Source organism: Canis lupus, chromosome 8 (assembly GCF_048164855.1).
Source record: "Canis lupus baileyi chromosome 8, mCanLup2.hap1, whole genome shotgun sequence".
NCBI lineage: Eukaryota > Metazoa > Chordata > Mammalia > Carnivora > Canidae > Canis > Canis lupus.
This window is the reverse complement of record NC_132845.1, coordinates 73,364,033-73,436,121: the sequence shown is the minus strand read 5'-3', so window position 1 is coordinate 73,436,121 and position 72,089 is coordinate 73,364,033. Positions and strand designations below refer to the sequence as shown.

Here is a 72,089-nt window from a genome sequence, read left to right as displayed (position 1 = left end):
GTGTGGCTGGGAACAGACTGACTTTCTTGACAGCTGCAACAGCTGCTCATTTTGCTCCCCCAGTGCACAGGTCGGGTGCATATGTGATGTTAGAGAGATCCAGAACATTCAGACAAGAGAAGCAAGCTTTTCTTACCACTGCATTTGTCCGGATTCTTTGTTTTTACAGATAAAAACTTGGAAAACCAGACGAGTGGCGGGAGAGAGGGGGTTGCCCCAAATCACACAGTTAGTAGCAGAAATCAGAATGGCTTCTAGTTTGCTGCATTCTCACTTCTGTGTACTTTCCATTCTAGGTGCTCACCAGGAGGGTGGATGGGTGGATGGATGGATGATAAGGAGGCTTGTTGGCAGGAAACAGTGTGTGTTGGGGTCAGGATCTCATTTAAATGCTATCATTTTGTAGGTATGACAGTGGGACAATTATTGCATCCCACCCGCAAAGTCCAAAAAATGGGAACAACAATCCATGTGCTGCCAACCTCCAATGAGATGCAAGAAGATTTGCAAATGGTAACGTGCAATCTGTCCATGAAGCAGCAGCAGCAGCAGCAGCAGCAGCAGAGGCCACTACCATCTTTCCTCCCAGTGTCCAGCTGTTCCGGCCACCTAGCTCGGGCAGTCAGGAGGGAGAGAGCACGCCTCCGTGTTGTCAAGGGGGGCACGGGATGCTCACCGTGGGGGAAAAATGATTCTTTCCTTTCATTGACTAATTCAGATGACAGCCTTCCCCATTCTGGTTCCAGCCCTATCTAAACCAGTGAAACAACCACTTATGTGATAATCATTTTATCACTTGGCTGCTATTGTAAATAAGGGATGGAGGCCCCTGCGCTGGGCCATCTTTACAACAGGTCCATCTAAATGCAAATGCAGATCCCCTGCCAAACAGAGAGGTGAAAGCTTTCCTATTAGCAGGCAGGAGATAGGAGAGTTAATTTAATGCTAAAACATTCCCATGCAGGGAGAGCAATTTCCCCTGTAGAGCAGTCGCCTCATTTTCTCTCCATGACCACTGTGCCCATAATATGATAATTTTTACCTTTTTAAACTTTGCTGAAGGAAAAAGGACAGTCATCTATCTTTGGAAATAGCTCCTTCTGCATTCATTTTATCTACAAAAATGCAGATATTTGTCTATTTGGTGAATGAATGGCCTGGAAAGCGCTGGAAGATGAAGATGACTTTGGTCCTGGGATGTGTCAGGATTCAATGCCTGCACTTGACTCTGTGAACTCCCCGCAGGCAGGCCTGCCACGTGACGGTGTTCGCCAGGCCTACGCCAACCAGCTCTGGTTTTCTTCTGCCATTGAATCAATCTCCCTGAGCCAAGAGGGGAGGAATTGAGAAGGAAGATGGAAGGAAAGCATACGGACAGCCAAGGCCAGTCACATACCATTATTTCAGCCATGGTTGAGAGGAGTTAAAGCGGGTCCTTCTTCCTAACATTCTGGGGTCAGATGCTTTTAAGCTGTGTGACCTTGAACTCTCACTTAGCCTTGTCTTTTTTACCACTGTAGGGATTGCACACGATCCAAGTCAGTCCCTGGGTAGAGAGAGAGAAGGGAATGAATGCTCTCTGAGCCCATATCACAAAGCTTCCGTGGCCTGCTTCCCTGCATGATCATCAGCATTTCAGCCCTCTGCAATCCTGGGATAAGGCTGATGTTAGACCCATTTTACAGATGGGTAAATGGGCTCTGGTGCTTGTCTTGCTCAAGGCGACACAGCTAGTGGAGAAGCTACAGTCAAAATGATCTTCATTACTCACAAATCCCACACTTGTGAGTTTCCTTACTTGCTAGAAGTTATTTGTAATCACCAAGTCAATATTCATGGCTCTTTTGAAACTGTTTGTGACATGCACAGAAGAGCAGAAAATTTGAGTGGCCCAACATACACCTTCCCAGATGAGGTTGGATGAGGTGATGCTCTCTTTGTTCCAGTGCTCACACTGTCAACAAGTGTCCTTTTCATGGTCAATTTGGTGCCACATTTTCACAGTTTCGTGTTCCCACATGCCAGAAGGTTGTGATGTGCTTTATGGAGAAAACACTTGTGTTAGCTAAGCTTTGTTCAGGCAGAGTTATGGTGCTATTGGCTGTGACTTCAATATTAATGAATCAACATTATATATTTATTAAGATGTCTTGAAACAGACATATGCATAAAACAAGGTCATGTATTAATGTGGTTGGTGAAAATGTTGTGACCAGAGGCTCACAGGAACCTAACTGTATTTCTCCAGGAGCCAGGGTTCAGTATTTGCCAATTCAGTGTTCATGGGGACTTTATAGAACATGATTACCATGAGTTGAGAATCTATTGTACTTTAAATCAATTCTGTTTGCCTCTTCTGTTGTCCTTGAAGAAGGAAGTGGGGAGGCTGTCAGAGGAGTCTGGCCCCTGCCCCATGGTGCCCTCACCCCAGCCAGAGTTCTATTCTTCCCTGGTAGGATGAGACCTGCCCAAGCCCCCGGTCAGCTTTTCCTGTGCAGAGGATGAAAGTGAAAATTTGCTGCTTCAAGAGGCAAGGGCCTGTTTGCTTACTAGCTCAGTGATCTTGGGTAAATTACCTGCTCTGTTTCTTCCTCTATAAGGTGGGGTTCTTAATACGACTTGGCAGGGTTGCCTGAGGAATTCGGTGAAATTAACATATATAAAGGGCTTAGCACAGTGCATAGATCATCATAAAACTTAATGATTATTAAGATAATCACGAAGATCTTGGTTTGGAGTTATTTTTGGAATGCTAGAGCTCTAAGCACTGCTGAATCCTAGGGGCTGGTTATTCTGGCCCTTATCTGAGCCTCCCTGTTCCTCTCTGCCTTTCTTTCCTGCTGCTGGCCCCTTTCTGATGGCTTCTCTGAGCTTCTATGCACCTGGACCTTACACGGTCTGGGTCGTCTCTCCAGTGCCCAGGCCCTGCTGGCTTTTTGTGGGTTGAAGCAGGTTTGTAAGCCCATGCTCAGCAGACTCTACCCTCATTCTGCAGTTGTGGGCATGTGGCTGAAGCCACCTGAAGGGTGAAATCACTGCCCCTCTTTGACCATGTGCTTTGCTTGTCTGGTCTCCAATTCCAACCACTGAATAGTCGTTGCTGAAGGATTTGCCCCCTCTGAGAAGGGAGTACAGAAGCCCACCTCAGGGAACAGGAGGGAGGTTAGATGATACTAGTGTGTACACTCCACCTAATTGAAAGTGCAATAAATGCCATATTTCTTCAATGAAAAATCTAAATAAAACTCCATGACCCCAACTGGCTGAGGTCAGTCTGATATTTGGGATGTGTCCTTTATTTGACTGTACAAGAACTCGAAGGTTTACACAGTCTCATCAAAATCAGAATGGGATGCTCCCTGGGGGTAGCCATGACACTCTTTGGAGCGCTGTCTAGCACTGCCTAGCAATGCCCCTGAGACCTCGTATTGGTAGCAGACTTGGTGACAGGGATTAGTTTCCAGAACACCCATGTTGCTGGTGTCCCAAGGCTTGGCCTCGTGGGCTTCCTTGAAGCCACACCCTAGGTAGGTCCTGACCTCTCCAAGCACTTGTAGGTACAGGCATAGAGCTCATCCTCTAGTGGGACTCCAGATCCTGTTTCTATTCCCAGCCCTGAGGAGCAGAGGCTGGAGGTGAGTGTGGTAGAAGGCAAGACTCCAACTAATTTCTTACTCCATTATATCAAGTAACCATTTGAATGATTCCTGTAGCAGAAGCAGAGCATGAGAGTGGCTATTCTGAAATCAGGGAAGACAGCGAGGAGATCCACAATGGAGGTCATCTGGAGGGGTGTTGGGATTGGTTCATCATAGAGAACACCTCACTGTTAAGGGACCTTTCTAAAAATTCTGGACAACTGCCCTTGGACTGTCTCTTTTAGATTTAAAGAAATAATTTATTTATTATCCAACAGGTTCATGTTGAAAACTGTCTTGCTGCTGTCAGTTAATGAGGTTTATACCTTTCCACCTGGGCTGGGGCTATGGTTTTCCCAGTAGTGATTGGAAGATGGGGGAATCTCCGAGTCTGGTGGTGTCAGGTAGAAGGCAGCACTCGCATTTCATCCTTGCAACGACCCGGAGTTAGGTGGTAGCGCTACTCTTATTTTACAAATGAATAAACAGTAGCTTGAGAGTTAAGAGACATGTCCAAGGTCAGATGAGTAACTTTGGTAAAGTGGCAAATCAAACTGAGGCAGGCTGAGTCTAAAACTACTGTTCCCAGCCACTAAGCCCTTGTAAGAGGTGTCAGAGATATGAATCAGGCACAGAGCCTGGCTTGCCCTCAACAGGCTACCAGTCTGCTGGGACTTTACAGTCTATTTTAGTTTGCTTCTTTTTTTTTTTTTTTAGATCATGGTAAATGCCAATGAGGTGTCCTAGGATGCTGTTCGGGAAAATAGGCTACCCCCCTCACAGGGCTGGGCCTCCAGAACACCCATGATGCCACTGTGTGACACTTGCCTCCAAGCTGTGGCATATTGAAACGGGCGGGGGGGGGGGGGCGTCATTAAGTCTTTCTCTGGAGAGAGTGGGTGTTAGGAGCAGAATCAAATAAAATCAGGGTCCCAGAACCAAGACCAATCAACTCTTCTTTCTGAAAACCCAAGAGCTGCCCTGGCTCCCTATCTTTCTATTGGTTTGGTTGTCCAGCTTTTCATTGGATTCCCTGAAATGTCCCATCATCATCATCACCATCATTATCTACTTAAGCTCACTCAAGTTGTTTTCTACTATTGCAATCAGAGCAAGCTGGAGAAATACACAAATCCATTCTTTAATCCATTTCATCACTATTTTCTGCGTGCCTTGGCTCTGCTGAGTGTCAGCCAGACTCAAAATAGCTCCAGGATCCTTACCAATTAAATCACCCACTGCCCAGGCCCCAGGTTTTCTTGTGTCAGCCCTTTGGCTCTTTCTAAGTTTAGAATCCTTCAGAGCATGTCCAAACAATCAAGGAGGTTGCGTGTCTGAATCCAACATGTTTCAGTGTGGCTGCTATTCTGTTGAATCCACCATGTAGACATATGCAGAATGAGTGAGAATCAAAACAGAGGGCCGATGGTACAAGTTATGATCAAATTAAAGGATTTGAGAAAGACAGCAACAAAAATCATGCAAGTAAGCATAGCACTGAACACAGCATTGCCCTGAAAGGGCAGTGGACTCTCCATGAAATAAAGTTGGGTGTCTGGGACACCTGGCTGGCTCAGTTGGTAGAGCATGTGACTCTTGATCTTGGGGTTGTGAGTTCAAGCCCTATGTTGTGCGTAGATCCTACCTGAAAAAAATAAAATAGAGTTGGTTGGTTGTAATCTAGAAAATGTCTGTGAGACTCATGTTTTGGAACCACTGATCTTCATAAATATCTTTTTTTGCCCACTTAAGCCAAGAAATATGAGATGCATACCCTTTCCTCATAGTAGTTAATTTCCCTTGTTTATTAAGCTGGCAGTAGGCTCAGCAAACCTTGTTCTTTCTGACCCTAAAGCCTATGAGTTCATTCACAATACCAATATTCTTAAAACTTTAGCATGTGTAAGAATCACCCAAAGAGCTTCGAACATTTCTGGTTTGGGGTCCTCCCCCGCAGAGCTTCACATTCAATAGATCTGAGAGCAGCATCCAGGAATATGCATTTTTTGATCAATACAAGGACCACGATTTGAGAAATATCTCAGTACCTTAGCTTGCCCTCAGAAAGGCAGCACTTATGAAGAAAAAAGGAGTTATGTGATAGCCTAACACACTCAGAAACCTTTTACAAATTGGGAGAGGAAATTATACACAGACCAATTTTCCTAAAATAGTACTTGATCTTGCTTTTTGTTTCCTTTCTGAAGATTGAAAGTCTCTTTTCCCCCACCATTTTCTATGGGACTGTGACATTTTTGTCAAAGATTATTATTTCAAATAAAAAAATAAGAAGTATTTCCACTCCCACAGCAGAAATGTGAGAGTGGGATAAAGGTAGTGGCCAAGGCCTCACCAGTGAGGAACAACAGGATCCAATTTGTGCATCCAGCTTTCATCTATCAGAGGGGTTTGCAGCCATTCCAATTTATTTTACAGCGTTTCACACTTTCCGTGGAGAAACGGTATATTATTTCCAGTAAGAATTGGATGCTGGGGATGCAGGCCACATGTAAGCCTCCTCTAGAGATGCTTGGAGGTTTTCTATTTGCCTGGAGCCAGCCTGCTCTGTTTTCCACCCCACTTTTCTTGGAGGGATCAGCCACTGATCAGGCAGGAAATGGGATTTGAAGTGCCATTGATTTACTTGGCTTAGCTTTTTTTTTTTCTCTCTCTCTCTTTTCTTCTCTGTGCCCAGGAAAAAAAATATATACACCAGGGAGTCAGGAGTTGTATAGGTTTATCTGAAAGAGTTGCTGAGGTTGAGGCAATGTAACAAATTAAAGAGATAAAAAGATAGTCTTCAACAATATGGATGACTTATAGTAACTGTTCCCTTTTGGATGTCTTTGCTCCAATTAATACTTTCTACAGCCTTAAGGTAAGATTATAAAGTAGGTAATAAGATCCTTTAAATCCTACTGTTTTGAAAGAATCCTTATTGTCTAATTCCCTTGGATTTTCTGTAATGCTTTCAAGAGGTTTCAAAGCCAAAGTTCCAGAATTAGAGGGCTTCCTCCCCTTCGGTCTGGGAGATAAGTAAAAATAATTGATTCTTCAGGGTCCTTAATTTGTCAGGATTGCAAGCAGAATCCTAAAAGATTGGGGTCCATTTGTTACATAAATGTTTCTGGGATGAAAAAAGCTGAAGGCAGAGTAGGATTTGAGTCAGGTAGAGGAAAATTCTTAGGATTATTCACATGTGTCTATGCTCAAAATTTTAAATGGGTCTTACGCACATTAATAAAAGTATTTTTACAAAGCTCCAGCACTGCCAGTCTGGATGCTAGGCAGGCCACTTCATACTCTGGCCTCCTTATCATTTCTGTTGGATCCAACATTGAATCTGGAACCAGTGGCTTGGAAGTTAAGTTCTGGCTCTGCTCTGGACCACATGATGCTGGAGGAGTTGTTCACCCTTTGTTAAGGGGAGTTTCTCCAAGTTTAGAATGGGAAAAAGAATGCCCATATTAGAGGGCTACTGTTTACCTATGCACCCAATGGCTGTCATCCTTGAGGCCGTTCCTCTATTCCTTCATTCATCCTTAAGCCCCAAGCATGTACAGGGCTCTCAGGTATAACAGCGACTGAGCCACCAGGTCCAGCTTTAAGAAGCTCAAAGATGAATGAGTTGACGTGTAAGTGAACAGCCAATTATGACATAAAGAGTTCAGATTTCTGAGAGAGGTAACAATTGGGGGCACAGGCAGCACAAGGTCACCTAATGCAGCCTGCGAGGGGCGGAGTGGGGGTGTTTGCGGAACATAGTGTTGGTTGCCAGCCCAATACCGTCCTCTTTTTCTAGCAGACTTGATTCTGTTCCTGTAATCTGTGCTTCACTAATCCAATCATGGTAATCCCTCTCTTGCTGCTGATTGATTTAGGCATGGGTTTGTTACACAATGCTGGTCACTGAGAATTGAGAAGGTCTAATAGAGGATTCGGAGAAATGTTTTCCCACTCTTAAAGGGAGGCGTACATGCACTTACACACACACACACGGAGGGAGGGAGCCTTTTTCTTCCTCCGGGTGTTTGCTGTGACCTTGTGTTTTGCCTGAACCTGTAGCAGCAAACTGACCACCAAGAGGCTGAGAAAAGAGGTGAAGGATAGTAGAGCAGAAAGATGGAAAAACAGGTGTCTTTGATGCCCTTATAGAGCAGCTGAATTCACCAAACGGAGAGAACTCCTTTATCTCCAGACTTCCTGTTTTGTGAGATAACACTTCTTTGTTCTATTTTAAGTCAGTTGAGTCAAGGTTTCTGTGATTTCAGCTAAAAGAGTCCTGGCTGGTGATGCTGTGGTTGGTTTCTGAAGAAGTGGGGATACTCAGGGATGAGAGAGGGGAACGCTATCCTGGGCGAAGGGAGGCATACAGGTAAAGGCTCTGTGGCTTTGGAAAAGAACCCAACTCACTGAAGAAACAGAAAATAAATTCTTTAATTAAAAATTTTATGTGAGGGAGAGCAAAAGATGAGCCTCGAAAGATGGACAGGGTCTAGGTTAAGAAAGTGATTGTCTGTCTTCGTAACAAAGAAGTAACTTCTCTTTGTGGAACTATGAAGAATTGTACACAAGCATGGAGTCCCTTCTGGCACTGATGATCATCTCCAAGTCAGGCCACGGGGTTGCGCAGCTCTGTGGAAATGTTCACCTATATATTCCATGTGTGTGCCAGTCCCATGAGCATAGCACATCCTGGGTTTTGCCGGGCTAGAGTGTGAAGAGTTGCCCCCACCATTCTTTTTTTTTTTTTTTAAGATTTTATTTATTTATTCATGAAAGACATACAGAGAGAGGCAGAGACATAGGCAGAGGGAGAAGCTCTCTGCAGGGAGCCCAATGCGGGACTCTATCCCAGGACCCCGGAGTCACGACCTGAGCCAAAGGCAGACACTCAACCACTTAGCCACCCAGGTGCCCCTGCCCCCATACAGCAGCCTTAGACCCCATGAGAGATTCTGAGATGAGAGGTGGTCCTCGATGTAGTGGCTATCATGACAGCTCCAGGGGCCACTTCTTGCTAGCCTCGTCCTTCACTCTGGTCAGTGCTCAGCCAACCCCAGAAAGTTAATTGAGGCCATGTTCCCATAGCACATCCTTTTAACTCCCAAGGCCTCAATTCCTGTGATTTGCTAGAAACTAATAATGAGTGTGCACACATCATTACATCCAAATCCACAAAAAGGTAAATACTGCTTTCATTTATGACAAGGCAATCACACTCTGGTCCAGGATGCTAGATGCAGATGAGCTAGGTCCACTGCTCTTACAGAAAGATCTTAGCTTCCACTCTATTATTTGAATTTGGGGAAAAAATCAAAATGCTTTTCATGTTCTGTCTTTATGCTTCTGCCTGTTTTCAGAAATGGGAAATCTATATTTTTGTCCTTTGATGAATGAGACTCTGATGGTAGTGACCATTTTCTTATTTGGGAGATGTGTGTGAAGGCAAGGCACACAGATAGGCTGATTTCCATGAGGTACTTTTAGTCCACTATGGGACAAAAGTGGGTGTTAAGGGGATCATAAATAACCCTCTTAATTCTGAGAAGGTTGAATCCTGATGATGATGGAAAGCAGTGCCAGAAAGTACAAAGATCTGCCGTTAACTGGATTGAAGACAAATCACTTCACATTTCTGAGTTTGTGAGTGCATTCTGGGAAACAGCAGCTTCTGGAGTCCTGAAGTGAATAGGGCCAACCCGGGAGCAAAATGGCGGTCCCAAGACCATCCCCCTCTAACCCCCAAGGTGGTCCATTTGAGACCTTTCAGCTGTTACCAAACAGCAAAGCCACTTCATCTTCATGGCTTGGACCACTTGGCCAGCTGCCTGTCTAGCCTGTGACCAAAAGGGTTGTTGACAGCTGTGGTCAGGCACAAAGTACCCTGCTCTGTAAAAAGAGGTTGTGGAAATGGAGGTAGGGTTTTCAGACTGTTCAGAGACCTTTATCTGGTCACTTTGCCGTTATTGCTCCCCTCTCTCCACAAGTTCAGCTGATCCTCATGATTTGTAGATTCCGTATTTGGAAATTCGCCTACGCATTAGTATTTACTTGTGACCCCAAAATAAATACTTATGAACCCCTGACAGTCATAGACATGTGCAAAGTGGTGAAAACTTGAGTTGCCTGCTACACACATTTCCAACTAAGTTCAAATAAGATGACCCTTGGCCTTCGTGTTTTAGCTCTCATGTTGTAAGCAAGTGTCCTTTTCCCCATCTATCTGGTGCCACTTTGCGCGTGTGTGTGTTTGTGTTTTTTGTTGGTGGTTTCCTTGACGTCCAAGCAGAATGCTAAAGATGTCTAGGGTTTTGTTGGTGATTTCCTTGACCTCCAAGCAGAATGCTAAAAATGTCTAGGGTTCTTCTAAGTGCAAGAAGGCCGTGATGTGCCTTAAGAAGAAAATATGTATGTTAGATAAGCCTTGTTTAGGCATGAGTTATAGTGCCATTGGCCATGAGTTCAATGTGAATGAATCAACAGTATATATTAAACGTGCTTCTTCAAACAGAAACACACATAAAACAAGGTTATGTATTGATTATTTGATGAAAATGTTGCAACCAGAGGTTCACAGGCACTGAACCCTGTTTTCCCTTAGGAGTTATGGTTTACTATTTAATTCAGTATTCACTAATTCAGTGTTCACAGAGAGTTTAGAGCATAATAAACTGTATGGACTGTATGTTTTTTGTTACTTTGTATGTTTCTGTTACTTTACCATAGGAATGTTCTGTTCATGTGGAATCTCTGAGTTTCTAGAGCAGTCTTTTTGAGAAGACCCAGGATGAGAGGTGACCCAGCCTCTGCTTGGTTAATTCTGATGGGGTGCTTATTATTATTATTATTATTATTATTATTATTATTTTAGAGAGGGAGAGGGCAAGTGGGAAGTGGGGGAAAGGCAGAGGGAGAGGGAGAGAAAGAGAATCCCAAGCAGGCTCCACTCCACATGGAGCCCAAGGTGGGGCTTGATCTCATGACCCTGAGATCATGACCTGAGCTGAATCAAGAGTTGGATGCTTAACTGACTGAGCTACCCAGGCACCCCTGAGAGGGCGCTCATTTTTATAGAATGATATTAGCACTGATAATTAGAAAATACTGTCTTATATAGAGCCAAAAAATCTCTTTGAAACTGTTCCTCTTACTCCTAATTCTGCTTTCTGGGGCCTCATGGGTTAATTTGGCTTTGCTGTCTAATATATTACATCCTACAAATATTCAAGATGGTGTCCTTCTTCTTCCTTCTGTCTCTTTTCTCTTCCAACTCTGTATTCTTCTTCTTCCTTCCCATCTTACCTCTTCTTGACTCCTAGACTCTGGCTTTTTATATCTACTCCTTATTCTGAGCCCACCACCTCCCTACTCTCTCATCTGTTCCATGTGTGACATGGCTCTGTTCATTGCCCATTGTTCAAAAGTGTAGAGCGCAATCACTTTTCCATCTTGGTTGCATCCAAATATACCTTAAATTCCCCATCAAGCCTCACTTTAATGTATTTGTAGTTGCCTTTCCTATTCAAATATGTCACTTGATTCCATTTACTAATTCATGTGAAGTTGGTGCCATTTAAACCAAACTCTTTTAAATATACCTGCTTCGGAAATGGGCCACCCATACCCTCAGGGCTGAAGAATGACTATGATAACTGTGGAAATTATCTGTGCTCATAAGGGATCAGCTGTGGCATTTTTATGCTCTGGTTACATGTGTAAGATTATTGAGACTGGGTTCCCATTAATGAGGTACTATTTATAATTTTCCAAAAAAAAAAAAAAAAGCTCTAAAATTGTTATTTAAATTCCACTTAGTTGGGCAGCCCAGGTGGCTCAGTGGTTTAGCACTGCCTTCGGCCCAGGGCATGACCCTGGAGACCCGGGATCAAGTCCCATGTTGGGCTCCCTGCATGGAGCCTGCTTCTCCCTCTGCCTGTGTCTCTGTCTCTCTGTCTCTCTGTCTCTGTCTCTCTCTCTCTCTCTCTCTCTGTGTCTCTCATGAATAAATAACTAAAATCTTAAGAAAAAAATTCCACTTAGTTAACATACAATGTGATGTTAGTTTCAGGTGTGCAGTATAGTGATTCAACATTTCCATTCAACACCCAGTGCTCATTAGGACATGTGCCCTCCTTAATCCCTCTCCATCTATTTCACTCATCCTGCCACCCTGTCCCCTCTGGTGACCATCCGTGTGTTCTGTACTTAAGAGTCTGTTTCTTGGTTTGAAAAAAACCCCATAATTATTCAATATTTGTATGTAGAACAAAATGATTGCTACAATAAATCCAGTTAACAAAAAAAATAGCTCTAAAAAAAGGAATTTTGTTATGGAATGAGGTATGTAAAGAAGGCTTCCTTGTGTTGTTCAAGAAAGGAGGGATTATTTAGAATGGATATGTGTGCATGTGTATATGTCACTAAAGGGATTACCGAGCTGAGGGTAGGGAGAAGGATTAGAAGGTATGACATATAACAGCAGATTGAAAGAATACCAAATGTGTATTATGGGCTCTCCCTTACTCCACATGATATTTCAGTGCAGCTTCCACTGAATAATTCAAGACTAGAATTTAACCGATATCTTACCTAGAAAGGTTTATGAATGGGATAAAATAGAATTAGAAGCCTTGATCCCACCGGGGACTATGTATTCTCATTCATAATCATCAGAATTGTTCTTTCTGTTTAAAACAAGAAGGAGAACAAGAAGGAAGACGTGGATGGGGGAAAAAACCCACTTATCAAGACTGAAAGAAACATGGCAAAATCAAATAATTAGACTATGCCTCAAAACTAGCACATTATTAGATTTTTGCCTTAGGAGTTTGTCCTTCTATCTTTCTAGATGCTGGGACTCATATGTCAGTAAGTCCTCAAATACATGGTAGTGAGTATTTCACATCCAGGGAACTAGGAACTACACTGAATATGTAATTTCTGAACCCAATAGCTGTCTGAGGGCTGCCCTGTCTTCATACTAAATGACAAGAAGCCAACTTCTCAGCAGCACCGATACAATCTGTTTATCCCATACTCCGGTGGGACAGCTCCCCTGTCAACCTGACTGGCTGGAAGCATATTCTTTGCCTGCAGAAGCAGAAATGAAGTGGGACTGAAGAGCAACTGTTCTAGTCAATCAAACAATAAGGAGGAGTGTTCTATGAGTACCTGGGTGGCTCAGTCTTTTAAGCATCCAACTCTTGGTTTCAGCTCAAGTCATGATCTCAGGGCCCTGGAATGGAGCCCCCGAGTTGGGCTCTACTCTCAGCGTGGAGTCTGCTTGAAATTCTCTCTCTCTTTCTCCCTCTGCCCCTCCCCCCCTGCTCATGCACACACACTCTCCCTCTCTCAGAAAATAAGTAGATTTATCTCTACAAAAAAGAAGTGTTCTAAACCTTCTGGTGAAAAATAATAATTAATTGTGTACCTGATTCAAACTCCCTCACTTCTCTCCTACTGAATTCCAAGCTCTTGTATTCATTCATTTTTTTCCTCCCACTCATTTCTTAATTCCTTGGTTGATTGATCAGTTTGTCCACTCAATTTTCAGAACCGTTTATTGGTATTGCATTGTTCCTAGTCCTCTTAAAAATTCTGGGTGCACTTACATCCTTGGGTGCAGGTTTCTGTGTTTGGCTCTGAGTGTATGTTGGAAAATTGAAAGAGGTGAGGACATTTGCAAATTAATAGCCACTTAATGGTAGCCACTTAATGGTAGGATGACAGAAATAATTCAGCTAATTATTCAGATAATTCAAATTATCACTTGATAATTGAATTGTGGTTTGTCTGTTTTTTTTTTTTTTTTTGGTGGGGACAGAGAATAGGTAGTTTGCATAGAGGAAAGCAGAAAAGTTTTATTTTTTAATATTTTTTTGATGGTCACAAATCAGAGAAAAATTTTTATTGCTATCGTTCAAGGTAATGTGTTGTAAAAGATTTCATACTGGCTTATTTCAGACCAAAACATTTGCTTACTCTGGTCCAGGGCATAACATGGCAATAAGTTTGTTGTCTAGAACACTTGTCTATGATGAGAATTTATTAACAGTTGTAAGATTTTATTGGTATTACATTCCAACTGTGTAATGTGATCTACAGCCCATATTTCTCTCTTATGTATATAATTGCTCATATTTATGGGGCCGAGCTAATGAGTAGCTCACCAATCCAAGGGGTCAGTCCTCTCTTGATGGCCTTTGGATTAATTCACAAACATTTGTTTCCCAGCCCCTGTGCACCATAGGATTGTACACTTGATGCCAGCAACCGGCCGTTTATTTCTTCCTCTACTGGTGCTCTTCACAGAGCCTACCATATGCCTCTGCCATGCAAAGTCTAGAAACTTTAAGAGTGAATTTCAATGGACACCCAGCTCAGCCCCAGTCTAGGCTCATCTGCTCTCTCTGTCTTCTTTCTCTCTCACCCACTCATTTCTCTTCCCTTCTCTACCTCCTTGTTCTTTTTTTTGTCTTTATCTCTTTCCTTTCTTCATATATAGATGCTGACAATGGAATTACCCCTCATACATTGCTTTATTGCCTTTTAAGAATGAGCTTGGTTGCCCTTAAAATGTACCAAAGGAGACATCTCGAATGCACTTTCCTTTGACATTTACGAACTTTGCTTGTATCAAGTCCCTATGAATAGATGAGTATTGAACCCCTAGGAATCCTCTTCCTGAGGAACACTTAGCAGATACTCTACAGGCGATCCAGGTGCCGAATTCCTATAATAAGTTGCCTGAAAGCCCACCAGATGTTAAGGCATCTTTCCTCAGGTTTCTACTAATTGTGAAGAAAAATTAGTCGGTTGACAAGTGTGCAGGTGTATGAGCCAGGCAAGCTTAATGTCAGGGGTGGCACATTAGGATGTAATTTCTCATGGAGATAGGAACACGGATGTGTGTATTTTCACTTTCAGATCAAAAGAACTGAACTGTGGGTTTTTCTAAAGACAAAAGCATTCTAAAATGGGACATTTGCCAACTAATGTTTTGTGGAAATAGGAAGAAAAAAAATCCGGAGGGAAGCTATGGAGGAATAGAATAGATGTCAGTTGTAAAAATGTGCCAAGTAAATCTAAGCCTTGCAAGGTAATACTCTCCCAGGCGCATGGCACTGAGTGACCAAATGATAAGGAATCCTAGACTAACACTGGGTTCAGGACAGGACAGAAGTTCAAAGTTGCCCAAAGTCAGATTAGGCAGGCATCTGGAGAGTTTGTTTACAATCAGATAGGAGAGAAATGATCAGGTGAAGTTAGCATGGATTAACCAAGAACATGTTGGGTAATTTCCCTTTACTAGCACTAGCTGTAGACCAGTGGGAAAAAGAAAGGATACACAAGTAGATGTAGGTTATTTTTAATTTCCCATTTGGGATTCAATTGTGGGTTCATGACAATCGCTATATTTTCAAAAATAAATGAATCATTATAGAAGTAAATATTATTAAAATCAGAAGAGGACTACTCTAGGGGAGCCTGGGTGGCTCAGTCAGTTAAGTGTCCAACTCTTGGTTTCGGCTTAGGTCATGATCTCAGGGTCATGAGATCAAGTCCCACGTCAGGCTCTGCACCCAGTGGGACATCTGCTTAAGATTCTCTGCCCCTCCCCCTGCTCCTGCTCCGTCTCTCTGTGAGATAAATACATAAACTTTTTTAAAAAAGAAGAGGACTCTATATTCACCATTACTAGTGTGCCATTAACAAAGGATTATAATTAATCCAATTTTGTGACTGTTCTAAAAATAAGTTACTAAAGATTATATGTAGGTACAGTGAGTTCAATGTTCAGACATAGGATCAGGGATCTTTGCATCTTGAAAAGTGTTCATGTAAACATCTGGGCATTCTGTTCACCCAACGTTTCTCCTGAGCCCACAGCGAAGAAAGGGTCCAACTTCTTTCTTCTGAATTGGGTTATGTTCAGTGGGAAGGTCAACCACACGAATCATCCCAGGAGGGTCCCATAGGCCAGGTTGATCTAGGCTGGGGTGTTTCACTTGCAGGAAGCAGCCATAATTCAAGGAACAAGTGAAAATCATGGCCTGAAAATAGAGCCAAAGGTCATATCAGAAGAGCATAGTGGGTCACTCTGAGACCCGGAGCGGAGGGAATCTGCAGAAGTCTGGAAGCAGAATGCAATAAACACTGAAGGGAAAGGTTCATAATGTGGGTGTTACAATGCTTGGGAGGGAGCAGGAGTCATGGGGTTGCTAGCAGTGCCAAATGCCAGGTGGATGGGCTCATTGAAAAGCACAAAACAGAGAAAAGAACCAGTGAAATTTCAGCTTGCATTAGTAGCAGTTGAAAGTCAGAAAAGACAGATACTAGGCCCTTTGCATCCTGCCCTTGTGAGAAACCACTTAGACTCTTGTGTTCAGCTTTGGACACCAAGTCTCAGAAGACATAAGGCCAAAAGTGGAGTTCCTGGGCTGGAATGAGCCATGTCCAAGTGACTGAGACACTCGCTAAGTTGTGGCTTGCAAACTGGCCAGTCCTGGCATAAGACAACTTGGGAAATTCCAGCAAGACAAGAGAGTCACAGGTAAATGTCACAGATTCAAAATTTTTTGGCCATGGCCATATTCAGAGGCTCAAGTTTGCAGGGTTTCAAGGGTATGATAGGAGCTGGTAGAGGTAGACTCACAGGGCCCAGAGCTCAGGAGAAGGACTCTGGCCCCTAGAACAAGGTAGGGCATAAGGCCAGAAGCTAAAAAAAAAAAAAAAAAAAAAAAAAAAAAAGCTGGCATTTTGATCAGAGAAAGCAGACAGCGACTGGAAATTTTGAGGCAGGAAGTGAGCTAAGGCAGGGAAGCAAACCCAGTCCATGAGGATAAGGAGGACTCTGGGTCTTAGAATCAGGCATGGAGTCTTAGTGGGTCCACAGCCCTCTGAACCACAGGTGCAAAAGCCTTTCTGGTTCCCCGAGTGGAGCTGTTTCCAAGCATAGTTAAGGATACTCAGAAATATTAATAATCCATGTGAGGCCAAAGTCGAAATTTGATTCTTGCTCTACAGGCTTCATCAGACTCTGCACCTCTCAATTTTATCTCTAATATTTACCCTTCCGAGGCTACCTGCCTCTGAATTTCTGGACTCTGCATTTCTCTTCATTCCTGGATGCAAACTGGCTACTTGTTTCCCAAGCTGCTTTATTTTTTTGGTATTTCTGGCCACTGGAAGCCACTGACAACCAATATACACATTTTGTCTTGCCATTTGTTTCTCTAGAGCTGCAAGATTTTAACCTGGATTGTAGGTTACAGTAGGCAACAATGGTAACCACCTGTTTCCTATGGTAAACATAACAGGGGTGCTTTCTTCCTGCCTAAAATAGTGGCTTCCTCCCTGCAGGCTTCCTAGATTCCAAGCTAATTCCATGTCTTGGAAGTTTGTGTGATAGCAGCATCGGGTTTTTAGGTATTAGTTTGTGTTCGTGTTTTTAGGTATTAGTTCAGTCAGAAGAGACTAGATGATGTTGCAGTAGCAAATGAATACAAAACTTCAGTGGAAATTTCTTTCCACAGCACAGGTTCACCCACTATGGGCTAAGACTTTGTCTCCCTAACCGCCCCCACCCTGGCTCATACTCAAGGAGGCTCCATCTCTGTGTCGCCAAATTTTCCAGTCACTAAAAAAGGAAGTTGGTAAACTGCATCCCAGCTCTTAAGAGTTTCTGTCTAGAAATGACATGTGAATGAAATGTAGTTCTGCCTACATTTCTTTGACAAAAACAAGCCACATGGCTAATTTACATTTTAAGGGAAATCCTACCACGTGACATGTCCTCGGGAGGCAGAGGGCCAGAAATATTTGGTGAACAGCATTAATGAGCACCACCGTGATAGTAGCCGAGGTCTACCAGTTGTCTTTTTACAATACTCTACGTGTATTAACTAATTTAATTCTCACAACTCTCTGACCTAAGTACTCTAATAAATCTCCTTTTTTTTTTTTCATACAGGAGGCAGATGAGGTGCAGAAAGGTTAAAAAATTTGCCTAAGATCACACTGCTACTGAGTGAGAATTATACTTTTAACTCATGCTCTTAGCCCTTATAATCCACCGCCGCTTTAGGTGCTGCTGTTGATTTGAGGCCATATTTCCTATAATTCACCTGAGTACCAAAAAGTTAGCTCCTTCTGTCCTGCAAGTAGGAGGTCAATGACCCCACTCAGAGGCCCTGGGGGTGGAGGGTTGGCTGAAAGGAGGAAGGCAACTATTATCTGGGCTCCTGTGATCCAACGGGGGCATCTGTCCTGTTCAGCGGAGGTCAGCCTCGAGATGTTTCTGAAGCTGTGGGACTGAGGGCAGGGGCTGGCCCTGCTGGCGGAGGTGAGGATGTCATTCATTTCACAGGCTCGCTGCAGTGGTTCCCAGCCGACCAGGTGATGCCAGCAATTCCCCGTGCAAACGTCAGCGCGAGGGGGCTCCTTGATTCCGCAAGACCTCCGCTGCCCGGCTTTGCCTGTGGTAATTGAGGCTCCATGGGAGCCTCCTTCCTCGTACTTCAAGGAAGGGAATTGATTTGTCAAACATATATCCACATTTCTCCAGCTGGGCAGATTCATTCTCTCTGCGAGCTGCACATCATACTTTCAAAGTCAAGCAATGAATCCTGCCACGGGTAATACCAAGAACTCCCTATTTCTTCTCTTTTTGACATCTCTGGAATGTCAAGATTTAAGTAAGCCACTTATTTATTTAACTGAAGTTTGGTTATAAAGACCATATATATCAGATAAGCCTAGAACCTCTGTTAGCGCTCAGGACCCCCAACATAAATAGACTTAAGTTTCTTTGTTAAGGGCCACAACCCAGTTCCAATCAAATCCCCGGAGCCTGCAGAGTGTATATTGTGCAGAATAACCCCCTCCCCACCACCGTTGATTCGTACATTGCATCCTGCCCTACAGAGAGCAACCCCTCAAATTCCACCTCATTGGACACCAGGTGCCATGAATATGCCCACTTTTGAAAAAATATTTTAAAAGAAAAATAGGTGGATAGAAGTCTGCACAGATCATAAGCGAACATCTTGAATTGTCACCATCTGAGTATACCTGTTAAATCAGCACCCAGCTCAAGAAATGGAATCACCAGCAGTCCAGAATCCCCCCAGAATTCTCCATCAAATATAATCACAATCTTGACTTTTAATAGAACTACACTGGTGTTGGAAGCTGGAAAAATGTTGGCCCATGTCACATCTGTTTATTTTACCGTGATGTATTCTTCATGTGACAGTTTAGAAGGAGGGTTTGTTTTCCCTTCTTGGCCTATGAAACTGTCACAAGAAACACACTGGTGAGAGCGTTCAGACCACAGTGCCACTCTGGCCCCTGTGAAAGAGTAGAGGAGTGGAAGGAGGATGTACTTAACTTGGAGAGGCCTTGGACCACAGATAGATTGTCCACCAGCAGATACCTGCCCCATCAGGTAGGAACAGCTGGCTTTAGGATCTCTGACTGTGGACAGTGTGTCTTCAGAGCAAATGCTGCAGAGGAGCTCACAGTGTTGATGCAGGACTCCTCCCTCTGGGTTCTTGCAAAGCAGGATCTGAGCAATGCACTTCCATGACCACCCAAAGTGGCTTCTTCTCTGGGGTATGTGTTGACCTCTTTGTTTGTGGAGTAGTCCTTCTAAAGCTGAGTCTCATTGTCATGGCCATGGTCAGAGAGTGGAAAGTCAAAAGACCTTTGTTGAAGTTGGGTTTAGTTCCTTCATTCCCCAGCAGTGTGAATACACTTCCTGAGCCATGTTTACCCACCTGTAAAATAGGAGAAATTGTTCTCACCTCACGAGGTTATTATTAGGATGACATGAGGTTATTTTCAGTAATGTACAGTCTGTAATGTGAAGTCAGTACTCCATAAAATTAGTCTTTTTATTTCTTGTCTTGAAGGAGTTTCTGTCCTCACCATGGTGCAGAGTGTAGACTCTTCCTTAGTAATTAAGTTTTCTCATGGGTGGAGCATGTTCTGTAATGCCAGGTCCTCACGCTTTGGTTCTTAGGCAGTAGGTTCATTACACTCAACTTGTGCCCAGGACCCTTGACTATCTGGAGAGCCCTACAGTCCCCTTCTCAGAAGACCATTCCTAAAGAATATAATAGGGGCTCCTGGGTGGCTCAGTCAAGCATCTAACTCCTGATTTCAGCTTGGGTCACGACATCAGGGTCCTGGGATAGAGCCCCTCCACAGGCTCTGAGCTCAGCATGGAGTCCGCTTGAAGATTGTCTCTCTCCCTCTCCCTCTGCCCTCCACCCCACCCCCGCTTACGCTTTTTTCTCTCTCTCTCTAAAAGAAATAAATAAAATCTTTTATAAAAAAAGAATAAAATAAAATAAATTGGATTAAAGAAGAAACCAGTTATGCTTAAACCATTTATCACAATATTACCAAAACAAATTTGTGACATAGTAACAGATCTGCTTCTTTATTGACATGTTAGGTAACAAGTTCTAGCTGCGGGACTAATCATGAGGCTAATTTGAAGTCACGATGCATATAATTGATATTTTGTGATAGTTGCACAAGTACGATGTGATATGGAAATATCTGTGATTTTGTGAGGGGTAACATCTCAGGTAATGCACATTCTGTTGCAGTTTGTCATCCGCATCTGTAATCGAAGGAAATGCTACATTTCAGTTAGTGGTAAGGGAAAATTAAAGATGTAATGTTTTTCTCCATCTGGATTTATGATTACAAACCCCAGGTAAAGACCTCCTGCCTGAGATGAATGGCACCTGCTCACTCACTTTTGGAGCACTTAATTCCCAGGAGTGGAGAAGCCCCCAGGTGTTCCCATTCAGACCCTGCCCTCCCCTGACAGGTGTTCCTTGGAGTACATACAAATATAAAGGAGTCTGCAGTGAGTTAACAAGGCAGCCTGATGCCCTTTCTTGTGGATGTGGGCACATTCAGTCATATTATTTTGTTCCTACAAGTTGATAGGAGCAAAGGAACCCTGTGCATGTCTGGGTAATTCAAATGCCCCAGAATCACTTTCCTTTATTTATTTATTTATTTATTTATTTATTTATTTATTTATTTAAAGATTTACTTATTTATTTGAGAGAGAAAGACCGAGCGGGGTGGGGGGGGGAGATGGAGAGGGAGAGAGAAAATCTCAAGCAGGCTCCCCACCCAGCGAGGAGCCCGACATGGGGCTCAATCTCACAACCTTGAGATCATGATCTGAGCAGAAATCAAGAGTCTGATGCTTAACCGACTGAACCACCCAGGTCTCTGCCATTTGTCTTCAAAATGGAGCATTCATATTTATTCAGTTTCTCCTTCCTTCTTCCCTCTATTTCATCAACAAAGGCAGCACTATGTGTTGCCTGCCATTCCAACTCAACTGAAAGCTCCAGATCAGGTCTGCCTTTGGAATCTACCCAGTAGTTCTAGTGTGAGTGCAGAGGTTTATTCACCCCAAAACATATCTCCCAACTTGCCTGTAAGATATCTGAGAATCCTATAATTGGGGAAAGCTTTCACCCCAATGTGAAATGCAGTAGTGTAGGCTGATCACATTGGCAAGTACCTAGTGGATTGTATCAAAGGCAGGGTGCTAGGTTCATCTCACATGTTTTATCACTGAATCTTACTCTGTGAAGAATCAATTTTTCTCATGTTTTGAAGAACAAACTGGAGTCAGAGAATTCAATAACACTCTTTAGAATTTTTTATTTTTAAGTAAATTCTACATCCAACATGATGCTTGAACCCAGAACCATTGGGTTGTGGGTCACAGGTTCCACTGAATGAGCCAGCCAGGCACCCCTGATAACACTCTTTTTTGCTTGAAATTTTTTTGTTTTATTTTTTCCCTAACACTCTTTTTTCTTTTCTTTTCTTTTCTTTTTTTCTTTTTTTTTTTTTTTGAAAGATTTATTTATTTATTTGAGAGAGACAAAGAATGCCCACACGAGTCAGGGCAGAAGGAGAAGGAGAGGGCTCAGCCACTATCTTCAGAAAAACTAGTTCCTCTATGGGGCAGACACATGGCCCTTCCACACAGATGGTCTCACAACAGACCACCAGGATGGAATTTAACCCAAGGTTAAATTGTAGTCAAGATGTATTTATCTGGAAAAATAATTTTCAAAGTGTTAAAAACCTGATCCTCCTATGAATATAGAACCAACATGTGTCGAAGACTTGTCCACTCATTTAATGAGGGATCCAGTAAAATGGTAAAGCTGGCCAAAGTGCATCTTCAGGAGCTGGATATTTAGAGGCATTCCAAACGGAATGTGAGAAGACTGCTGAGTCAGATACGAAAGTGCTTACTGTCCTATAGCGCAATTAAAACCCACGGCCTTGGAGGTCGTCTTTTCTAATGGATCAGAAACTAGGAGTTACATATAACTTACTAGTGGCTGGGATCTAATGTATAATACATAGCAAATCCAACCAGAACTACATTCCCCTAAATAATGGGTTGCCTGCTGAATAATGCCTCTGTATAATACTGAAAGGTCTTGCTCTTTCTTTGCTTGACTTCCAAGTTTTGGATATTTTTTCTTAGCATCCTTTGATATATATATGTGTATATATATGTGTATATATATATACACATATATATATGTAATATATATATATATATAATTTCATGTATATTTCATTTGAATATATATTTGAGAACCACGGTTCTCAACATTTAGTCAGCATCAGGACCACCCAGGGGCACATTGAAACACAGATGGCCCGTCTCCAGCACCTGAGTTTTTAATTTATTAGGTCTGGGTGAGACTTGGGAATTTTGCATTTCTTACAAGTTCCCAGGTGATACTGCAGCTGCTGCCAGTCTGGGGACATCTTTGCAAACCTAGTGAACCCTGGTGTAGTGCATTATTATTTAGTCCCTGAGATGTAGGGGAACCTCCCGACTTTACCCTCCCTGTGAGAAGCTTCCCAAATGCTCCCAGAACACTTGGAATCCCACTATAGCTCAGATCTGCCCAGATCCCAAGGAGCTGCAGGGATCTGCTGGGATCTGAAGGATCCTGCTAGCATGTCAAGCTCTGCTACATTTTGTGTTCTTGAACTCTTTCTTTTGAACACTCGGATGAAAAGCAATTATCCCCTCACTCTGCACTTTTTGTGTCCACTTATTCTCCCCTGTTTTGTTTCTGACATGTCCAGAAATCAGACTCTGACATCGCCCCCAGATACAGCAGTCACAGCCCTTGCAATCAGCTCCTGACAGGTGCATGTTTATTTGCTGTGTCCTTACACACTCAAGATACTGGGCTTGGCTCTGGAGTGGCATGAGAAAGAAAAGATGCTGCTGGGGCTCCTGGGTGGCTCAGCTAAACGTCTGCCTTCAGCTCAGGTCATGATCTCAGGGTCCTGGGATGTCGGGCTTCCTGCTAAGCGGAGAGTCTGCTTCTCCCTCTCCCTCTGCCTCTCCCTCCTGCTGGTGCTCACTCTCTCAAATAAAAAAATAAAATCTTTTAAAAAAGATGTTGCTAAGGGCTCCAATCTGCATTTCTTTGTCTCTTTCTCACTTATCAAATGTCTGCAGATAACTCAAAGAGCAACTGGAGGCATCTCAGTGATGTTTATGTGGCAGAGAGACAATCTGAGAGAATTTAGCTTGGACAGGGCTAAACTCAAAACCATGACCAAACCAAACTGGGCACCTAGCCTTGAGCAAGCCTGAGCTGGTCTTAATGTCCTTACTTTTAAAGGCTCACACATATTCATCTCCTTTATAATAGTAACAGTCTCATTTACTGAGTATGGACTCATTTACTGCTAAGGACTTCATGGGCCATATTTAAATGAATCTTCATAGGAATGCTATTATTGTGCACGTATGACAGGTGAAAAAAACCAAGATATTTCACGTAGCCACTAAAGAGGGACCTGGAGTACAGATTTTACCCTAGGTGATTCCAAAGTTCATGTTCTTAAATCAGTATTAGCAGACAGTGTAGACAATGACAAACTCTTTTATTTTCTTATTGAAAATGGCTGCTTATTTCCTTCCAAGTAAGAGATTGAGGCATAATTTGGTCGTGGGGGGGGGGCGGTGGTGGGTATGAGGAAGAGAGAGAGAGAGAGAGAGAGAGAAACAGACACACACACATACACAGAGGTGGGAGAGAGGGGTTGGTAGGAGGTAGGAGGAGGGGTTGGTATTCATTTATTAAGCTTAATACAACCATATACAATGATGTGTGCCAAAGACGATGCTATATTATACTTTGCAGTCTTAAGTGTCTGTAGATGAGGATAAAAGTAATTACAATCCTAAGAATTGTTTTTGAAAAGTCCATGAAGTTCCAAAGTGGATCTAATTAAGAACAGAGAAAGTCATAGAAGGCAGAAAAAGGTAAATGGGTCTGTTTAAAGTGGGTTGGTGGGTGGAACAGTTCCTTGGGGCCGGCTTGCTGAGCTCGTCCTGCCTTCTGCCTTCGGGGAAGCCCACTGCCCCACCACCACCACCAAGAGCTGTCCCAGAGAGTGCTGCATTCATTTCCAAGTGTTGGGGAATCACTGCAAATCAAGTGGTAGAAAGCAATACCCACGTGTTAGCTTGCAGCATTTTAGGTTAAAAGTTGGGGTGGGCTCAGGTATGCTCTCTGTTTAGGGTCTCACAAGACTAAAACGAAGATGGTGGCCAGGCTAGGCTTTTACTCTGAGAGTCTGAAGAGGAATCTGCTTCTAGATGTCTTCAGATTGTTGGCAGAATTTAGTGGGGTCATTCTCACTCCGAGAGGCTGATCTCTGGTTTTTGCAGGTCGCCTCTTCATCTTCAAAGCCAACAAGAGCACACCGGATCCTTCTCTTGCTTCCACTTTTTCTGACTCCCACTTCTGCTACAAGCCAGGGGAAAAAAAGACTCCCCTTCCTAAGCACTCACCTGATTGGGTCAGGCCCAACCGGATAATCTACATATTTTAAGGTTAACTGAGTTGGGGCTTTAATCGCAGCGGCAAAACCCTTCCCAGCAGTCCTTGGACTAACGTTTGATTTTATAACCAAGGGTCAGGAATCTTGGGGAGTCAGCTCTAAAATTCTGCCTTTTGCAGCTACCTTCTTCATGCATGACAGCATCTTTCTTCTCACAGGAATTGTCACCTGACCCAAAGCCAGTTCGATTCATTTATTTCCTGAGACCCTTGAATGTACCCAACTCGGCCTTGGGATATTGGAGAAGGTTACTTTTAGAAGCAATGGGGGAGGCTTGGTACAGTTTTTAAGCAGGAGGATGACATGATCACATGCATGTTTTAAAAAGCAATGAAGAAAACAGAATGCGGGAGCTAAATGATGGAGGGGATTGGGAGCTCAGTAGAATCTAGATCATAACTTAAGATCGGAAAGTGGAAGGAAGATGTGTCTGGGGGGAGGAGGAGTTCTCTGTGGGGTCGTGGGGGCACATTTCCAGTGGGCAAGTGGCAGCATGAATCTGAAGCTAAGTGGAAAGGTGGAGGAATCTGGAGATCTTGCCTGGGGCTCCTGGGGGGCAGCTGAGCTGTTGGTGGGGAATGACCTTAATGGTAGAGGAAGGGGAGAGCAGAGACCTCCCAGGCTCCGAGGACACCCCTAAGTGAGCAGAGTGCAGGGAGCAAGGAAAGGATTGAGAAAGCAAGGGGAGAAGCGGAGAAGACACATCTCCCTTAGGTTTTCCTCAGGGCTGACCAAGCAGAACAGTCTGGTACCTCTTTTTCTCCTACAGACTCCTTGATGCTTTTTATTTAAAACTGTGGCAAAATACACATAACATAAAATTTATCATCTTAACTATTTTTAAGTGTACAGTTCAGTGGTGTTTAAATACATTTACTTATTTTATTTTTACATTTTATCATCACAACCATCACCGCCATCCATCCCTGGAATGCTTCATCCTAGAAAAATGAAACTTTGTCCCCATTAAACACGAACTCCCCACCCTGTTCCCCTTAGCCAATGGTAACCACCATTCTACTTCCTGTCTCTATGAATTTGTGGCAACTCTAGGTGTCTCACGGGAGTGGAATCATACACTATTTGTCTTTTCATGACTGGCTTACATCACTTAACATAATGTCCTCAAGGCTCATCCATGTTGTAGCAGGTGTCAGGATTTCCTTCTTTCCGAAGGCTGGATCATATTCTATCGAACAGATAGACCATGTTTTGCTTATGTATTCAGTCGCCAGTGGACATCTGGGTTGTTTCCATCTTTTGAGTATTGTGAATGATGCTGCTCTGAATATGGGTGTTCAGACATCTCTTTGAGAACCTGCTTCCAATGCTTTGGGATATATACCCAGAAGTGGTATTTCTGGGTTGTCTAGTAGTTCTCGTATTTAAAAAAATATTTTTGAGAAGCTACCACACTGTTTTCCACTGGGGTGACACCATTTTACATTCTCACCAACAGTGCACAAGGGTCCTGATTTCTCCACATCCTCACCAACCCTTGTTCTTTTCTGTTGTTGCTGTTTTAAAGTAGCTATCCTAAAGGGTGCAAGGTGGTGCATAGATGCTTTTTGGCTGAACCATTCTGTGTGATCAAGCTGTGGGAGTCATGATCCAGGGGGACAAGAATCCAGGAGGCATCTCGGGGCCCCCAGACTCCTGGGTGTTAATGAATGTGTTTGAACCCAGTGGAAAGGAAAGGGAGGCATTGGTTAATATTCGTGGAGTTCCTTGAATATGAGACTTATGTCAGCATCAGCTTGAAAACCCTGTATGCAGATTTACTCAAGGAACTTTCTTTTTCTTCTTATAGAAGGTTAACAGGCAGGATGGAAAGGGAATGAACCCATAATGCACAATTCAGCATAAACACATACACTGACTAGCTTGGCATACGGCGCATGGTTTCCTTTGCTGAATTTATTCCCACCAGAACAATTGCCACACCTGGAGAAAACCTACTTCTCACCAGACTCCAAAGTGAACAGTGAAAGCTCAGGAAAGGTTGGTGTTTTTGTTGTTTTTGAATAAGGTAACAAAGTGCTTGATAACTCAGGCTCCATGTGTTATCTATCTGCTTAACTTTTGTTCTGCATCTATAGCATTTCCAAAAATACATTTCCCAAATTACACACCTCCCCTGTCAGTAAACGGCTGTAAGATCAGCTAAAAGTCCAGGTGTGTGAGGCATCGCACCCATCCCAGCCACCATTTCTGATGGAGAGTGATGGCTCACTCCTCTGAGTAGTGTGAGGTAGGAATGGTTCAATAACACTTTCCAGTTCTTTTAAGAAGTACTTAAAAGAAAAGGCAGAAAGTGGGATAAAAAAAATCCCCTCGCTTTTTGTGCCCAAGATTGCGAATCCGAGACACCACCAAGGAGCCGACACCGACGCAAACACACGAGGGTTTCTTTACAAGCTGGAGCTTGGGTCCAAGTGTACCCGACACAGCGGAGCAGGGACTTGGACCCCGAGACTAAGAGGCGTAGCAGCTTTATTGGGGCCAGTGGCCCATGGGATACGCAGAAAGTTGCACAGTCATGTCGGTCCACACGCAGGTGGCCGATTGAATTGCATCTTACCCTATAGTATCCCCTTGAGCTGGCCTATTACTTTGGTCAGAATCGGCGCGCAGTTTTGGGGGCACAAAGCAGGGTTACATGGTTATGAGCCGATTTCCGATTAGGGTGTGCCCAGCGGCTCGCCTAGGGTGGGGCAGCGCCTTAAGCAATAAGCAGGTCATGTGGGGGTCATAGGGGAGGTGGCGGGTGTAGCACAAAATGGAATCAGTCCTGCTCTGCTTGTCCAGGGGTAGGGGATTTTTGTTAACTTTCCTGGGTCCCACATCGCTCTGATGGTTAACTCTAGAAACCAGGGTGGCCCTCATCCAGAAATGCAATTGATAAGTTCATACAGTCATTCCTCCCGTCCCTCGTTCACTCAGAATGCCAGAGTAACCAGCGACACCATTCTGATTTGTCGGCTTTCCAGCTCCTGACACAGCCCGGGAGACCTGTGGAGAGACCACTGGAGGTGTCTCAGGGAGATGGTCTAAGAGGCACTGAGCTAACTGCTAATTTTCTGATGCTCTGCTCCAGTACAAGTGGGATCCCAGCAATCTGTACACTTGGCCTCTGTTCCTCTGGATGCATGCAGAGATGCCTGCAATTTAACACTAGGTTTTTGGCTTTCACTGGGGAACGAAATAAGAACTGGCCAGAACATTGCTGTACTTTTTTTGGTAAGGCAATGTTCCTCTCTATTCAAGACACCGTTATTTTTTGATTATATTATTTCAACAGGCTCCTCCTTGGTTACTGCACCATGATCCTTTGGCCCCTCTTCCACTGCCTGTTCTCCACATGCAACAATCCTTCTAATCATTCTAGAATGCATATTTCATCACGTCGAGCTCATGATGACAATGCTTCAGCAGTCCTCCCTTGGTTACAGGGTAGATTCGAGGCTCTGCTTCACATCCCTTGAAGTCCTCTGTGGCCTGCTTCTGGCCCACTGTGTCCCCTCACACTCTGGGCTCCAATAAGACCACAGTATGACCTGCACTTGCCCAGACATGCTCCGCCTTCTTCCCTCCACCGTTCCAGCCTGCTTTCCCCACTGCTTTGCCTGATTCTTATTCTGCTTCTAGGCTGGACTCGCCGTGGAGACGATCCCTACTGCCTCTTCCTCCTCATTCCCCGCCCCACCTGTCTAGACTACAAGCTACCCCTGTGCGGTCCTGTAACTCCCACCCATCTGTTTACCTTGGGTCATCAACTTGTGCCCTTCCCTCCAGGCTGCGAGTACGAGGCAGGCTGGTTAGCTCTGCATCCTGTGTCCCCAGTGTATTCAGTAGACTTGTAATAGATGCTGAACAAATTGAGCCTCAAATCCTCTTCTGTGCACAGAGGCCTGTGTATCCCACTGCTAGAGTCACCTAGAGATGAAGGTGGTGTTGTCCCTACTTGGCAGTCAGAGATCCCGGCACTCAGAATCACAACTGCACTGACTCCTGCCGCTGCCGCAGTCCCAGATGCCGTATGCTGGTCAACAGAAGCATGGGGATTGGGAGGTTTGGGGGTGGACCTTGGTTGCCACTGCTCCTATTTCCCTTTGGGGTTTTATCTTTCACTCCTGAAGGTGGGATCAATTTAGGAGTCCCTAGGGGCTCCTTCCTCCTGATTCAATGTCCCTCATCCCTGGTGAAGACAGGGTAGGTACCCAATATAAACTCAAATAAGTGGAAAATCTATCACACAAATTTGAATCTTTGACATGAACGAGGGGGAGAAGAAATGATCTGAGGTTATTCAGTTGAGCTGGCCCTTGACCTGATGCAGAGGAGAAAAGTGGAGAAATCAGGCACACCATTTAGAGTTTACCTGTCTATAACAGAAAACTCCCAAATAACTTGTGGGCTTGCATGAGATCAAAGTGTATTTACCTCTCATATAAAAGAATTCCCAGAATAAGCAGCCAGTGAATGATAAAGCCATATAAAGCGATGTCAGAGATCCAGGCTCCTCCTACTGCGTGTCCATAGGCTGTGAGTCTATCCTCACAAGCTAAGATCGCTGCTAGAGCACCAGTCCTCACATAAATGTTCCAGGCAACAAGAAAGAGGAAGTTGAAGGAAAGAGGAGGGCACGCCTCCTCTTTTAACAACTATTTCCTGGAAATTTCACACCACTTTAATTTATATCTTACAGGCCAGAACTTAATCGTGTCTGCGCATAAGCTGCAAGGGAGATTGTAGAATGTACTCTTTCAACAGGGTGATAACATTGCCGGCAGGAAGTCAGGATTATGTTGCGGAAGTCATATACATTGGAAATTAACCGGTAGCCTCTCTGCACCATTTGCTGCTGTTACTGTTTTGAGAGGGGGATCAGGAGTGGGACGAGGGTTTCAAGATAAGGTGGAAGTATTGGAGCTTCTATACTTGGCCGATGACTGAGCTGGACTCTAACAGGAGCAGGGGCAGCATGTAAATAACAGGCTCTGTGCTGGAGCTTTGTGTATGCACAGTATTCACCCTACACCCCACTGACGGTCCTGTTGTCATCCCCGTTACCCAGTGATGGAGAGGAGCTTGATCACACAGTGCTAGAGCTGGGTTTGGAGCCAGGCCTGACTTGAAATCTCATGTCTCTTTCCCTTCCTTGCCTTCACACCCTGCCTGTGACCTCAGAGCAAAATCTCTGTGGTTTGTGTGATGTTCAGAGGGACTGGTTGCATGGACACCAGCAGACAAGGGTCCTAGGTAGGGAGGAGGCCCCTGGAGGGAGGAGCTCCTAGTCCTGATGTGGAGGACAGGCAATTTCATAATCATTCTTTTTTTTTTTTTTAAGATTTTATTTATTTGAGAGAGACAGAGACAGAGACAGAGACAGCAGTGGGGAGTGGGAAGAGCAGGCTCTTGACTGAGCAGGGAGTCCATCATGGGATGACCCTGGGATCATGACCTGAGCTGAAGGCAGATGCTTAACCTGCTGAGCCACCCAGAGGCCCCTCATGATCGCTTTCTCATGAGATATGTGACGTCCTCACATCATCTCAGGAATTATAATGAAACAGGAAGGAGCTTTTCTCTGAAACCCACTTTTGGACCCTCTGCTTTGCCTCTCACAATGATGACTGATATCCATGAACTTATCATGGTGCCTGGTTTGGAAATCTAAGGACTCAATGTTTGTTGAATGGGTAATGATTTAGTTATTTAACATTATCAGGAATCCAGGACTTTCCTTTGGACAGGAGTGAAGCTACTCCAAGGAGAAACTGCGTATGAAAAGTCATAGGAAAATAAATCAATATGTGTACATACACGCGCTCCCTGCTGAGAAGAAATAACCAGTTCAGTGATACTGGGTGAGATGAGTGTGTATGTGTGTGTGTGCGCGCGCGCACGCACGCGTGTGTGTAGAGGGGGATGTTGGGCAGAATGAAATAGAAATCTTGTGGGTAGAACTTACTGAGTTAATGCAGTTTAGAAATGTACTGACTCAAGCTGGTTGGAATTGATAGTAATAATTAAAGGGACCCAGCAGCTAAAAGCAAGGTCATGGCTTAGATTTGCCAAGCCAGGCAGAAATGCATTGAAAATCCATATGACAAGAAAGGCACGTGATAGGGATGAAATGATTCTGATATTGGCAGGTTTCCATTTCTCAGTCTAAGTTACCCAGCTGAGACATGTGGGCGCCACACAGTGACAGCTGACAAAATAAATGTATTGATGGAATGATCGGCCCGGTCCCTGCTGAGTGACAGAGGGATACCAGCAAGATTAGAGGTCTATGGCCAATTATCTGAATTGGTCATCATCCAAGCTAGTCATCATTTTCACCATTGAACCACACTTTCTTCTACTGCAGCTTTTTAAGAGTTCTTGGAGAACTGAACACAAATCTCCAAGTCCATTAGTTTTTACACTGTTAAGGAAATACCAGAAAATGTACGTTGAGAAGAGCATCCTGTAATATATAGGTGTCATGCACAAGGGGTGAGGTTCAGAGGGCTGAGCAGAAAGGATGTCCTGGTGAAATTTAAAGGAGGGGGGGACCTAGGGGTGTCTGAATCTTGGTTTTGGCTCAGGTCATAATCTCAGGGTCGTGAGCTCGAGCCCTGCATCAGGCTCCACACTCCACATGGAGTCTGCTTAAGACTCTCTCTCTCTCCCTCTCCTTCTGCTCCTCCCTCCCATGCTCGCTGTCTCTCCCTCTCTCTCAAATAAACCGAAGTAGGGAAAGCCGAATACGAGGCAGCCAGGAAACCAGATAGCTGTGGCTGTGGCTTCCTTTTCTGCTGGCACCAACGGACTGCCATTGACCTTGCCCATGGCAAAGTGAGTGGGCATGAGTGGGATTCGAAGGCTGTAGCTGGACATTGAAGGGCTGGGGGAGGACAGATGGCAGATTGACCACAAGGGAAACTGGCAGGATCTTCCTTACAGCTGCAGCGCCCGGGCACTCGGTGGGGATAGAGACCCGGCACAGCCCAGAGGCTGGGCGCAGAAGCAAATGCACAGCCATGTCTTGCCCGTGAACCTGCCAAGTCCCCTGCATCTGTGTGCATTTCATTCACTTGACGCTCAATTAACAGAAACACTGTATGACACGTGTCACAATTCTTAATAAAAACTCTGGAGCAAGAGCAACTTTTTTCCAAAATTCAGATACTCTCAGTAGTACCAATAAAGATTTATGCCGCTTGGTGAGAGTTCATGAAGCTAATTATACGGAGGAGTTTAAACACATCATGTGGAGTCGGTGCTATAAAAATAGAGCCATCTCCTCCTATACCTGGCATCATTCATTCATTCAGTCTGTCATCAAATAACCATTGAATAAAATTCTCCTCAGCATGGACCTGTGGCCAATTCATTGGAGCTGGTTTGAAATTGAAATCTAAGCATGTTCTGGACTTAAGAAGCATATGCGAGCAGGAGATGACTTACAAGAGGAATTTGCCATACAATTTCTCCATGTTGGAAACTTCCCTTGGTGAAGTTAGTTGTCCTGTGTGCCTGCACAATACTTTACAGTTTACAAATGACTTTCCAGAATGCTCGCTTGGGTTCTATAGCTGCCCTGCTAGTCGGAAAGGCAAAAGTCATGACTTGCCATTTCACAGATGGAGAGAGAGTCCCTTGAAATGTTAAGTGATATTCCTTGCAAAAGGCACAAGAATTAAACTCCCAGTCCAGTGTTTACTCCATTCTGTCATATAGTCTGTTAGATAGGCTGCATCAATTCAGCACTTCACAGTTTGCATTTTCATATACCTTACCTTGCTTATCTGCACAGCAAACTTAGGGTATAGGTCCATCATCACCAGTGAGAGCATCACCCTAAATAATTATCCCCATCTTATAATTGAGATATTTGAGGCTCTCGGAGGGAAGGATCTTCCTCCAAATGGAACCAGTATAAAGCAGCACACAGTGGATGGAATTAGCTGCAGATGCATTCTATTCCAAGAACCTTTGCAAACGTGTTGCTAAGGAGATTTAGGGACCACCAGACAATCCCATCAGACTGGCACATCAGTCAGTCTAATTGGGATGGCCAGAGTGTGCCCAGGATGAGTGTGCAAAGGAAAGCCAGTCTTCACTTGACCCATCATCTCTCGTTTGTCTAAGCAAAGACTCTAATAATAGACAGTGTTTGCATCCAGTGTAGAAAAGAAAAATCAGTGTGCAAGAACTCATCAGAACTGCTCTGTCTGTCCAGTAACAAGAATTCTGTTGGCTGGCTGACAAATTCCTTGTTACAGGGAAGTTAGGAAACCCAGGCTGCCAAACTGGGTGACTTTGGCCTTCAGATTATCCCAGTTTCTGATCAGTTCTAGGGTGCTCTACATGGCCCCAGGTGGAAGGATGGCTTCCCTTGGGCCTGAGCTCTAGGAGACAGAATTGGACGACTCCTAATTGGCAGGGAACTTGTGTGATGTCTCTCAAAAGACTAAGGGACCCTTGGCTTATCTGCTGACCCTATTAATTTGATCCAGCGGTTATTAGGACTTCTGGTAAGCCTAATAAAATAGAAGTCTTTTTTGTCCTCAAATAGACAGGCTCTAAACTCTGCTGGCCCTGCCACGTGCCATCACGGGGATGGGCAAGGGGTCTACACTGTCAGCTGGTCCCACTTGGATGTCTTTGCTGCATGGCGGTTAAGAGTATGGGCTTTGGAATAAAGACATCTGAGTCTGAATCTCCATCCTGCCACTTAGTACCAATGGAACCTGGGCAAATCATTCATCATTTACGATTGCCTCATCTAAGAAATGGAAATGAAAATACTAATACTTTGTAGGGGTCTAGTGAAAATTAAGTGAATTAATGCACTATGTATTTAGCACATGGCACTCAAATGAAGGTTATAATTTATGCAAAGTCATCTACATGTCATGTGACTTTCAAAGACTATATCATTGAGAGGCACATAGCTACTTTAAAATCTCCATTTGAGTTTGTTTTTTTAATTTTTATTTATTTATGATAGTCACACAGAGAGAGAGAGAGAGGCAGAGACACAGGCAGAGGGAGAAGCAGGCTCCATGCACCGGGAGCCCGACGTGGGATTCGATCCCGGGTCTCCAGGATCGCGCCCTGGGCCAAAGGCAGGTGCTAAACTGCTGCGCCACCCAGGGATCCCAGTTTGTTTTTTTTTTTTTTTTTAATTAAGCTTTGCAAATATAAACAGTAGTTGTCTATCAGAGAGTCTCACTGTAAGGTATGTATCAGAAAGTCTTGCTAGGTACTACTAAAAGAGGCCTCCCTGGAACTGGCTTCCTTTCTGCTCCTCAGTCCTCTCAAGGAATGACTGGAGTGAAAGAAAAATATAGTTCACAGAAGGACTTGCATAGTATCACTGCCTTCTCAAAGGGTTGGGAGCCCCTGGTAGTGTTATCTGCTGTGCTGTATAGAAGAGTAGGCAGGGAGTTCATCTGGTCATCAGTGGCCACAGGGGCAATGAATGGAGAATTTCTTTGAGGACCAAGCAGGTCGAAGTGACCAAATGGTTCCACACGAAGGGAGATTATTGGTGCATGTTTGCACCTGGGTTTACTGGAGAGGCTGCTCACGAATAGCAAGGGACCTTGGGCTTAGCTGGAGCATTAGCCTGCAACCAGGGTCTAGGTGCCAGAGTCTAGCCCCGTGCCTGACCCCACAGACCCCTGAGATGTTCCTGGGGCAAGAACAGAGAGCTAGAACTAACTCATGGCAGTGCTACGGCAAGGTCTTGGGCAAGATCCAAGAGTTGATCAAAATAAGCTAGAAAGTAAGAGGGGAGTGGTTCACATGGAATCAGAGGACATTCACAGATTTAGGAGCCCGAGACTAAGGCAAGAGTGAGCTGCCTCTGAGACCAGGTTCCAGAGAAATGATCGGGAGGGTACTAAGGAAGGCTGAACCCAAGTGCTATAGACTATGTGTATCCCCCAAAACTGATGCATTGAGACCTAATCCCAAATGTGATGGTACTTAGGGGTGGAGCCTTTGGGAGTGATTAGGTCATGAGGACGGAGCCCCCATGAATATAAAAGGCTCCAGAGAGCTCCCTTGCCCCCTCCACTATGTGAGGACATAGTGAGAAGACTGCCATCTACAGACCAGGACTTGGGCTGTCACCAAGACAGCAGATTTACTGGGGCCTTCATTTGGACTCCCCAGACTCCAGAACTGTGAGGAATACATTTTTGTTGTTTATAAGCCACCCCTGCCGTGGGACTTCATTACAGCAGCCCAAACTGGCCAAGACACAAAGACACAAGGGGAGTCCTCAAATTATAAACAGTTGCCAGGAGAGGACATGTGGGAGCCAGGCAGAGTCTGGTGGGACACCCCAACCTGCCCCCTCCCATTTTTATCCTTGTTTCCTCCACAGAGGGATATTTCGGGTCCCCCAAGTATTCTAATATTTGATATTAGATATTGATCACCTTCCGGCAGGAGGCATAGCTCTGATGTCTATGAGGGTGTGCGTGGGTCTGCCACATTTACAGTACCCTACCTGCAGCTCCATTCCTGACCCTTTAGAGCTGGGGCACCTGCAGGTAAAGACCAGAGCCAGAGATTCTTCCCATTTCTATGGCAGGTGTAAAAGGGGGCTCAGGTCGCTCACACGGTGCTGCTCACCACCTGGGTGGAGTCGGGAGGACAGAGGGGGAGGCAGTGTGTACGTGTGTGCTGATGGAAATTACTAGGGGGGGAAGGTGGTGAGCACAGGACCAGAAGGATGGAAAATTAGAAAGTAACAAACTAAATGTGGCATCAATATGCAGAAATGGGAGTGTGCCTGGCGGAGGAAATTACAGGCCTAACAGCTTAATATTCATCGCGTATAGGAGGATGCAAGCTTCCTATTGTACACAGGAGTGTAATTAAATCAAGGAGTTGGACTAAATTTGGCTGCAGGAGAGGCTCGAGGATGAATGGCCAGTCCCGCGGTGCCTTCCGTCCAAGCGGGGCGCCTGGAGCCCATGCAGATGCCATCTCACGGTCACGGGCAGGGGGGCCGGCCTCCCACGGAGCCAAGATTTTTCCTTTGCTACTCTTTCTCTTCTCTTCTTCATGTAACACACAAGCCCAGTTGTCCCCAGGCTATTTGAGGACAGACACACATGAAAAGCATAGATTCAGGCTTCCAGGAAAAAAAAGGGGGGGCCTGTTTTTGTCACTGGAAATGGAGAAATCCCATGAATGAGGCATGAGCTGGATTCCAGCTCATCACCACCCGTCTCTGTTTGTGCGGTGACGTGAGGCTGTAGGAAGTCACGTTGCAGAGACCCAGGCGCCGAGACTCAGCTGGCGGATGGCAGGGGAAGCCAGCATTTTCTAGGTTAGAGGCTCGGGCCTCCTTGCTTTACGGGCAGCAGTGACCTTGGACCCCGGGCAAATTGTACCTCTGTCCAAGAGCTCGAAGGCGCCGGGAAGGCTTGGTTAACATGGTTCCTTTGGGGTCAGCACCTGTTCCTGGTGCATCTTTCACATCCCTGGCTACATCTCCCCTGCCTCTAAACCCTGAGGTCTGGAAATGCCTGACCCGACTCTCACTTTAGAGAGTGACTATATTGCTCGGTGCAGTGGCCAATAGCTTGCATTATTAAGTTCCGATTCCATTCTACCTCCAGTTACCCACTGGGTCACTCACCAGCCCCCTATTCTGCAAGTCTCCACCAAGCAGCTTACCCTGTGCCAGGTCCTGATTGAGGATCTGGAGATTGAGAATTAAGTGGGACACAGTCCCTGCTGCTCAGGCGATGGGGGAGACAGGCAATCGAGGAAGGATAAACATGAGTTAGGTGCTGCAGTAAGGGGTCTCAGTGTCACGGGCATCCCTGACGGCTTCCTGGGTGCCCCCCTACACAGGCATTCTGAGCACTTAACCCATCTCATCCCATTCAATCGTCCAGAGAAACTGCCAGGCAGCTGCAATTATTATTCCCATTTTACCCACAAGGAAAGCGAGGCTCAGAAAGGTCAAGAATTTGTTCAGAACCTGGTAGGGCTGGGACTTGGGCCTAATCCTGGAGATTCCAGGACACCGTGCTCTTGGCTTTTATTCCTACCTCACTGGCTTTGCGGGATTCCCATCTTGCCCAGCCAGCCAGGTCTCAAGTGCCACAGACTCTGCTTCCACCTTAGGAATTCTGTATCGGCTCTTCTAGATAACCATGTGGCTAACTCTTCACCTCTGTTAAGGCTTGCTGGACTGCCACCTTTTCACTGGGGCCCTGTCTCCACCGCCAGCATTCCCAAGCCACCTCATCCCAACCTTATGTTGTAGAACACGTGTCCCCTTCCAATATAGCCTTACCTGTTTGTTAATTTTCTTGCTCAATGTCTCTCTCTCTCTCTTCACTAAAATGTAAACTCCATGAAGGCAGGGATTTCTATCACTTATAGCTGTGCCTGGTATGCAGCAGGTACTCCATAAATGCTTACTTGCTGAGTTGTGGCATCTTCACTTACACCCCGGTTCAAAGTTTGTGTCAAGAATTGGATCTTTACTGTGCTGGCATTGGGGGAACGTGGCTTCCCACCAAGACACTTGGCACACTGCTGGCTCCCTGCCCAGCTCCAGGGCAGACATTCAGCCACTGGACGCCCACCAACCACAGTGGGGGCCCACGGCCAGCATCCAGCCCAGCTGTCCAAGATTTTGGTTATGACTTCAATTAACCACTCCGGGAAGGGACCCATTAGCGTATCGGCTCTGCATCCCTTCTAGTTGATCCTCTGGATCTTGGATGTTGGAGGCTCAGCCACTGGCTAAAGTTGATTGTATTACAGAAACCCTTCTGTGCCTTGCGCTTCTCATCTGTGGAACCAAGATGCCATTTTCACCCACCTCATGGGGATCACATGAGATAATGAGCAGAGAGTGCTCAGGGCCGTGCCTGGCATGTAGTACACACCCGGTAAATGTTAGCGATCAGAATTATCACCTGTGTTCTTTCCATATGGGGCCATGGGATCCATGCTTTATTCCATTCAGCTGGCTGTGGAACTTCCTGGTTGATGTCCTAAGTGAAAATGGATTTCCTCGCTGGGCAGGAACAAAACTGCCATGATTCTTCCCAGGTAATGCCATTAAATAACCCTCTTGATAGCATTAGCTCAGGGGTTGTTAATGTGCAATCAATTTTGTATGGGCTTTCAAAGGACCTAGCTCCGGCTCAGGCAAGTCATATGTCCTTTCCTACCTGGCTCCCTTCGGCCCATCTCAGCCGCTGTGCTCCCCTCTCCAGGGGCTCTGCCCTGAAGGAATACACATTTCAGCCCCTGTGGCATCTGTTTTAAATAGCAGGGAGCAGGTGGTGCAGACTGCCTCCCTTCTCCCTGGTGGATACCACTCCACACTGGCAGTCTCTACACGCTTTAATGCAAAACATCAAACTCCTGCTTTGGAGGTTTTCTCATGTGATGCTGTCATTGATTAAATGAGCCAATGCATGGAAGGCACTTAAAACGGTGTCTGGCGATTGGGCATCTATTTTTGGACAGAGCCCATGCATACCAGCCCTGTACCATACCAGCAGGACAGACCTACCTGGGTACTTCCCTTAGGGACACGAGAGTGTTTTCCCAGTCACTAGGGTTGCGATCTTCAGGTTCCTGGTATTAGCATCTAGAGTTGCAAAGTCCACCAGTTCCCCATGTCCAGTGGGAGGCAAACAGTCCCATTATGCATAGGAGTGAGTGTGTGTGTGTGGGGGGGGGGGGGGGGATTTCCCGACAGATGTGGGCTGAGGTACCAGACCTCCTATCTGTCGTTGCGCCAGCTTGGACAACGGCTTGGGCTTCCTACCCTCAGTCTTCTCATCTCTAAAGTGAGGATAGAACACTGAACCCAGTGGGCTCTAGGTAGCCTATGCACCAGGCTTGAAATGCAAACATTATTCATCCCTGTACACTATAAAAGTGTCTCATTAGCTTTGAAGTATAAATAGTTCCAGGTAATTATAAAAGTATACTCAAACAGATCTCCTTATGGCCACCTTCCCAACTCCCTCCCCTTTCTCTTGCATGCTCCCATGGTAGCTAGTTATCTTTGTCGACACAAAGGAACAAACCTTTTAGAATTTTGAAAAAAAGAGAGTTTTGTTTGAGCCCAAGTTAGGACAGCTGCCCTGGATACATAATCTTCACAAAGAAGGGAGGGTTCCATGAAGGAACATTTGGTGTTTATACATATCACTATATATAAATATATACATAGTTTTTTTTACATAAAAAGTCACAAATTATTAGACAAAGGACATTCCAGAAAGTTGCAAACCTTATCTGAAGTTTCTAGTATATGCAGCGCTGTCTCTCTGACTTTAATCTTATGGGAGCCAGGTGGTTTCATTCTTTTTCTTATCTTTTGTGTTCAGAATGCTCCTTTTTGGTTATTTTCTTTGATGAAGCAGACATATAGGGTGTGTTCGGGGCAGAAAGAGAGCCGGTGCCTTGAAATCTTGCCGAGTCATTTTGACCTTGGTAAATGTCATGGTGTAGCTTCCCTGGGAGCCCCGGAGCAGGGCCCACCAACTTTCCACTGTATTGTCTTTCTAACTCATCACATCACTTGTCTGCTTGAAACCTCATTACTCTCCTGATCTGAGTTTCCAAATTGCGCATCCTCTTATGTTCCCGTCCTCACACAGCACTATCTCACGGCTTCCCTTCCCTATACTCATGGTAGCCTGTGGCTCGGGCTGCTGCCTTAGCCTACTGTGTGGTTTCTCCACTTGCAACACTCCCCCACCCCCCACCAGGGCACTCCTGTGATTCCACTAAAACTTGATCTAAAATGTCATTCCACATGGGGTGCTTGGGTGGCTGGCTCAGTTGTTTGAGCAACTGACTTTTGGTTTTCACTCAAGTCATGATCTAAGTCACAGGATTGAGCCCTACGTTGGGCTCCGTGCTCAGTGTGGAGTTTGCTTGGGATTCTCTCTCACTTTCTCTCTCCCTCTGCTCCTCCCCCACTTGTGCATGGTCTCTCTCTGAAATAAATAAATAGATCTTTTAAAAAAATGTCATTCCATGGAAGAAGTATGTCCTATCAAGGAAGAAGTATGATCTCCCTTGACCTTTCCCACCCTAAAAGTAGTTACCCTTTTCTCTGTAACTTATATACATCTTTAGCTCTGATCCCATACCTGCTGGGAATAGATATGGCTATACAAATAATGGAAAACCTGATGAAGAATGGTCTAAAGAAAAAAAAAAGTATTTTTTTCCTTATTTAATAAAACATCCAGATTTTGGTGAAATTGGTATTGACTCAGCTTCTCGGTGTTGCTATCAGGAAGCCAGGCCTTTTCTGTCCTGTGCTTTGCCATTCTTTTCATGTTAGCTCTTATTTCCATGCTTGTCACCTCATGGCTGCCAGATGGCTGCTCCTGCACCAGACATCACATCTATGTTCAATGAAAAAGGTGGAAGTTAGGGCAGCACTGGCCATGTCTGTCCTCTCTATTCAAGAAAGCAAAAGCTATTCCAGAATCTCCCACTAGGTTTCTGCTTATATTTTATTGTTTAGTATTCTCTTACTAGCCTAATCCAAGCTAACTGCAAAGGAAGCTGATGAGATGGGTATACAGTTGGGTATGTCACTCTGCCAAACACAATTATTGGCCCCTGCTGGCAAGAAAAACAGGAAAAGGGATTGAATATCGAGGCCATGATAATGACAACAGCATCTGCCACATGCCTATGGTATTATGATGCTTTGTTGCCTGATTTTCTCCTTACTAGACGGTGGGCTTCTCGAAGGCTGAGAGCGTTAGCTCAGCCTGTCTCGGGGACCCACAGTGCCTGGCATAGAAGCGGCTCATTTAGACATTTAATTGAGCAAAAAGATGGAATCTACAAAGGTCTTCAATATCTCACCGGTTTATACACCGTATCAAGGCCAGTTTTTTCTTGTCCAGGAAAGAGCTGGGTGTGTGGTTCAATTCCTATAATCTCACTGTTTCGACATTATGTGGTCGCAGCCAAAGCTCACGTTGGGTCTTATACACTCTCCTCTTGGGCCAAGCAAGTATGGAACAAAGTCTCCAGGTTGTCAGGCCCAGAAGTCAGGGTTTGGTTCCAATAATAAAATACTGCGAAGTCTTTAACTCACAAGAAGCTGCCAGCTGACACGATAGCATTATTTTAATTTTCTGTTTAACAAAGCATCTTAGAACCCTCAACAGGGGCTGAGTGTGCCTGCCTGGGGATAGAAGAAACACAAGGCATCATTTCACTTAAGGCAGGACGTGCTAGATAAAGGGAATCTAATTGAAGTGTACAATATGCTTACCATGTAGCTGCTGATAAAACATTGCCGCCTTTTTTTTTTCTTTGCACAGTACAAAAGATAAAATCAGAGCCACTAAATCAAAATCATATTTAACAGTATCCTTTAGTCTGGGCTGTGTCCCTCTGTGGTTTGTAAGGGATCACCCTTTGAAAGGGGAGCTTTGCCGGGCTTTTTCCTGAACGGGCTGCAAAGAGGGCATAATTGTGGGCTCACAGGAGGCAGGGATGTTTAAACATGACTCCTGGCAAGAGGAAGGTGAGAATTTCTAATTTGTATGAAGGCTGAGGTTCAAAGCGTATTTGCTGGAACTCTAAGGAACCTGTAATTTGGGTTAAAGAGTACATAGACAGTCTTCTTCCTGTAGCCGGCTGTAACAGACCACAGCGAGCTGACACACCCACGCTCTACCTATTTAGATCTTCCGCCACGAACCTGAAACCATGGATTCTTGCTTTTCTTTCTTTTTTAATGGCATTCCTAATCAGTACCCGACCTGAGAGAGCAGGGTGGTGGTTAGAAGGCGTCTTTTATTCCTGACACCGTCATTGTCACCTTTTCCCTCTGCTGATGGAACATAAAAAGACAGCTCTGTCCACCCAGACCCAACAGGATGTGGGCAAAACCCTGGCATGCTCTTCCCCACGGGGCACCTCCCCTGGGGTCAGACACAGCCCAGCGACATCTCCCCCAAGACCCTGTTTCTGAAGGTTAAGAGGTTAATTACAAGTGTCACAGTTAGTGATCGAGGCTGGATGGGGTATCTTTTTTTATATATATATATTTTTAATTTTTATTTATTTATGATAGAGAGAGAGAGAGAGAGAGAGAGACAGGCAGAGGGAGAAACAGGCTCCATGCACCGGGAGCCCGACGTGGGATTCGATCCCGGGTCTCCGGGATCATGCCCTGGGCCAAAGGCAGGCGCCAAACCGCTGCGCCACCCAGGGATCCCGTGGATGGAGTATCTTCGTGATGGCAGGAAGCTTCACTGTGTCCTGACCCTGGTTTGGGGTGTTGGTCAACTGTATTTGTTGCAGGAAATGAATATCCTATGCCCTCTCCTGCAGTTTGGGTAGATTATTCAAAGCCTCCTCATGGCCCTGTGGCTGACAAAGAGAAAATGTAATATTCAGCATTTTTGTGAGAATTGGTCAGCCTATTTATCCCCCCCACCCAAGAAGTAAAAGAAAAAAGGAGATTTTTAATTGCTAAAAAATTACTTAACTTTCTTTTTTTTAATTTAAGATTTTATTTATTTATTTATTCATGAGAGAGAGAGAGAGAGGCAGAGACAGGCAGAGGGAGAAGCAGGCTCCACACAGGGAGCCCGACGTGGGACTCGATCCCGGAACTCCAGGGTCATGCCCTAGGCAGAAGGCAGGCACTAAACCGCTGAGTCACCCAGGAATCCCCCAAATTACTTAACTTTCAAATTAACAAGTAGTGACTCTAAATACCAGGAGATTTTACTCTGCATTAAACATTTTTATTTTATTATTAGTCTTTTGAGGAGGGTTGTGGAGGGAGAAGGAAAGAACCTTTTTTTTTTTTAAGATTTTATTTATCCTTTCACGAGGGACACACAGGGAGAGGCAGAGACACAGGCAGAACAGAGAAGCAGACTCCCTGTGGGGAGCCCGATGCGAGACTCTATCCCAGGACCCCAGGATCATGATCTGAGCTGAAGGCAGACGCTCAACGGCTGAGCCACCCAGGAGTCCCGAGGAGACAGAGAACCTTCAGCTGACTCCCCACCCAGCGCAGAGCCTGCCTCGGAGCTCCATCTCACCACCCTGAGATCATGACCTGAGCCCAGATCAAGAGTCCAACCCCTAACCGAGGCAGCCACCCAGATGCTTCCCAAAATTTTACTATAAACTAAAAGGCTGTAATGTTTGCCTACCTGATGAGTGGGAGGGGAGAACAGGAAGAGGGGGAATGCAACAGCAGGGCATTTAAGATGGTTTTTCTCCTTGCAGAAAATAGTCTGTGGCCAGAGATACAATGTGACTCCCACTGCTCATCATTTCTTTCCTACCCAAGCAAAGCCTCAGAACTGTTACTTTTTACTTTGCGGTGAATGAAGATTAGTCTAGAAGGGGCCAGCTTTTCCCAGGTTCCCCGAATTAGCAATTTTCAATAGCAGCTGTGATTTCAGAGCCAGGGCAAGTTTCTTTTATTTGGAGGTGCAGCTCAGTTTTTATTGCTAAGATTTGTGCATAGCCTCTCTCCTTTGGAATCAGGTTATAACTCTTATGCTTAGCTCCTGGAGGCAGGGACCACTTTTTAATATGCTTTCGGATAAAACCTATTTTATTTAGTTAACAAACTTATATATAACGAAAGCATACAGTGCTTGCCTCCATGCCAGGGAATTTTGCAGGTGCTTAAGAATAATAAGGCACCGAGGGAGGTGCCATTATTATCTGCAAGTCCGAGGAAGAAACAGAAGAAGAGGTTAATTGCAAGTGTCACGGCTAGTAAACTGGGTTGCTGGCACTTGGACCGATGCTGGGGACACAGCGATCTTAGCCATTGTGCTGTGCAGCCTTGACGTGGAACCTGTCACGGCATCTCGTGTGAGGGCTGTGGACGTTGGTGTCTGTTAAATGAGCCCAGCGCCCTCGCTCCCGAACCGGGACTTGCTGGGTGGCGGCCCATACATTCTTTAAAATCAGCTTTGGATCACTTAGTGAGGTTGTATCAGTGGCAAGATGCTTGCATATGGGTAGGACATCCAGTAGGTGCTCATTAAGTGCTTCCCAGATGTAGTTTTCAGAATAGAAGTCTCTGTCATTTGTTTTATTATTTTTTTAAAGTATTGTTTCTTTCCCTCTGCTGTTTTGATCTCCTTGGACTTTGGAGGTATATGTGTTGCCCTCGGCATGGCAAGCTCGGCATGACATGTCCCGCTGCACGTCCTCTTCCCGCTGCTTGGATTGCCTTGTACCAAGCTCGTTACCCAGAAACTCCTCCTCAGCCTTCCGGACACGGCTCAGAGTCGATGCTTTCACCTTGTGTTCCTACGGCCTTGTGTTCTGATGCCCCTGCCCTATGATCTTACATCTGCATCAATCACTAGCTGCGTTTGCAGACCCACCTTCCCTTCGACTTGAGTGCAGAGTCTGGACCCCAATTCACGTTAGTACACCTGGTCCACTGCACCGGCTTCACAAGTGATGCACGATGATTCAGTGAACGGAGAGAAGGAAGACAGAAGGCGAGACCCCTGACATTTCACTATGATTCTCAGAAGTCGGAAGGAATTTAGGATTCTTCACAGCATTAAAATGTCAATAAAGAAAACATCAAAGATCCTGGAAGCCAAGACAAAAGGTTACACCTGGGTGAAATTTGCAGGGTCAACTTATTTCATGGAAGATGGCCACATCTGTGTTTCAAACAAATGAACCACCATCAGTTAGTTTCCAGCTCCCACATTCTGTTGGAAGATGACACCCTTCTCCTCAGCGACCAGGTAAATAGGTAAATATCTTTCCTCCTAAATGGTACCACAGAAAAGATTATGCAGAGCAAGACCATTTCTAATATATTTTCTCCCCTGCAAGATGCAATCCACAAACTACTTGCTATTATGGTTTGGAATAAGATATGTTATTAAGTGAATGACAGAAAAATAAGAGGACATCCATCAATGTGTCTATTTCATTGCTGTGTGTGTGTGTGTGTGTGTGTGTGTGTGTGTGTACAGCTTTCCTACATCCAGAGGGTTTCAAGGCACAAATCATGGTTAACAATGTCTCAAGTAGAAAGAACAAGAAATATACAAGGGAAGACTGATATAAAATGTGTCCTCTTGCTCTTAAGCTAATTGTTTCTCTGTTGGTATTGTCTTTCCAGGGAGAAAATGGATGGTTGCTAGTTGCAGAGAGAGAATGAGGCATTTGGAGGCTGCTGCTCAGCATTGTACAGAGGAGCAGCTAGCAGGAGGCTGGCTCCAGGCAGGTCACGATCGAGGGGTCCTCCCCTAGCCCTGCTGCCCCCCACCCCCCAGAAGGAAATGCAATGGTTGGGGAGGGAGGAGTAGGCATCCTATTTCAAGACTGGGGCAAAAGCCGGGAGACACATGGAAGCCAAACTGAATCTAGTGAACATCTATTGAAAAGATGAGCGGCCGGCCTCAGGTGGAAGAGAGAAGAAAAGCAAACGTATAAATGAAAATTTCCATCTTATATCATTAAGACGGTGAAAAAAGGCAGATTTCAGAATAGGCCAGGGAGCCACACTTGTCTCTGGAGGACATCCCAGGGTGGTAAACCTGCCTGCAGCCATCCCAACGTGAGGCCCATATTAGTGGCAGGTAAGAGCTAGGATCCCAGGGTACCTCCAGCCATGTGGAGTGAGGGCAAGGGCAGCTGTGGTTCAGGGTTCTGGTTTGCTTGGGAAATAGAGCTTCCTTACGCCATTGGCTGACTTAACACAGTTTCTGTGAAGAAAACATTTTTCGATAACCTCATGGCAAGTATCCCATCAAACTCATGAAGAAGGTCCCCTTGATTTATGGGTAGGGCATTGCTGGGATCGTGGGGCTGAGTGTCAGGAGTGGAGGGGATATGTGTACAGGAGACAGGGGCATGCCAGCAAAGGCAGGATTACATGACAGTAATTACCGGGGAAGTCATGGCAAGTGGCATCACAGGGGTGACACAATTTAAATTTTAATTCCTGCCTCTTTCCAGAGCGAACCTGAGAGTTACTGTCAGTGGTGGCCATTTGTTGAGTGTCTATGGCATGCTGGAGTATAGACCAAGTCCTTCATAGATCGTTTTCTGTAAACCTACGAGGTAGGTGTTGTCGACTTCATTGTCTTAGATGAGGAGACAGGCTGAGTCCTTGCTTCCAGTTGTGCCTTAAACCCAGGCTGGCTTGTCTCCACTGCCTGATAGGGGGAAGGGCCAGGCCTCTAGGTTTATGATCAAATTGTACACATAGACATGGCTAAGAAATACCAGATCATGTAAATGGTGGACGAAGGAATGATTCATTCCTTCAGAATGAATTTCATATTTGAGGGACACTTGGAAATTGAAAGACTAGAAGGACTTCTTTATATTGCCAATCCCAGGGTGAAAGAATCCCAGAAATAGAGGTAACATGAGGGACAGTGCGTTTGCTTTGGTCCCAGAGTAAATGGATATTGGGAAGCGATTCCGGGCAAACCCATAGGCAACATTGAGTGCCATGCCAAGCAGTGTGAGATTTATTTTGCAAACATCAAGGGCTTCTGAAGGTGGGAGATGAAGTATCTGCTTTTTGTTTTAAGAACTTGATTCTTAGTGAAGGGAGAGGTGTCAGAGGCAAGACATTGCAGGCAGAGAGACCACTCAGAGCCCATCGTAATAGACCACGTGGCAGAGAAGATGAAGGTTGAGCCTTGAAGTGGCAATAGTGGGTCCAGGAGGGAGGAGTTGATCCAAAAGATGTCACTCAAGGAAAATCAGCAGTGCTTGACCATTGAGAACAGGTTGGTTAAAATATACCATGGTTTAAATACAGTAGATTACTTCTTCCTTATGAAGTAATGTGCCGGACAGATGAACCTTTTCCACACTGGCGTTTGAGACATCCCACTAACAAGAAACTATGCTGTCTTCAACACATAGCCTCCAAGGTTGATCTAGGGATCATTTTAATTCCCTGCAGCCTAAAGGTATAGAGGAACTTGGGTGGACGTTTCCAGGCCTCAGCATGACACACATCCCTTCCATTCAGCTCTACGGCCCATCCACACAACTATATTTAACTTCAGGGAGGCCTGGGAAATGTGGTCTAGCTGTGTGTCCAGGAAGAGGAGGGGACTATGGATCTTGCAAGCTGGCAGTCCTGGCCACAGGCTGAACAAAGACAGACATGATAGAATTGAAGAGCCTTACAATAGAATAAGTATTAAACTAGAAATTTCAGGTGATTGAAGCCAGGATATTAGGTTCTTAACAAGGATTTCGAAATCATCCAGTCTGATGGGAGGTAGGAGCGAAGAGGAAGATTGTGAGCCTGTGCTCCAGGGACAGGTGTGACAACGCTGCAAGCTCATGATGCTGGGAGCGTGAAGAATTATCTCGAGGCTGGTAAAAACAGGTGGCAAGAGCTGCAAAGTGTAGAGGTTTGTTGTTCTGGAACAATTGTCTGGATGTGGTGGTGGTGTGTTGGCAGATTGTCTCCTTCTTTCACACTACAATGGGGAGCATGGGGTAAGGGAAGTATCCCTCGTTCAAGAAGGTTGGGGCAGGAATGGGTCCTTAGGTTCCAATTAGGGCAAAGAAGCAGAACAATCCAGGAAAAAGTGATTTATACAACAGGTCTCTTGACAGTAAGATGAGAGCTTCAGAGGGTACAGGGCTGGGAGTTGGGGTGGTGCTGATGAGTGTGGGCCAAGAGAGGGCAAGGGCCAAGCTGGTTGGACATCAGGTTGGGGGGTACAGAAACAGAAAATATGTGGACGCCGGGCAAAGAGTTGCATGTCCCTAAGTCCTTGTGGAATGCATGTTAATGGGAGTACTGCATACCAAAAAGGAAGTTTCCTGGTGTTTCTTTTTTTTTTTTTTTAATTTTTATTTATTTATTCATGAGAGACACAGAAAGAGAGGCAGAGACACAGGCAGAGGGAGAAGCAGGCTCCTGGTGAGGAGCTCATTGTGGGACTCGATCCCAGGACCCCAGGATCATGATCTGAACCAAAGGCAGATGCTCAACCACTGAGTGGCCCAGACACCCTTGATTCCTGGCATTTCAATCACTTAGGGTAAGGAAACCATAAGATGGCATTTGGTTGTGAGCTAAAGGAACCTCTTCAACTTTCTACATCATTAAAGCCTAACTCTGTGTTGAGATTGCTTTCAAGATACGATCCCTGCTTTAGCAGGAGCTATTCTGAAATGTCCCATGACCAAAGAGGATGCTCATAAAAGTTATAGCCTGGGCCCTGTGAGGCGCCAGGCTTGAGCACCAAACAAGAAAATCACAGTGCACACAAGGAGGAGGAATGCGAAGGTGTCAGTGTGCCGGAAGAGACGACAGAGGATCACAGTGCTGGGTGGGTGTCAGCAGTCACTAGAAGTTGGCCAGGTGAATGACAGTGTATGGGAAAAGGCAAGCGGGGAAGCCAGGTGAGAGTGTGAACAAAGGCACAGCTACGTGCAACCGGCCAGCATGCTCTTTCCTGGGCTCTGGGCTTGGACATGGTGGAGTGGGAGTCCGGGGTGAACCCCAACACTCTCAGCTATTTGCTCCTGTTTCTGCATTCAGTGTCATGTTGTAATGTTAGAGACATTTTTAGATTCTTTTTTTTTTAAAGATTGTATTTATTTATTCATGAGAGACACAGAGAGGGGCGGAGACACAGGCAGAGGGAGAAGCAGGCTCCCTACAGGACTCGATCCCCTGACCCTGGGATCATGCCCTGAGCCAAAGGCAGACACTCAACCGCTGAGCCACCCAGGTACCCCACATTTTTAGACTCGAATATGCTTTTTAAAAATTGAGATATAACTGACATATAACATTGTGTAAGTTCAAGATATATGACGTATTGATTTGATACGTTTATATTGCAATAGGACAGATAAAGCTCACAACTCTATCATGTCACAAAATTTTCATCTCTTCTTGTATTGGGAACAATAACAATCTAGTCTCTTAGCAAGTGTAATGTTTACAAAACAGTATTGTTGTCTGTAATCACTGAACTGTGTATTAGATCTCCAGATCTCATTTTATCAGCTAGTTACGAGAATGTACTTTTAGCAACTCCTCTTCCCCATCTCCTGAGTTTCTGGTATTTATTATTCCACTTTGGGTTTGGCTTTTCAAGTTTGTATTTTTTTTTTAATTTCACACACAAGGGATTTCATACAGTTATTTGTCTCTCTCTGCCTTATCTCACTTAGCATAATGTCTCAAGGTCCATCTATGTGGTTACAAATGCCAGGATTTTCTATTTTTTCTCTATGGCTGAATAATATTGCATTGTAAATATATCCTACCTTTATCCATTCATCCATTGATGGACACCTGTTGTTTCCATGCAGTGGCTGTTGTAAATAATGCTGCAATGAACATGGGAGTGCACATATCTTTTTGGTATCCTGTTTTCAGTTTCCTTTGGCTATGTACCTAGAAGCGGGATTGCTAGGTTATATGATAAATTGTTCTATTTTTAATCTTTTGAAGGGATTCTTCTCCATCCTGTTCTCTGTAGTGGCCGAACCAGTTTATGATCCCACCAACAGCACACAAGGGCTCCCCTGTCTCCATATCCTTACAAATACTTGTCTTCTTGATGACGGCCATTCTGATAGGTATGAGGTGATCTCATTGTGGTTTTGATTTGCATTTTCCTGATGATCAGTCATGTCGAGCACCACATATGCTAATATATTTTTTTAGGTTTAGTGTATTTTTGTAGGGTTGAGAGCGTATGTGTGTGAGAAATCAAAGGAGGAGCACTCCCACCACCTAGAAACCTTGGGGGAAAAGGGACTGAGGCTTTCCTACAGGACTTGTTTGAAGTGAAAGAAAATAGGAAATAAAGAAGAGCTTAAGTAATGTATTTTATGAAGTTTCCAAGCCCACCCTTTGTAGATCTCTGTGCTGAGAAGAACAAAACTCTTCATCAGAGCTGAATTTCCATCAGAGAAGTAGACAGCTCTGCCTCAGACTAGTGAGTGGTGAGAGTGGACTCAGTGTGAATATTGCTTTGGTCTAGGATGCAATGTCTGGGGTCTTCCCCTGGGGGAGGCCAGTGTGACTGAGTGTGTCTCGAAGTCCACCAACTAAGTTGGTAGCAGTTGACTGCTGTTTTCCATCGAGAAGATGCCAGATGACCCATTTACCCCAATTTTTCACTTTCCAGCACCATCTTGTATATTGGTTACGACCTGGAGTTGGTTTGTGTGTCAAATAATTAGCAAATACTGTCAGGATTATGACCCGATATCTATTGACCATCTTTGTGTCAGCCAGTGAGATATGCTTTCTTATAATTTTGAATGTCGTTCTTTACGTAACCTGTAATATAGGTGTCATTGTCCCCACTGCCCAGAAGTGGAGAGTAAGGCAGGGGGAGATGAAGCAGGGTGCACAGATGCCACCTCGGTACTAGAGCCTGACTCTGAACCCATATGCCTGCCTTGTCTTTCATTCCGGTATTAATGACTAAAACTTCAAGCATGAATAGTACACCCCCTCTCACACATCCCACCCCCATCCCGAGCACCTCCCCCCCCCCCCCCCCCCCCGCCACACACACACCCTTTCTTACCAGGTGCTGTGTTTATATTTTTAAGTTTCTAAGAATGACTCAAGTGCCAGGAAAGAAATGGTTATAGGGGAGCCTGCTTCCCCTAGGACACTAGCAATCCTGATGGGCATCCTGGCTTCTCTGGTCTCATTATCATTCCACTTCCTTATAACAAGGAATCTTGTTGCCTGACTTGCTCAGAGTGTTTGTTGATGGGGACAGTGGGAAAACCACTGATGAAAGCCAGCATGGTGGCCATTTGTGGACATGATGATACTTCAGTGGAGGAGAGACCCTGGGTCTGCAGAGCCCACAGAGGTAGGGCATGAAGGCATGCCAGCCAGCTACTGCCTGTGCCTTTCTTTTTTTCCCATTTTTTAAAGATTTTATCTATTTATTCATAAGAGACACAGAGAGGCAGAGACACAGGCAGAGGGAGAAGCAGGATCCCTGCAGGGAGCCGCTGTGGGACTTGATCCCAGGACCCCAGGATCACGCCCTGAGCCAAAGGCAGATGTTCAACCGCTGAGCCACCCAGGTGCCCCTGCCTGTGCCTTTGGTATGTAGAGAGGTTTTAAATGATTTGGTGTTGCTTTCCCCTCCCCCTACTTTCTATGTTTAGAAAAAAAAAAGTGAATCATATGTTAAAGCTAATTTGACTGACAAAAATTTCCAGTTTGTGTCTACTTTCCCCTGTTATTATCAGGAAAGGAGTTTGTAAAAAGTTAGTGCTGGCAGCTTGCATTAATCCATCCCAGCTTAGCAAATTCCCTGGCTGGTCGTCTGTGCTTAATGCAGCACATCACATCAAAGCTCGCCTGTTCCCAAACTCTTAACTAAAGGCCGGCGCTCAGGATCTAAGGAGACCGAAAATTAATTCTCATCTATTCAGAAATGAAAATACAGACACTTGAATAAAGGTTTCATGCTTTCTTGTGGTAGCTAAAACTCTTCAGTATGTCCTCAACAATGCTTCATTTCATTTTATTTGCTCCTGGGTCAAGTTATGCATGCAAGCAAAAGATGACCACATCTTTAACCCAGCTACAATGGAAGGTTTTAAAATAAATCCTAACATGTTAGACAACATTTAAAATCATATATATATGATTACATATGAATATACATTTAGGCAATAAATTATATAATATAGACACAGATACAATAAGATAATTACATGTTATATATAATTATAAATAATGTTATATAATTGACATGGAAATATATATTTAACACTTAAAATAACCCACACATATATTGCTTTCAAGATATAAACAGGGAGGACACCTGGGTGGCTCAGTTGGTTAAGCATCTGGTTTCAACTCAGGTCATGGTCCTGGGTTCCTAGGATGGAGCCAGGGGTCTGCTTCTCCTTCTCCCTTCATCCCCATGCATGCTCTCTCTCACTCGCTCTTTCTCAAATAAATAAATAAATAAAGTCTTAAACAAGATATAAACAGTGTCTTGTCCCTTCCATAGAAATGTGTGACTAGAATAATAGCTTAACTTGGTATGTAGTAGACATTCACTAGATCCACGACATTGTGCAGTGAGACTAGATCCTTGGCATTTGAGAACTGTGATGTTTGTGAATCTGAATGCTTTGCATGGAACCTGAGGCTCCAGGGAGTGACAGGGCCAGGGTTTATCTGGTGCCTCTGTAAGCAGGACAGCAGCAAGGCATGCAGTGGCCAGCCTCTCTGGTCAAGACCAGCCCCAGCTCTTCCTGTGGCTTTCTTCCTCTCTCCTGTCTCTCTGCCCTGCCTCTCATGAAATCTGAAGCACTTTGTAACTTTTGGAAAAAATGGACCTCAAAAGGTACAATGCTGCTTTTCAAGGACTGGATGGGATGCAAGTTGATAAATTGGGAGAGGCTGGCATATTGAATTGGGAAAAGTCTCTCATAGGAGTCCTTTCAAATGTTGGAGGATTTTCATTAAAAAAAAAAAAGTTCTAAATTTAAAAATTAAAAAAATGCACACACATCCATGCTAAGATTTCCAATCTGAGGACAGCAGAGTCACTATTTTTGCTACTGTATCCATCTATGTCCAACCATTGGCTCATTTAACAAATATTTGTCCAGCTTAGCAGGGGAAATGAGATCTGTTACAATGACAATGATGGTGGTTATTATTCATGATTGCAGAAAATGGCAGAACTCCGATGTGGATGCTTTACATGCATCATATCATTTTTGATCAACAAACCAGCAAGTGCATAAAGTGGTGTTTGGGGATTTCAGAAGAGAGAGAGGAGGTTATTGGCCAGAATGATAAGGATGGCCTTTGAAAGACAGATCCTCTCATCTTCATCCTATCTCCATGGGGCTAAGCCATGGGGCACTTGCAATGTCTGTGGAGGGTGGAACAGGGGAGTGGAAAGTAGGGGGCAGCTGGGACTGCAGTGAGGGTTTCTCTCTGCAAGAGGTGACCCGCTGTCATCTACAGGGGGTCGGGTGAACCAGTACCCATAGGGAAGGGAAGGCATGGCAGGTAGGAGATGGAGGGAGAACCAAGAATGTTATTTTAGGGAAAGGAAACCACACGATGAAAAAGCTCAGAGATGGGAAGGTGCTAAGGGCATTTATGGAACAGAATATTGATCAATTTATTTGGAATGCACTGTTCAAGCACGGAGATGAGAAGGTTGATTCAAATTGTAGAGGTGGCTTGACTCCCAGCAAAGCAGATTCATTTCTTTTTCACAGTCCACAGAGATCCTGTCGAAAACTCTTCAGTAAAGAAATAGGAGGACCCTAGTGACATTTTCAGACCCTTTCACACATTTAGGAATTCATATCTTTCTCTGCTAACCTGAGCCTCGTAAATGAGGCCAGGATTGAAAAGGGCCCGTTTCATCATTCATCTTGGCAGTGACTGCTTTTTTTGGTCAACTGACACAGCACCCCTCTTCTTTGGAGGGAACACCCATAGGATTAGTGGGATGGGGCAGCTAATCACACATACTGTCACTTCGAGTTAGAGGAGGTGAATATGTAGCCTACGCTGGGTCAAACATCATATGTTACCCCTGAGCGACAGTCATCAGTCTAAGCCATGGGTATATAAGGTTGAGACCAGGACAACCTAAATCTGTGACCAGGACTGCTCGCAGAAGTGGACCTTAGGATTTATTTGGTTACCTGTTAGCTGTCACATGAAAGATCCTGATGAATACAACCACACAGCGCAATGAATACAACTATCTGAAAGCCTTGGCTTTGGGTTGGCTTCCAATCGATCGTTACCATTTCAATTTGTTTGACTTTACCCTTTTCTGTGCTCTCCCTGAATTCAGAAATAGTAGAACATAGAGCCAGTTGGAATATAATTGTCACCTGTCCTGAGCCTGTGTCTGTACTTCTGCCTCTACCTGGAGTCGGCGCCAATGACAGTATCCACTTGGGCCATGCCAGAATTTGTGACTGAAGTTCTGACCCTGGCTTCCACTGGCCTTGTATCTACGTTTCTGACTTCTTCTGGCTTCCCAAACTCTTGCTTTATCTCCTACTTTGACCCTGCCCTCAGTCCTGGGTCAGGGCGGCACGGTGCGGTGGATAGGGCGTCTTGAGGCTGCATGGCTTCATGGAACCAGCATGACTTTGAAGTGATGTATTCATTTAGTCAGAATTCACTAACACACAAGCCACTGTGCTTGGAGGAGTTCAAATTCCAACACTGCACTTTTAGCTCAGGCTCAGAGTTTACTCCTCTGCAAAATGGGGTGACAATACCTATTTTGTAGAGATTAGTGTAAACTTGGATGGGATGGCGTAAGTCAAGTTCTTTATATTGAGCCTGTTGCACAGTATTAAACAAAGGGCAGGCTTTGTAAGGAGCCTGTTTTGAATGCTGCATTATTTCTGTCAAGGTTTGGATATGTTTCTGCACCTGATCTTATCTTTGTGGTGCTTCCATCTGGTCCAGGTAATCAACAAGCCTGATGCAGTCTGGTCCTATAAGCGGATGTGGAATTGTTCTCAATAGTGGGATGCTTCTTATGGAGGGAGCTGGGCTTTCAATTTGTCATTGCTGTTTATGAGTCCTCACTGTGGGAGATGGAAGGGAAATGACAGATCTCATCCCCTAAGAGCCTCACTGAATGCAGGACAAAGGACAGAAGAGTACATGAAAGGGAGTTTCAAAGAGAGCCTATGGCAAGGTCTGCTGGGTGAAAGCTCAAATGGCCTGACTTGCTCACTTGTGGCTTTGGCCGCCTTGATTAGCCACCATTCACAAGTACAGCCAAAGGCAGTAGCTCTTAACCACCGGGAATGTGCTCCATGGGTACCACCAGTGAGATGAAGAGACACATAGCTGGAATATAAGATTTTGTCACAACCATAAAGCATTAGCTCCCTGGATTACCACATCTACTAAAATACAGTGTGCTTATTAGAGTTGATACTTCTGCCTGGATTATCCTTCTGGAACCAATTGGGAGTAAGCACAACCTAAAGTAGTGAGTGTTTCTCCAGGGGAGCCATTCCAGTCGAGCAGTAATGACTTCAGGAGTGTGTCTTCCTGTGGGTCTTACCTCCTCACTGCCTTCCTGTCTCTCCTCATGTTTGCTGCTCCACAGCTCTATGAGTGGGGATGACTGGGATGGATAGGGGTGGTGACACCACTGTAAAGGTCACTCAGGGCACCCTGGAGTCACCAGCATAGATGAACACCAACCAGTGATGCATCCTTGGGAGATTGCAGCTGTTCTGGTTCCTTATTTGCAAGCTACGGACATAGCTTTAAAAAGTTGCTTTATTTCACTACTTTCCCAAACACTACCTATATGCATATAAAAATATTGCTTGGCAGGACTTCAGATTGAGAACCACTCATCTAGGAGACGTTGCAATGGCAAGGAGTTCCCCAGGCAGAAAGCATTTCAAAGATGCTGCTATGTAGGGCTATTAGTATTGTCGGGCTCCTTGTGGCTGCCTCCCTCTCTGTGTCTCTCATGAACAAATAAATAAAATATTAAAAAAAGAAAAGGAACACTAATTTAGCATAGTGTTAAGAGAGTAAGCATGCAGAAGACCATCTAGTTTTGGGAACGTGGGCTGTCAATGAATGAGCATGGGTGGGGGGCAAATCTTTTTTTTTTAATATTTTATTTTACTTATTCATGAGAGACACATAGAGAGAGACAGAGACACAGGCAGAAGGAGAAGCAGACTCCACGCAGGGAGCCCGATGTGAGACTTGATCCTGGGACTCCGGGATCACACCCTGAGCCGAAGGCAGATGGTCAACTGCTGAGCCACCTAGGTGTCCTAGGTTGGAGGGAATTCTATAACTATCTGTGCTTTAGATCCCTCCTCACTAAGATGTGGACACACTGCATGCCAGCTATCCTGTGGGCTGGGGTAAGGATTGAACAGATTACTACCTATAGTAGCTGCAAATGTTAGCTATCACCATGTCAACTTATGGGTGGCAGAGGTGAAGCTCAGAGAAGTTAGTTGACTTCCCCAAGATCATATAATTGCTAGAAACAGAATTAAGAATGCAGCTATCTGGTCCATCTGGCTCTAAAGGTCTGGCTGCTCAAGTCATGATGGGAACTCAGCAAGGGAAGATCTTTGATGGGGAGGCTGGCTGGAGAGTGAAAGTGAGCAAGAGATGGGGCACTGCAGACCCTCTGGTAGAGATCGTCTGGCACAGGCCCAGCATCTCCAGGAGGGCTGTTCCTCTGTCACTGTGGAGCAGGCCCTTCAGAAGAGGGCATGTGCAGAGCCAGGTAATTGATGCAAAGCCACCTGCCCCCATGGTTATCGTAATAATGTGCCGTGTCTGCAGAGAAGCCTTGAGAAAGCCATTTCTGCAGGGCAGCCCATTAAGCAATTGTGACAGAGAGCAAACTATAGCTGTCCATAGCCGGGCCCTGCTTCCTGCACTGCAGATGGATCAGGTCATCGCTAATGGGGTCTGCAGGTAATTAGCAACCCGAGTCACCGCAGAGGGGCCATCCTTTCCTGTTCTCCTGCAGCACAGGGCCCTGTTCCTTCCCTCCGGGCTGGGCTCAGCAGGGCAGGCTGCTCTGGCTGGGGTTCCTCTCCTCATTTCTCGTACTTCCCGTCCACGACAGTGAATTGTGGCCGGCCAGAGGCAGCACCATCCATCATCAGCCAGGTTGGCAGCAGCCCTCATAAAACCCTTACCCCTGGGCCACACTACCTTCCCCCTTCTATTCTAAAACAACAGGCAGAGGCATTTATCCTCACAAAGCTACAAGACAAGGACAATTCCCTTCCCACCAATGGAAAAGAGGCAGAGCAGCACTTTTTGAACAAGACTTTTTAAAAATTGCTATTCAGAAGAGAAACATTTTTATAAAACATTTATAATTGTAGACCACTCGAAGAAAACTTTTATTAGCTACCATCTCATGGTCAAAGGATATTAATATTTTTATATCTATTCAGAACCTTAGCTATGCACATATATAGCCTCTTCTTTCTTTCTTTCTTTCTTTCTTTCTTTCTTTCTTTCTTTCTTTCTTTCTTTCTTTCTTCCTATGGAAAGACAGAGAAGGGTAGAGGCAGAGGAAGAGGAAGAAAGAATCTTAAGCAGGCTCCATGCCCAGCACAGAGCCCGATGCAGGGTTAGATCTTATGACCCTGAGATCATGACCTGAGCTGAAATCAAGAGTCAGATGAGTAACCAACTCAGCTGCCCAGGTACCCCATGTATAGCCTTTTTAAAAAACATGCAGCCACACTATACTTACTTGTAGCTGCTTTACTTAACAGCTTATCAGGGATGCTTTGTCATGTCATTAAATATTTTCCCTTATTATTTAAAGTAAGTGAATAGTAAATTATTGTAAGACTATATCTTAATGGCCAGTCCTCTGTTGAAGGATATGTAGGCTGTTTTCTGGGTTTCACAGTTTGGTACAGAATAAAAGAATAACATTGGCTCATTTCCTACAAAACTAAATGGTAGACTCATGGTAGAAACAGTTGGTCTGAAAAGAGATTGATTCTGGTGAGGTGTATTGGAAGGATTCTTATGTTAAAGTCAGGCTGATGAGGCCTGACTTCGATCCCATGTTGAATCACTGTCATGGAATCCATCATCCCTGATGGCAGATGCTTCTTGACCAAATGTTGGCCTATCGTTGACTACTGGTGTTTTCCAGTTTGGGAGGACTTACTGGCTTATACTAGGTCATACATAGTGCCCTCGGTGTGCATGCCAGGTTGACGGATTCTCTCCTTTATTCATAAATTCTCATACGTTTATTGAGACCCCACAGATGCTCACCTCTGGAGATTTAGAGAAACATGAAGGCTCTTTTTTATTTCAAGGGAATCTCAGGGTCACAGTCTGAATGGTACATTCTTTTTTCCCTTGGGAGTTACTTTCTGCCAGTTCATCTTACTGGAACAAGATGTGGTCCAGCCCAACTTTCACATTCTGCATGATAGGGTAGCTTGCCCCAGACTACCCTTCTTGCCAAGAATAACTATAGCAGATGTATTAAAATACCAAAACCCAATTGGTTAAACAAAAGCCATACCCCCTTAAGCTATTTGAAGGCACTGAGGGGATCCAAGGAAGCCATGGGGTCAAGATCCCAAAAGGAAGGAAAACACAGTAGGCCAGCCATCCATCTCCTGCTGTTTTTCTCATTGAGGAATGTTCCCATTTGTGAGTGGCTCAAAATTATTAACGAAGAGAAAACTGTAAATTCTACATTTGGAAAACTACAATATGATTTCTAAATTATCTACGAATCAGAGAAGAAATACCAATGAGAATTAGAAAGTATTTTTACATTTTTATCTTGGGAAAAATATCTAACCTAGAGAAAGTTGCAAGAATAGCACAATATACTTTCATGTTTCTTTCCCCTAGATTCACCAGTTGTTAAGATTTCGCCTCATGTGATGGTTAATTTTATGTGTCAACTTGGAGGGTGTTTTTGGATGAGACTGACATTTAAATTGGTGAAAGTTAAGTAAAGTAGATTTCTCTTTATAACGTGGGTGGGCCCCATATAATCAATTGAAGGCCTGAATAGAACAAAAAGATCAACTTCCATGAGCAAGAGGGAATTCCCAAGCAGAATGCCTGGACCACACTTCAGATTTTGGACTTGCCAGCCTCCATAATTTCGTGAGCCAATTCCTTATCATAAATGTCTTATTGGTTCTGTTTCTCTGGAGAACTCTAATATATTGCATCTGCTTTATCTTTCTAGTATTATAATTCCTATTTGTGATGAAACATTTATTAGATTTAAGATGTCATGACACTTCACCCCTAAATAAATTAGGATTCATTTCTCAAGAATAAGACTATTCTTTTGTATAACCACTATAGAATTAAGAAAATTCAACACTGATTCAATATATTCTTATTTAATATATAGTCCATTTTCAAATTACACTAACTGTGCCAATGTTATCCTCTATAGCAACTTTTTTCCCAGGCAGGGCTCAATCTAGGATCATGTACGGCATTTAGTTTTTTCTTTTTTTAATCTGGAACAATTTTTCAGTCTTTCCTTGTCTTCATGACACTACCATTTTGAATATTTATTTATTTATTTTGAGAGAGAGAGAGAGAGAGAGAGAGAGAGAGAGAATATGTGCATGTGAGTGGGGAGGTCAAAAGGAGAGGGAGAGAGAATCTCAAGCAGATTCCCCACTCAGCACAGAGCCCAATGCAGGACTCCATCCCCAAACTCTGAGCCTATGACCTGAGCCAAAATCTAGAGTCAATTGCTTAACCAACTGAGCCACCCAGGTGCCCCAACATTACCACTTTGAAGCATTCAAACCAGCTTGCTTTGTAGAGTGTTTCTCAGTTTAGGTTTATCTAAGTGTTTCCTCCTGAGTTTTTGGACTACTACACCAATGACATCCTATCTTTTTCACTATCTCATTAAGAATCATATGATGTCAGTTTGTAGCATCATTACTGATGTAACTTTTATCACGTAGTTAAGGTGGTATCCATCAGATTTCTTCACTATGAAGGTACCTTCTTCCCCTTTGTAATTAACAATTAATCTGCTGGGAGAGAATTTGAGACTGTGTAAATGCCTGTTCCTTAATATACTTTTACCCAATATAATTAGAAGAGTTTAGAATTTGTTGATGATTTTTGCTTGGATCTGCTACTATATTAATGGTTGCAAAGTGGTGATTTTCTAACTTTCATCCTTTATGCATTTATTAGTTGACCTTCTATGGTTAAGAAAAACTTTCCATTGTATTCATTCATTCATTCATTCATTCATTCATTTATTCATTCTCTCGTCTGTTCATTTATGTTTTATCTCAGTATGATTCACAGATTCTTTGTATACATTGTGTTATAATCTATTATTCCCATGATTTATTTTCATATGTTGTCTCCTTGTTGCTCTGACATGCTTTATCCCTGGGGAGGGAGGCACATAATTACTTTCTGATGCACACACACACTCACAAATATTCCAGTATATCTGTGCTTCTCCTGTTCATTTCTTTGAAAGGCCCTAGCTCCTTCTGTCAGAAAAAGGCCTTTAGAAACCAAGATTTGAATGCTGTGTGGGCTTATTACAACTGGGGTGTTATTGCCTCTAGGCATTTTAATAAGTTAATAGTGATATTTTAAATTCTAACCCACCCAAAAGACAGCTTTTCCCCATTCCATATTTGTGAATTCCTTTTCTCACAATGAAATCCCAGCTCCCAGAATATTAATTATTTACTCAGTAGTTTAATCCTAAAATATATACACCATAATTTCAAGATTGATACACCAAAACCCTTACCAACAATAAATCTCTTAAGAGGAGTCTAAGATGTATTTGTAGTTCTTGTTTCCATTAGACCAAATATATAAAGTTCAATACTCTTCCAAAAGTTATTGTATTAGCCCTTTCCTCTCTCCTGTGTGGTTATATTATCCATTTAATAATCAGGTTCATTTGTTTATGTTGGAATTCAGCTTAAGGATTTTTATTTTTTAATTTAAACAATTTTTAAAGATTTGTTTATTTGAGAGAGAGTGAGTGAGAAAGAGAGCAAGAGAGAGCACAAGCGGGGGTAGGGGTAGAGGGAGAAGCAATTTCCCTACTGAGCAGGGAGCCCAATGCAGGGCTCAATCCTGTGACCTTGGAATCATGACCTGAGCTGAAGGCAGATGCTTAATCAACTGAGCCACCCAAGTGCTCCTTAAATATTTTTTTAAATTTTATTATTTTTAAAAATTATCTCTACACCCAACGTGGAACTCAAACCCCAAGATCAAGAGTTGCATACTCTGCTGACTGAGCCAGCCAGGTGCCTCAAGTATTTTTATTTTTGTCCATTGTTGGCTTAATTTTTACCTTTAATATATAAAACATTACCATGTTTACAAAAGCAAACACTAGGTATAGTTAAGGAAGTGCCGCTTCCTTCCCTGTTACTTTTACAGTATACCAATCCATCTTTTGTATATAAACAATTTTGTTAGTTTCTAGTGTTTCCTTCCTGAGTTGTTGCGGTGTTTTTGTAAAAATAAAAAATGCACTCATAACTGTCTTTTTATTTACTTACAATAGCATATTTATGTATTTTCTCTTTTTTGTTTTTTAAAATGTGGCAATATATCCTGGAAAACGCCTTGTATTACTTCACAGAGAGTGTTTCTATTCTTCTTTATAGCTGCTTGGTTGGAAAAATATTTTTAATGAAATTATAATTATGAAATATTACAAAATTGTGGGATGCAGCTAAAGCCACATGTAGAGGGAAATTACAGCTTTACATGTGCATATTAGAAAAAAAGGAGAGAGACTCAAAGTCAGGTATGCATCTAAAAATATTTGTAAAAATTAGCAAATTAAAGCCACAGAAGTAGAAGGATGGAAGCAATAAAGATAAGAGCAGAAGTTAATAAAAAATGTATAATAGAGAAAATAGGTAAATCCCAAAGCAGATTATGTAAAAGATGGATAGAACTGGTAAACATCTACCTAGGGAACTTCCTCTTGTTCAAGAACAGAATGTGATAGCACAAATTACCAGTATTAAGAATGAAAAGATCCTATAGACCTTAAATAGTTAGTAAAAGGATATGATGAACAGCTTGCAAATAAACTTGACAGTTTAGAGGGAAGGGAGAGTTTTAGAAAACACAAATTACAGAATTTAAACTAAAGAAAACATAAACTTGAAGACACCCAGATCTAATAAGGAAGTAATATTTTTAAGTAGAAGTATTTCCACAAAGAAAACTCCAGACTCAGATGACTTCAGTGGCGAAATCTTCCAACATTTGAAAAAAAAAAAAAAAAAAACAATGGTCATTGTTACACAGACTTTTCCAGGAAATGGAATATGAGGGAATACTTCTTAATTTATTATGAGGTCAGTATAATCTTACTACCAAAAGAAAGGACAATTCGTGATCAATTATTTTTATGATACTGAAAGAAAGCAATCATGTGTAATCACTTTTGTGGACAGAAAATTTAAAAATTAAATTGATTCAGCAAATCAATTAAAGTGATACACAAAAAGGATAGTATGTCATACTAAGTTAGGTTTATTCTAGGAATGCAAGGGTAACTTAACATTGGAAAATCAGTGCTTTAACAGAATAAAAGGGGAAACGATATGATTATTTCAGTAAACAGAAAAAGCATGTAATACAATTAAATAGCATAAAATTTAATGCACACTACAAGGAAAAACTCTTGACAAATAAGAAATAGAAGTTAGAATTTCTTTTTTTTTCTTTAAAGATTTTATTTCTTCATGAGAGACACACACAGAGAGAGGCAGAGACATAAGCAGAGAGAGAAGCAGGCTCCATGCAGGGAACCTGATGTGGGACTTGATCCTGTGATTCCGAGATCACGTCCTGGGCTGAAGGCAGAAGCTCAACTGTTGAGCTACCCAGGTGTCCCTAGAAGTTAGAATTTCTTAACAAATAAGAAATAGATGTATATTTTGAGAAAGAGCATAACAAAAAAGCTATAACGAATATACTATTTGGTGTTAATTGAAAATTTTCCTTCTGAGATCAAGAATGAGATGTGCATTATCACCGCTTTTATTCAACGTTGTATTATAGTTCTTATATTGTATTATGGTTCTTAGCCATTGCAATATTGTAAGAAAAATAAACATATAAGGACTGGAAAGAAAGAATTAAAATAGCATTATTCACAGATAACATAAATGATTTTAAATCCAACAGTCTATCTAGATAAATTACTAGCATTAATAAGTGAATTTAGTATGGCCACTAGACACAAGGATGACAACATGTGAAAAAACAATTGTATTTCTCTGTACTGGCAACAACTAGAAAATGAAATATAAAAATACTAATTATAATAAAAATGTAAAATACCTGGATAAAATCTGACACAAAGAAGTTTAGCTGCTATATTAGAAAACAACCAAGATCACTAAAGGAAATTTAAAAAGATTAAATCATATTAAATCCATAAACATGGAGTATACTATGTTTATGCATTGGAATAGTAAAGGCATCAATTCTCCTAAAACTGAATTTCAATATTCAGTTTCTATATCACCCCAGTCAAAACCTCAACAGGCTAATTACGTGAAATTCAAAAAGCTTTTTATAAAAGCCATATGAATGCAAAGCGCCAAGAGTAACTAAGATGATCTTGAAGAAAAACAAAGTGGGCACACTTACACTTCCATATGCCATTATTTTTTTTTTTTTTTTTTTTTTTTTATTTATTTATGATAGTCACAGAGAGAGAGAAAGAGAGGCAGAGACACAGGCAGAGGGAGAAGCAGGCTCCATGCACCGGGAGCCTGACGTGGGATTCGATCCCGGGTCTCCAGGATCGCGCCCTGGGCCAAAGGCAGGCGCTAAACCACTGCGCCACCCAGGGATCCCCCATATGCCATTATAAAGCTCCTATAATTATCATGATATGGTTTTGGTTTAAGGCAAATCAAATAATACAAAGGAAAAGGGATTAGGAAAAGGCAAGAAGACATAGTACTCACTTATGTGTGATAAAGGTGATTCTAAGGTGATGTGGAGAAAGGTGGGTCATGTTATCGTTTAGGACCGGGTGAGTTGTTCATCCGTATAGAAACACAAAAGCAATCTTCACACCACCTCCAGTGTACCAAAAATCTCCCAAATTGAATTTTGGTTAGATGGTAATGGTAAATAATAAATCTTTTCAAATGAAATGTAGGAGACTGCCTTCATGGTAGAAGTAGGCAAAGGTTTTTTAAGCCCCAAACACTACTAACTATAATGGGGAAAATGATACGATGACTTATATAAAATGAAAAAATCCTCCTTATCAAAAGACATCAGTGAGTGAGAGAAAAGACAAGTCACAGAGTGGGAGAGGATATTTGTAGAACTCATTACTGTTGGACTCATGTTCAGAATATATAAGGAACTCCTACGCATCAATGAAAAAGATGGAAATACTACAAAAGTGGACAGAAGACTTGAACAGGCACTTCAAAATGGAGTACATACAATGGCCAATGAAAATGAAAAGTGGGCGCCTGGGTGGCCAGTGGTTGAGCGTCTACCTTTGGCTCAGGTTGTGATCCCAGGGATTGAGTCCTGCATCGGGCTCCTCCCAGGGAGCCTGCTTCTCCCTTTGCCTATGTCTCAGCCTCTCTCTCTGTGTCTCTCATGAATAAATAAATTAAATTTAAAAAAGTGTTCAACTTTGTTAGTCATCAGAAAAATGCGCATTGGAACTAAATGGCATGCCACCGTACACCCATCAGCTATATACCCAGAGCAGCTGAAATACATTACAACAAGCCAACAATAAGACAACAACCCAGGTCATTAGTAATGTGGAAAGTAAGGCACTGGAACTCTTATACATCCTAGTAAAAGTGTAAATTGTTAGCTCTTTTGAAAAACTCTTTGATGAAAACTACTAAAGCCAAACACAAATTAACTGTGTGAGCCAGCCATCCCAGCTCTAAGTAGGTACTTAATAGAAAAGTGTATTCTGTGCCCCAAAGAGGAGAATGTCCATAGTAAGTATTTTTAAAAAATAGCCCAAATTGGAAACAACCTAAGTCTTTATTGGGAGGCAAAAAATCAGTCATGATATATAGAAATAATAAAATACTCCCACGAATGAAAAGGAGTTATTGCCACATCAATAAAATTGGTTAGTCTCAGATTCCTAATGTTGACAGAAAGAAGCCAGATACAAAAGAGTAGATACTGTATGAGGTTCTGAACAGGACAAAACAGACCCTCTGGTGATGGAAATCAGCACACTGGTTACCTTTGAGGAGGCAGCCTGAGTGAGAGGATCCTGGGAGTCTAGGAATGTTAATTTCTTGATAGCTACATTGGTGCATTTCCTTTCTAAATGTTCACCATTTAAATGAGCAAATTTTGCACTTCGCTCATGGTATATGCTATGTAATCAGTGAAATTTTTATTAAACAGAAATGAAGCCTAGTTTTTACCCCCTTGCAGATGCCAATTGAAATTTTGAGAGCAAAGAGCATGTCAGGGGTCTAAGGATTAAATTGTCTTCTTTATCGAGGCTTTATTGCATGTCAGGGGCTGTGGTTTGTCAATTCCAAGTCATTTTGTCATTTAATCAAGGTAGCTCTTATCACTCCTATTTTACATGTGGAAATTGAGATCTAGAGAAATTATATAATATGCCTAGATTATTTGTATGGCAAGAAGCAGTCCCAGAATGAATTCAGGCTCTCACCCAAAGTAGAGAGTATTTGTGGGCTTTTCAAGACCTGCTGCTGTGTTGATGGGGAAGGAGAAGGGAGAAGAGAGATTTTTAGGTGTGAGATATGGGGGGAGGGGGAGGCAGCATTCATGGACTCTAAATCACAAACATAGATGATAGTATATTCAATTTAATGGAATATTTAGGTAAATAAAGGGCATGTAATTGTGACACAGTGTATCTTTAAAAGTTTCTTTCTAAAAAAAATAAATAAATAAAATAAAAGTTTCTTTCTAAAAACTCCAGTATTTTATCAAAGTGTCCCAAACCCATTTGCAAAAAATAAGCTATGTTTCTCTGCACAACATCTTCACAGACATCCTTGACAGGTCTCAATTTTAGAAATGAGTAGAGAGTATGCTGGAATGCATTAAAAAAAATCCTTGCACAATTTCGACCAATGCACTGGCCACTTTGAAAATATTGCTTGCAAAATGTTTCTGCCAGCTGGTACTGGGCATTAAGTAGTTATAATCAATCTCTGATCATTTTCATCCTTTTTGCTTTTTTTTTGTGAAGCAAATTATTGATCAAGGTTTTTAGCCTCATTTAATATACTGGAGCAGCCTTTCAATTTCTTTTACAAGCCACAGCAGGGAAGATTTCCCTCCAGCTAAGCATAGCACAAATCATTGTGTCTCATGTGCTCAATTATTGCACCTCAAACTATGTCCAGGTCAGTTGTTTCTTTTTTCTTTCCAAAGCTACTAAAAATGTATATTTTTGTCTGAATACTTACACTGTGGGAAAATTAAAAAAATAATTTTTCCATGTATAATTCTTAATCTCAGCCACATTAAATAAGTCATTTCCCATTATGCTGAGATATTCTGTGGAGTTTTGATTCAGGACTCTTCATCTCCACATTCTGAATATCCTACTTTTTAAACTGTACAAATCACCATAACTAGGGTGTCCAAATGTCCTGGTTTCTTGCGGCATCTCTGCTTTATGCCCTTTTCCCAGGGATGGTTATTAATAGTGCCTCCTTTAACTCCTAGATATGTCCTATTTGGCTGGTAAAGTATATGAGCACAATTATAATGAGAGTCCCTTTTCTTCAAAAGAAGAAGCCCTGGAGACTAGGTCTTCGTGAACACAGTGATAGAGTCCAATGGAAAACCCATGGTTCCAGCATTGAGTGCACTTCGTCACCTCCTTATGTGTTTAAATAATTGGATCAAATTTAATTTTTCACTTTCTATTCCGGTAGTTACTTGTGTGTTTATTTCACAAACTTTCCTACTGGACTAGAAGTTTGGAGAGGGGAGGCACCCCATTTGTTTTTTAACACAATTTCTAGAGTTAGTACAGTGCTGACAAGTAGGAGATACTCCATATTTGACTATGAAATAAATAAATAACTTTTTGTTGAGTTTTTGAAAAAGCCTGGACATTATTTCATGTGATTCTCTATCTACAGTATGATCCTAGTAAAGGTGAGTAGGGTGGGTTTTGTTCACCAGATGTTGAAGCTGTAATATTTAATGACTTCTCTGTTATCATCTGTGAAAGTAGAGGCAGAGACAGTAGTCTTAGGACTTCTGGTCTTGAGTCCTGGTATAAAATCTTGTAGCTACAATTAATAGAGGCTTTATCTAATGGTAGCTTTAACTCTTAGAACAATTATGGCTTACTTAACAAGAAGTTTGAAGGTTGGTGGTTCCAGAGTGTCGTGCATTATTACTCTTGGGGCATCTCTGTGAATGTTGGTCTTCTCCTTCAAGATCACAAGATGGCTGCCTTAGCTCCATACATAACATCTGCACACCAGCATTCCAAACTTAAATGAAGAGGATGAGTGCTATAAGGTAAAACCAAATACAAAAGACAGAATTAAATTTAAAAAGCTTTATAGGTTGAATTGTGTCCCTGAAAAAAAAAGTTGGATTCTTAACCCAAATAGTCAAAATGTGACCTGTTTGGAGATGGGGTTGTTACAGAGGTAACCAAGTTAAAATGAATCATTAGGGTGGACCCTAATCCAGTAGGACTGGTATGCTTATAAAAAGAGATCTGGACAAACAGACACTCACATGGGGAAGAAGATGTGAAAACACAAAGAGAAGATGGCATTCTATAAGCTAAGGAGAGAGACGTGGAACAGATCCTTCCCTCATAGCCCTCAGAAGAGATTAACGCTGCTGACACCTGGATTTTGGACTGTTAGCTTCCAGAACTGTGAGACATTAATTTCTGTTGTTACAGCTATCCAGTGTCTGTTCTAGCAGCCCTAGCAAACTAATACATGCCTATTTTGTGAAGATTTTCCATTTTGTTTTATTAGCCAAAAGACCTACAAGAGAATCTGGGGAAGTGAGTGTCTGGAGACAGTCATACTGTGGGGTTGGATACCTCTGGTGTTGGACATCCCCTGGGTTGGGAGAGATCATGACCCTGAAGAAAATTGTAGTTTGGTCAGCGATGAAGAAAGGGATGATGATTGTTGAGTAGCTGAAGCAATGAATCAATGTATCTGCCATAGCCAGATCCTCCATAACTCGTATCAGACTGACCCTTAAAAGTTTAACTGATAACTACGTATATTGTTTACCATAGGGAGGATGTGCCAAGGTAACAAACAACCCTTGAATCTCATTGGCTTCATACAACAAAACTGGTTTCTAATTCATGCTGCATGTCCCACCTAGATTGGCAAAAGATCCTGCCCCATATTCACTTGGGGATCTAGGCTGATGCTGGAACATTGGGCCTCCTCCTTTGCCACTGTAGCAAAAAAGGGCACCAAGAGTCTCTGCCTGCAATTAAATACTTGGGCTCTGCACTGACCTATGTCTCTGCCACATTCACTAAATGGGCAATATTGCCATATGTCATTATCTGACTCCAAGGCAGCAGGGAAAAGTAATCCTTCCATGTGCCCAGAGGAAAGGAGAACCAGATACAGGAGAGAGCTGGAAGGCTGTACTGCCAAATGCTAACACAGCACGTGCACTGTCCTGGATTCCAGCTCAGTTATCTTCATCAGGTAGAAATGCTTTGGGCTGTAAGTAACAGAACCTGGGCAGCTGTAGATGTATTTAACTTCCTCTTAGAACAAGTCGATGCCAGTTCCAGGGTTGGTGCAGCTGCTCAGCGCCATCAGGGATTCTGACCCCTTCCATCTTTTTTGCTCTACTACTCTCTGCATGACCACTTTTCATTTTCAGGGCAGTCCCTTAATGATCTCAAGACGGGGTGCTGCAGCTCCAGGCACCAGATCCTCACTTACTGTGCTCAAGGCAGGACAAAGGGACAGGTGGAAAAGCAAAGGGTCTCCTTTTATCATGGAGGGTAATCTTTCCTGGAAGCCGCCCCTTCACACTCCTCTGTGGTTTTATTGCCCATACAGGGCCTGAAGACCACACCCAGCACAGAGGACCCTTGGACATTGTGGAACTAGCAGAAAAAAATAGGATAGCATTTACAGACCTTGGCCAATCCTAATCCAGCTCTTGGAGCTGACATGTCATCTCATTTAAAGTTGGGATTCTAGCAAGAAGAAAGGAAGAATGGATCGGTGGAGGCGGACAATTGGCTTCCCACAGCATACAAAGGCTTTCACTTTGTCCAGGGCACTTGGAAGCAGGAACATGTACTTCATGTCCATGCAGCTGCCTGGACTATGGACTGGTGCGTCCCCCAGGATCTCCCCCACACAGTGAATCAAGGACCATCACTGACCTATTGAACCATTGGCAGAATTAACCCCTGCTCCTTCCAGTCAAGTTAATTTGCCATCTACCCTCTCCATGGCTATTGGACATAATCTACCCCTCTTCTACATGCACAAGTGGCGTGGAGGGGAGCCCCAGTGGACTGGTCAGATACGCAGCCAACAGATGAGTTTGGAGATAAAAGCAAGAGCTGATTTGCAGCAGTGAGTGGAGTATATGTTGGAGGGACTTTTTCCCCTGTGTTCTCTCAATAATAACAATAATAAAACGCTGTGCCAACCAAATCCTGCAAGATGCTCTTATCTATTAATATATCTCTAATCGAAAGTTGTATCGCACTGTATCCTCCGTGTCTGCATTGTCTGTAAGATGCGAATCTCTGACCCTCATATTGAAGCCTCCGGGCAGATGCCTATTCTGGTCTAAATTTGATAATGGCCTTGGAGTCATACATTTTGTTTCTCCCCTTTGCAGCATCGCTTGGGCAGAATGAATGCATTGAACTCAGTGTCTATTAAAAACAACAGCAAGGCGGAGGGTACTTTTTTTTCCCCTCATCAAATCTGAAGCATCGGGAATTCTAGCAGCCATGAAGGATTTTCATATTTCATCTGTAATGCAACAGGGGAACTGTGATCCAAGTTAAAACATTAACTTTTCGTCAGTGGAAGTTTTAATTGAAAAGGTTCTTTATCTACGGCGTAGGTAATATTAGTATATGCTGTGTATTTAGCTTTGTTTTAAAGCAGTTCTGTGCACTTCGGATTAATGTGGCATAACCAATACACTTGACAGACATGTTTCTCTGCAACTTATACACATGGTGGAATGTCATTGTCTACATCATTGTGGCAAGCGTTGTACCTGTTTCGGCTCAAATCTGAGGACATGTGAGAGGTGCGGGTTGGGGGTGTGATCAGATTTGTGTTTCCCGTAGATCACTGCCTTCTGAGTGGGCAATAAGATGGAAGGAGGCAGGAGAGAACCCCATGCCCAGACCACCACCAGCAGCAAGGTAAAAGTGGACAGGGTGGACAGGAAGAGGCTGGAAAGATGGGTAGCCAGGTGGGACAGCAAGTGTAGCAGGAAGCTCATTGTCAAATTCAGGTGTGGGGGGTACTTGGCTGTTTCCTGTGCAATTCTTCACCCAGTCTCTGTGCTTGGAAACTAAAGAAACAAATAAAAAGCATGGATACAGGAAGTCAGGAGGATATTACAAAAGCTCAGGCAAGAAACTAAAGATTAATCTTATGTGTTTTTTTTTTTTTTAATTGGTTAGAATTTAAACCAAGAGGTGAACAAGCCTGGTAAGGGTTAAATGGGTTGAACTAAATTTGATCCTTCGATTGTTGACTCTGTTCTAATTTCAATCTCAGTCTCTTTCTTTCTTTTCCTGCCTTTTAAAATTTTTGCTATTATATTTCTTTCCCCCAGGGTATGCAGAGAATAAAATAAACTCTTGATAAATTAGGTGCTTTCCCCTCTAGGACAGTGGTTTTCACATTAAAAAAAAAAAAAAAAGATATCTGGGTTTCCTTGAAAAACCAAGGACAGTTTTGAACCCTCCCCCCCACACACCCTATTTAATGCATATATGCACCTATAAGAAAATTTGCATGCCCTAGGGGCTGAGGACATTCAGGAATGCTGAAGGTCAAGAACTTCCATCTGGGTCTGATGGAATGTGGACCAGGTCACCCAGGGGCAGACAGGTCCGTGATTCCTCCCTGCCTGGGGTATCTGTGCAGGCTGCTGCCTGGTACACGATGTTCTGCAAGCAATGGAAGAATAAATAGAGCAAGGCAAGTGCAAGGGCTTCTGTCATTTCATCTCAGGGAATGGCACCATCCCGAAAGCCTGAAGGTGGCCCAATTAGCATACAGTAATTAGAATCGCTGCAATAATGCTGCCTCCTCATTTTCTTTTGTGGGCGCCATGGCGGTAGTGGCGTTCCAGGCTGGGCTGTGAGAGGCAGCAGATAGAGCAGTCTGTCTGCACCCCTTCTCCAGCTGATGCACCAAGAGCAGGCCTCCGCCCTCGTGAGGACTGGGGAGGAAAGGAAGCAAATCAGAGCAGGAAAGAACTGTGTTCAGCACATGGGGAGCGCGGCCCCCCTCTGCTCTGGAAGCTTCCTTTTGCTACCTCTTGTGTCATCTGAACTATAGCAAACAACCCTAGCTTCCTTCCCTTGGTGAAGTAGTGTGGTCTCCAAGACAAGGGGGCCACTGGGTCAAGGAGCGTGTGGTGCGGGGTGGAGGGGGTCCCTAGAGGTGGGGGGGGGTGTATCGGTTGGGCCTCGGGTATCTCCATTCTGGAAAGGCCTCTTTGCTTTGGTTGTCCCTCCTTACCCAGAAAGGAACAAGTGTCCCCTGAAGTAGGCATGGAGTTGAAGTGACATTGCAAGGAGAATGGACAGCTGGGTGCATGTGTGCATGTGCCAGGTGCCCAAGGCGGGCTTTCAGACGCAGACACATCCCAGAGGGAGTGAGATTGCAAAAGCTGCTGCTATATAACGTGGCCTAGATTGCCTGCATCCAAACGACGTGACCCAGATTGGGTCCCGCATGTGATCTTCCTCAGCTGGGGTGTGCAAAGGCTTGCAGGTCAGAGCTGGATAGGCCGCCATGCAGGTGAAGTTCAGGAGAGGCTCACCTTGGCTCTCTCTCGCCACCTTCCATTCCCTGCCTGCCATGGCCGGTAATCAGCAGCCTGCCCACAGACCGGCTGGTAGCCCTCCATGACCAAAGCTTCACTTTCCTGCCTCGGCCTTCAGAGCTTGCCTGCTTTGCTTTCATCTCCCACCTGGTGGTTTAGCAGGTTTGGTAAATCACAGGTGCCCATTGCTGATAAAGGATTGTCTACAGCTATCGTGTTTCTAACATGTCGTTTGCAGGGAAGACTTAAATGCCCTCACCCCAAAACACAATGCCTTGTCCACGTACTTCTGCTAAAACAAAACAAAGAAATAAAGCCCTTGGATATCTCCTATTGGTTTCTGTGTCATAGACTCTCATTCCATAATAGAACACTTGCAACCCTGCATGACCTGTTCCCAGCTTATGTTCTATGATGTCACACATGTCTTCTACTCTAGCTGTTGAGGGATCCCTGGTGCTCTACAAATTCTTCTATTGCATCTTTCCTCACTATGTGTCCTGAGTGCAAGGGCCTTCTTCTATAGCTGCTGAAATTCAACTTTGCTGTAGGGGTTCGCCTCAGATAGCTCCTCTTCCATGAGACTTTCTGGATACTCCACTCTTTGTCCTAAATGTTAGTGGTGAATTTTTCCTCTCTTACTTTTATTGGTGTTATTTTTGTAATGCCTCCTTCATCCATCCATCCATCCATCCATCCATCCATTTAAGCAGTCCCATCCACCCATCCATCCTTACCTCTGTCTATCCCTCCATCCATTCATCCATTCAGTCCAGTTTTTCAGAAAATAAATGCCATGGCCTAAGTTGGGTTCTGGGAATAAGCAGATAATCATACACAACTCCTGCCTCCACATAGAGCTTATGGTCCAATGGGGGTGAGACAAGGGA

At 43.7% G+C, this 72,089-nt stretch overlaps 3 long non-coding RNA genes across 3 annotated transcripts; all 3 read right to left on the bottom strand.

Annotated features, from left to right (window-relative positions):
* Positions 1 to 4,760: 4,760 nt before the first annotated feature.
* On the bottom strand, positions 4,761 to 7,262 carry LOC140639105 (uncharacterized). Its single transcript, XR_012035955.1, has 2 exons — positions 7,125 to 7,262; positions 4,761 to 5,283 (listed from the first exon to the last, which is right to left on the bottom strand). It is a non-coding gene; the product is annotated as an uncharacterized lncRNA (long non-coding RNA).
* A 12,810-nt stretch (positions 7,263 to 20,072) lies between these two features.
* Positions 20,073 to 32,542, bottom strand: LOC140637695 (uncharacterized). The gene is made up of 2 exons (XR_012034762.1): positions 32,372 to 32,542; positions 20,073 to 20,274 (listed from the first exon to the last, which is right to left on the bottom strand). It is a non-coding gene; the product is annotated as an uncharacterized lncRNA (long non-coding RNA).
* Positions 32,543 to 70,346: 37,804 nt separating this feature from the next.
* LOC140637694 (uncharacterized) lies at positions 70,347 to 71,537 on the bottom strand. The gene is made up of 2 exons (XR_012034761.1): positions 71,197 to 71,537; positions 70,347 to 70,590 (listed from the first exon to the last, which is right to left on the bottom strand). It is a non-coding gene; the product is annotated as an uncharacterized lncRNA (long non-coding RNA).
* Between the last annotated feature and the right edge of the window lie 552 nt (positions 71,538 to 72,089).